The sequence below is a fragment of the Prosopis cineraria genome, unplaced genomic scaffold (genome assembly GCF_029017545.1).
Source record: "Prosopis cineraria cultivar Desert tree isolate PC_DT_omini unplaced genomic scaffold, ASM2901754v1 PC7, whole genome shotgun sequence".
Classification (NCBI taxonomy): Eukaryota; Viridiplantae; Streptophyta; class Magnoliopsida; order Fabales; family Fabaceae; genus Prosopis; species Prosopis cineraria.
This window is the reverse complement of record NW_026555338.1, coordinates 16,439,063-16,511,151: the sequence shown is the minus strand read 5'-3', so window position 1 is coordinate 16,511,151 and position 72,089 is coordinate 16,439,063. Positions and strand designations below refer to the sequence as shown.

The 72,089-nt window shown below is 32.7% G+C and overlaps 4 protein-coding genes and 1 long non-coding RNA gene across 5 annotated transcripts in view; 4 read left to right on the top strand and 1 right to left on the bottom strand.

Annotated features, from left to right (window-relative positions):
• The window catches only part of LOC129316513 (aspartic proteinase CDR1-like), a 2,565-nt gene extending 2,093 nt beyond the window's left edge, over positions 1-472 (top strand). Inside the window, exons 3-4 of the mRNA XM_054960936.1 lie at positions 183-275; positions 438-472. Of these exons, the coding sequence (XP_054816911.1) occupies positions 183-275; positions 438-472 (128 nt within the window). The remainder of the gene's footprint in view (positions 1-182; positions 276-437) is intronic.
• A 30,845-nt stretch (positions 473-31,317) lies between these two features.
• Positions 31,318-35,198, top strand: LOC129316512 (aspartic proteinase CDR1-like). The gene is made up of 3 exons (XM_054960935.1): positions 31,318-31,660; positions 32,856-33,452; positions 34,807-35,198. Exons 1-3 carry the CDS (start codon positions 31,318-31,320, stop codon positions 35,196-35,198), a joined length of 1,332 nt encoding a protein of 443 aa, XP_054816910.1.
• A 2,613-nt stretch (positions 35,199-37,811) lies between these two features.
• Positions 37,812-39,560, bottom strand: LOC129315206 (uncharacterized). Its single transcript, XR_008594414.1, has 3 exons — positions 39,221-39,560; positions 38,490-38,555; positions 37,812-37,942 (listed from the first exon to the last, which is right to left on the bottom strand). It is a non-coding gene; the product is annotated as an uncharacterized LOC129315206 (long non-coding RNA).
• A 2,831-nt stretch (positions 39,561-42,391) lies between these two features.
• Positions 42,392-48,849, top strand: LOC129316017 (late embryogenesis abundant protein At5g17165-like). Its single transcript, XM_054960246.1, has 2 exons — positions 42,392-42,605; positions 48,346-48,849. Exons 1-2 carry the CDS (start codon positions 42,520-42,522, stop codon positions 48,635-48,637), a joined length of 378 nt encoding a protein of 125 aa, XP_054816221.1. The 5' UTR covers positions 42,392-42,519; the 3' UTR covers positions 48,638-48,849.
• Positions 48,850-66,142: 17,293 nt separating this feature from the next.
• LOC129316101 (uncharacterized) lies at positions 66,143-68,978 on the top strand. The gene is made up of 3 exons (XM_054960364.1): positions 66,143-66,662; positions 67,689-68,061; positions 68,640-68,978. The coding sequence occupies exons 1-3, from the start codon at positions 66,276-66,278 to the stop codon at positions 68,840-68,842; spliced, it is 963 nt and encodes a 320-aa protein (XP_054816339.1). The 5' UTR covers positions 66,143-66,275; the 3' UTR covers positions 68,843-68,978.
• Positions 68,979-72,089: the final 3,111 nt, after the last annotated feature.

The following is a 72,089-nucleotide window of genomic DNA, read 5'->3' as shown; positions in this document are numbered from 1 at the left end:
ATACAGACGTAGCAGTGACCCAGGAGGATATTTCAACCTTTGCTATAAAAATATCAATGTGGAGAGAATTCAAAGTCCAAGTTTTAAAATTCATTTAACAGGAGGAGTTTTGGAGTTAAGGGCAGAAAATATTTTTACTATGATTGGTAATAAACTGTGCTTTTGTTTTAAACCTTATCCAGGCGATAAAGCTGTCCTTGGGACCATTCTTCAGGCAAATTTCATGGTTTCATTTGACCTTGAAAGGAAGAAAATTGGCTTCAAGAAAATGAACTGTGCCTTCCTAAACTAATATATATATATATATATATTATATTGTGTGATGCATGAATTAATTGCTTGTATTCCATGAACAAGCAGGCTTGTCTTAGCTTCTTCTTTTGAATAAAAAGTTTATGATCTATTCATTAGTAGTCATTGTTTATGTTCCCTTGTAGTTAGCTTCTTGGAGGCTCTTGATCCTCTCTACTAGCAAAATAAATGTTGAAAGAGCATTCATACACAAGAGAATGTGATTTTGCATGGAATCCAAGTACATATCTATTTGAGCTAAATATGAAATGTCATTTGCCAAGGCATTTGAGTAGGCCATAATGTCATATGAGCTAAATAACTGAAGAGTCAGGCCCAATCAACAATCTAAACAAAAGGGCCAGCCCAAGTCTTAAGAGAAAGCCTCAGCTATACAAGCATGTCGAAATACCGTCAATTGCGAACTCGCTTCATAGACCGTTAGTAAATAACACCACATTCTAAATGGGCCCCGAGTCTCCTAGAGATATGATCATTATTCTTGAATATCTTGGAGGCACAAGCTAGCTACTAACTAGTGAAACATGTTAATAATAGACCGTGCGCAAAGAATCCCTTATAACTCGGAAGCACGTTCCAAATTCTACGAGGGCAACTGCCATAGCTCTATCACTATGAGGATCAAACTAAGGAAAAGGGATGAACATGACTCCAAAGACTTACACTTTGTACCCATAACTCTTAAATTTATCAAATAGTTTTTATACCTTTTATTCTCATCTCAAATTTGTAATCATTTACACTTTGTAAGCCTTCAGCATTAATCACATACTTGTTCTATCAAGTCTTGTGTATCTTTTATATTCAAGTAAACTGTAGTAAGGGAGCCTGAGAACCCTTTGTCATCAATTGAGACTCAGCATCTTTGGCACCCCTAGTCATTTGTTGTTCCTAATGAACAATTTGTGGCACCCCTGGTGGGACCAATTGTAACATTCCGAAATTTTAAGACTCGGATTTATAAAAAAAATAAAATAAAATATCTATAATTAAATTAAAATTTAAAATAATTTGATAGAGGCCTAGAGTTTGAATTTTACTAAGTAAAAGTTTGGTTTTATTTGATTTTTAACTATGGGAAAAATTACCAAAGTTGACCCGGGCTTTTGTGCAATAATAAAAAATGTTGGGTCCTTTCTTGTAATTTGCCCCAAAATGTTTTAGCATCAGTTTTAAAGAGCAAAACAGACCAAAAACGCAGAGAAAATGAGCAAGGAAAGAAACGCACAAACGGGAGAGAGAGAGAGAGGAAGAAGAGAAGAGAAAGGGAGGGAGTTAGGCTTGGATCTAGGAGTCTTTGCGACCGTTGCGAGCTCGGCTACACGATAGGTAAACTCCCTACTTCAATCCTCTTCTCTTTCTCTTGATTTTCTTCAATTTTTGGAAGAGGAGATTTTTGGATTTTGATCCCAAAGGCTTTATTCTTGTAAGCTTTTGTTTCTTTGGATCCTAGGGAGTATGTTTTGAGTTTCTATATAGTGATCTAATGTTTTGAGTGGATAATTGGATGAAAAGAGGTGTTTTGGGCACAAATTAAACCCTGAGAAATTGGGTTTTTGCTCTTCAATGGTTTAAACTTATTGATTTAGTTATAATTTTGCTATTTGAGCCCAATAAGATTTAAATTAAGGTTTGGTTTTCATTATAAGGGCTAATGGTGAAAGTTGGTGACACTAAGTGAAGGTTTTTAATTGATTAAAAAATTATATAAATTAAAAATTAGCCTAGTGATGGCTAATAAATGGTTTTGGTGGTTAAGTGATACTATGTGAATGGTTGGTTTAATATATGGACCATTAGGGTGGATTATGACTCATTGACCTAAGTTGTGTGGTATAAGTTATAGTCTTCATTAATGCTATTTGTCATGATAAGTGATGTGGATCACTTATATGTTGTAGAAAATTGTTGGTGGAACTTATTGAGAAGTAAAGAACAAGCCGAGCCCTATTTTGTACAAAAGGAACCCTTTTGGTACCAAAGGGTTGAGGTAACAGGGGAATTTATATTTCTTATTACTTTGTTTTAGCTATTTTTGAATAAATATTACTAGTTATCATGCATTACATGTTTTAAAAGATTAAATGTGCTTTATAAGGGGTTATGGGGTACTACTTTGATTATAGTGCAAATATGTTTTCTAATTGTTTAATAACAATGTTTTTATGGAAATGAGATTTATAAATATTATACTACTTTAGAGTGTTGAATGGTCAATACTCAGGAAAGGTAGACAAGAGTAAAAGGCATGATCTCGGTGGGAGTTCACCAATGAGAAGGTGTGGATTTTTGATATTCTATGGCACACTGTCAGTACTCAGTGTTGTCTTACGTATTGTGGGCTCAGTGCACTAAAGTGGTTAGTGTATTGAGTGTTCGACACCTCTCAGTGGGGGAGGGAATCCGACATATGAAGTGTGAGGTTGAGTGCCTAGGCCAAGGTAGCCCTCACATGGAGAGTAAGTCGGGCTGGCTTTGGGAGGGAGTTAGCTTTGACTGCTCAGGATTCACGTCGAAGGGGCATAGGCGGTTTGGTGGATTAGATCATGCCTTAGATTATGTTTTGTGCCTGTGGAGGTACAAGTAGGTATAAGGTTTACCTGCGAGTTAAAGAGTGCCAGGGGGCATTCTGTTGGTCATGAAAGGCCATACCGGCCTAGGTCATGCATTCATACATTTTAAATGGCTAAATTATATACTATGTTAAATTTATTATTCATTTATTTGATTATGGCTTACTTTGTAATAATCAATGTAGATTTCTCTATTACTGAGACTGTGGTTGTCTCACCCCTTTCTTTTCAATATTTCTAGGTCCAGGTGAAGGATCCAGTGGTGGACGGGGAAAGGAGCAAAGCTAGGGGTTTGCTTGTGATTTGTAAAGAACTGCAACCCCTTTCTTTTGAGCAAATATATTGTAATGTATTTAAGATTAGGGTGCCAGTAGGATATGATTATGTGTGTGTGTGTGAATATGTGTGGATTGTGTGCTTGTGTATGAATTTTTGTCTGTTTGCAGACTTGTGGCTAGGAAACTTGGTTATGGTGTGTGGTTTTGATGGATTTACTTAGTAGACCAAGTTTCTATTACAAGTAGATCTTTATTTTGATATATATATGATTTTATAAGCAAATGCAAAGTAGTTGCATTGCAAATGGTGTGCTATGGGAAAACATACAGCTTGGATAGAGAGAGTGGGTGCGTGGGCCCCACAAGGAGCTCTGAGCCAAGTGAAAATGTTTAGCATATGTATTTATATAAATACATGGTATTTGGATTGATTTGTGACCACTCTTGTATGATTTGTGCATTTTGGGGGTTTAGGGTCCATTTTGGGAAATGGCACCCGGGTGGTCAAATTTTGATGTATGGGGGTTTTCCATCATTTGAATGTTCTATCAGGTGTTTTTAATCTTATTTGACGTGTCCAAAGTGTTTCCACAAGTTTGTGACCATTAGGATGGGATTTGGACAATTTTGAAAATGGTTTTTACCAAAAAGCTGCACTTTTGCATCCGGGTGTCCAAATCTTAATCCGACTGTTGGATTTCTCAAAAATTTGGGTCACAAGTAAAACCTTTTATAAGCTTCGTGTGGACTTTGGAATCACGTCGATCGGATATCGGACGGAGAAACGACGCACTCCGGAATTTGGTCTGGAGGTGCTGTCATGACAGCATTAAATTGCTGTCATGACAGCTACAGTATTGATTTTATAACCTACACAAAATTCAATCCGTCCGTTGGATCTTTTCAAAATTTAGTATGCTAATAGTATTCTTTAAAAGTGACATGTGGGCTTTGGAATCACTCGATCGGAGGTCAGATGATGAAATGGTGCACTCCGGAAGTTGGTCCGGAAGTGCTGTCAAGCTGTCATGATAGCAAAAATAATCAAATTTTTAACATGTCTAATTTTAAATCCGACCGTTGGATCTTTTTGAAATTTGGTATACTTATAGTACCCTTTGAATGTGACGTGTGAGCTTTAAAATCACTTTGATCAGAGGTCGGATGGCGGAACGACGCCTCCCAGAAGTTGACTCGGGAGGGTTGTCATGATAGCAATTTAAATGCTGTCATGACAGTATCTTTTTATTTCTCTTTCGTCTAACTTGCTTCCGTGCGCTATAGTTAGAACCTATAATTTTTTTAAGGTTTTAAATATTTACTTTGCAATCGTATATTTGCTTAGTGATTTAAATGGTTTGTTTCCTAAGTTGGTTTTAGGATTAACTCCTTAACCACACTTAGTTTATTTGAATTGTGTGATTTTTGGATAACACTCGGGGCAAGTGTTACACCTATGTAACAAGATGATGAGGGTAAGAAAAAACAAAAAGATTGATAAGACAAGTGCTAGTTCCCATGAGCCAGAATGAAACTCTACACTTGTAAGGTTAGAACTATTAATGCCTGAAACTGAGACGATTGGACATCATGAGGTTATAATGCTGATGACTATAAGTAGCAATAGCATAAGTCCTAGGGTAAAACCAAGAAGTAAACAAGTAAACTTGCTAATTATATCTAACGGTCTAGCAGCATAAGTGTTATGAGGAATCCAAGACTGCATAGATAAACAGCTAAAGGAGAGTCAGAGGTGCTTTGCTATCTCCCTAAAAATGTCAAAACGTAGGGAAAAGGAAAGATTACAACTCATGATGCAGGCCTTACGTGATAGAATGAGAAATATAGCCCCATCACAAAGAGGGATACCTCTAGAGGCAAGTTCAAACTTAGGGCTACATGGAGGACCTCAAACAAGGGCTAACATGACAAGCCCTTAGGACTGTATGAATGTAAGAGACTATTTTATTTCCTAAATTTGTACTAACACTAACTCTTTAAATCCCTTATATTATTTGTAGGAGCTTAGTACAAGTGGCTTGAGGGGCATAGGATTATCTCAGAATGTCAAAATGAGCCACAAAATCAGCTGGTGAATATGGAAGTTCTAAGGGATACAGTTCAAGACATATACAACCTGAGATTGAGGCTGATTGGCTATCTTACTTTTTCAAAGCCCTACCTTGAACATGTAGATAGAGATAACCTATACCCTTAAGGCTACAGAATTCTTGATTTCACCCTCTTCTAAGGAGATGGCACACAATCCATGTTGGAGAATATTGGAAAATTTACTATCCAATGTGAAGAGATCGATAACTATGACAACTTCACTAATCTGAAGCTAAGACTATTCCTAAACACCCTCACAGGCCTTACATTCACATGGTATACACTATCGCCTTGTAATTCAATACTTAATTGGATAGAAATGGAACAAAAATTTCATGTGCAATTTATAAGGTAGAACTAGAGGTCAATATAGTAAAATTCATAAACTTACCCGTGAGCTGGAGAGGCAGCGGACCAGTACTTAGTAAGGTTTAAAAGACTAAGAAGCAGGTGACATGTGCCACTTCCATAAGCCGAGTTCATCAAACTGGCTCAAGCAGGTTTGGATATGGAGCAAAGAAAGAAGTTTTAAGGAATGAAATTTGAGGACTTTTATGAGTTTGTAGCCAAGCTTTGTGGCTATGAGGAGCTATTGAGGGAAGAAGACTATTAGCATTGAACTACTGTAGGAACGTACTTTGGCAAACTTGACATAACAGTTGCAAAGTCAAAGAACTTGAGTAATTACATGTGCCTAGAAGCCCCTAAAAAACCCAACACAATGCAGCCATCTTGGGTAATAGCTGAACCCATTGCCTTAATTAAGGCCATAGAAGACTAAATCAAGCCTCTAAACCTAGATTTATGGATTATATTATGATTTGGAGTTTTTGGCTATGGGTTAGACAAACCCTAAGTAAGAATCAAAAGATTGAGAACAATATGGGTAATGTAATGATGTTATTTATGTGTTTGGATGTTAAATAGAATTAATAAAGTGTGTTGAAAGAATTATTGGAGCTAAATTAAGGTTTTAGGTATAATGGGTGCCCATATTTGTGTTATAAATAGGGTGATTAGTGTGTAGATTGATAATTAAGGGTTTAATCTTATAAATTAGCCATTGATCAAGCATTGTGGTGCTAGTGGACACATGTGGAGCCATTGTTTAACCACAGTAACCCTTTTAGTGACAAAAGGGCTGAGGTAATCGGATTGTCTAAACTCCTTATTCACAAGTTTAGATGATTGTGTGATTGTTTATTTAAAACTAATGTTCTTGTTTTGTATTAACATAGTATTAATATGCAATGTTGATGAATTAGAAACTATGTGAAGTGGAATGGCAACCTATGTTTTAATGTTATGGTTTTTGAAAAGCTAAATACTAATTTAAGTATAAGTATTTGTGAAACTTTATAGTTTAAATAGAAATAAGCATTTTTGTGAAAAACCTATGTTATGGCTATATGTTAAAATCCTTAAGCATGTTTGGTATGATCATTGTGAGAGCATAGGAGTTTACCTTAGTGTGTTATTGGGGACATTGTTTGAAAATCCATATGGTATACTGGCATCATAGAGGCCCTGATGCTCAGTATTATATTGTTTGGAAGTCTCAATACTACATAAGGTAGATTGGGCATCGACACCCCTAGTATTCATTGACGGGGGGAATCTGTGGTCCACAGTGAGTGAATGCACTTTTGGCCGGGGCTACCTCCTACTAATGGTGAGCTTGGCCCAATCAAGTCATATAGACTTGGTCCTATGAAGTTGTTAGCCCACAAATTTAGTCGAAAGACATAAAGAGGGTATAAGGTGGTGTGCTGATCATGCATATCATGCCATGACCATATGTTTAGATACATGATTAATTATATGTTTTTTATGTCACTTTACATACGCATAAACTGTTCTCACACACGAGCAATTTGATTAGACTATTCAGTTACTAAGTACTCAACTCACCCTATGGTTATATTTTATAGGTGAAGGCTCTAATAAGGGCAAGAGAAAAGAAGGTGCAATCGAGCATCAAGGGGACTAGCCAGTGATAATATAATCCTTCTAACTTATTTTAGTACTATAACAAATTTTATATGCATATGCCAACTTAAGAAGAATATGTCATTTTGTACGCACTTGCATGGTTTCTATTGTTAACTATAGGTATCTCAACCTGTGATATTGTATCTATGTTGTAATGGTTGTGAGAGGTCAAGATACTAATGCAGGTATTAGTTTTATGGTAATTCACATGTTTATTTGGCCATTGGAACAATTATGTATGATTATTACCCCTTGTAGAATTTATGTTAATTATGGGGTTTTGGTAGCCAAATCTTGTTTGGGTTATTGTTGTGGTTTGAATGCATGTACAAGTTGTTTGTGATCCATTTGAGTTGGTTCAAGTAGTTCCATGATTATTGACACTTGGTGTGTGAGTTTAGACACCTTAGTAGTGGTTTTAGAAAGAAAATGTGCCATTTTGAGTTTAGGTGTCCAAATTCCATTTGGCTTAGTATTTGGGTGTGGGACCGGTGTTAATAGCTAGGTGGTGATGAATGATTATTTTATAATTAAATAGGTATAGATTTTAGTTTAGATTTGATTATATTTATTAAGATTTCATATCTATTTAATTAATATTTATATATTTTTTCCTCATCACTTAATTATAAGATAAAAAATTTTTGATATAAAATTTACTCATATCTTTATTTTTTATATTGTGCAGGAAGATTATGAAAAAATAATAAAGAAGGAAAAAATAAGAAGATCGGAGCAAATAAAGAAAGGAAAAGAAATGTGTGTACGTAGGGAGCAACTGCTGCAAGCATATAAATATATGCACATAGACCAAATATTATGGGAGACGACGTACAGGAAGCGATTTTCATAAAAGAAAAAAGGGCAATTCAAAAAGTAATATATATATATACACACACACACACACATACATATATATATTAGAGTCTCACATCGACAAGGAATAAAAGAAGGAGCCTCTACTTCAACTATAAATACTCCCTCCATCAAGAGAGGAGTTATTCAATCACTTATCTAAGTACCTCAAGAATTTTCTCTGAGATATTTGGAGCTCGTGAAAGCATTCTGAAGGCTAAAAGCGAGATTGTTGAGGAGTACTACAAATCATAATTATTTCTTTTCTACTTCTTAATTTTCTCTGTGATTATTTTTATGATTAGGGATTTTAGAACAGTGTTATTTGATTTTATTATATGTTTCTAAATTACCCAGTTGGGTTAGGGATGTAGCCCAATTGGGGAGTTAGTTTTCTATTTTTTTGTTTTGACTCTTTACATTTATATTTCTAAATATTTTTGCTTTTTCCAATTATATTTATTTCTCTTATTCTTCATATTGATTTAATGATTGTCCATTATTTAATCAAAATCTATGGGTAATCTCGATGGACTAGGATGTGAAGAGAGAACCTAAATCTAGAGAAATAGACATAAATAACTAGGTTAGGGATAGTTCTAGAAATTTATACTGACTTAAATTATAGTTTTATGGTTTAATTAGTTGCTTGGGTATTGTGAGAACAAATTCAATGCTAATTAGAAAGAACTTAATAATTTAGGAGAATATTAGAATATTTTAGGAATAGTTATCACTATAATTGATTAGAGTCAACTCAAAAGGTAAAAACTAGCAATTTATAGGGTGAATCTTAAATCCTAACACTTCAAGTGATTGTATTTTTATCATCATTATTTTCTTGATTTATCTTTATTCTTTATATTTTCATCAAAATTATGCATTTTATTTATTTTTCTTAAACTATTAATTATTTAAATTAGTAAAAGTGTAACTTTCTTATGGACTTGACACCTGAAATAGTCAAGGTAATTTATTATTGTGATCTCATTTACTTATGAAAACGATCAAGTTTTTGGCACCGTTGCTGAGGAAGTCACAAATTTACTAACTATTTAATTTTTAGTTCATTTTAATTTTTTTCCTTTTATTTTTTAATTATTTTTTATGCAACTGAGAAGATTTGGTGACTTAAATTTGATTCCTATTAACCTAGAAATTGAACGGTTTTGCAGAAAAATTAGATCTCAAAGAAGAAGAAAGATGGGTGATGAAACTATTCCAAACCCATCCATTACATTTAGAGATATTCAGTGCCCATTCATCACATCTAATCTGTCGTGCATCTAACTGAGTACCAGAGCGCTTAATTATGAATTTAAAAATATTCACTTAAATACGCTAACTAATTTTGACGGGTACTGAATTGAAGATGCCTTGGATTTTATGCGAGAATTTTATACGATAATTGATACACTATAGCTAAATAATCTAACAGATGATGCTTAGAAGTTGTGTTGCTTTCCTTACTATTTAAAAGGAGAAGCTCATCAATAGCTTTTACGATTACCAGAAGCTTCCATAAGCTCTTAGACAAAGATGTATGAGCAATTTATATTAAAATATTATTCTCCTCAGAAGACTTCAAAATTACGGGACAAGATTCACTTCTTCACACAACAAAATAGTGAATTGTTCCATAAGGCTTGGGAACATTATAATCTCCTCATAAGCCAAAGTCCCTATCACCAATTTTCATACATACTTTTAATGGATTTTTTTTATAGTGGGTTGAATGCTCAATGCCAATCAAAAGTTGATAATGCAACTCAAGGTGATCCAAGTAATACGACGGCTGAAGAAAGGAAAGAGATTTATAAAATGCTAGCAATAAATTCAAGGCAGTAGGCAATTCGAGGAAGGAGGGTGATGGTTAATGAAGTTTCTTCATCAAACATGATAATTGGACGTGAGATTGTTAATATTGTTAGTGCTTATGCGCCGCAAGTCGGGACAAAAGCTAGTCTAAAGGAATTATTTTGGGAGGATCTGGAGGGGTTGATTCGATGCATACCACAGAGTGAAAATATTTTTATTAGAGGAGACTTTAATGGGCATGTCGGGAGGGAAGCTAGTCAGTATGCGAGGGTGTATGGTGGTTTTGGTTTTGGAGAGCTAAACAATAAAGGACAAACTCTTCTTGATTTCTCGTTGGCGTATGATTTTAAGATTGCCAACACTTGTTTCAAGAAGAGAGATGAGCATCTCATCACTTACAAAAGTGGAGCGTCAAGGTCACAGATTGATTTTCTTTTGGTTAGGAACACAGATAGAAGACTTTGTAAAAATTGCAAGGTGATCCCTGGAGATGCTGTAATGACACAACATAGGGTCCTAGTCCTTGATGTGTGTATTTTGAGTAAAATCCAAAAATGTCGACAAGTAGTAGCACCAAGGATTAGGTGGTGGCAATTAAAAGGTGAGAAGCAAGATATTTTCAAGCGAAATCTTTTGGATAAAGGAATTTGAGAATCTCAGAAAAGTGCTAACATCATATGGGAGGATATGGCTAAAAAGATACGGGAGGTTGCAAAAGTAGTTTTGGGAGAATCAAAAGGTTTTGGTTCGAGAGATAAGGAGTCTTGGTGGTGGAATAATAGTGTATAGGACAAAATCAAGTATAAGAAGAACTATTTTAAAGCCATACATTTGTGTAACAATGAGGAAAATTGGGAGAGGTACCGTATGGCTAAGAAGGAAACTAAGAGAGCTGTGGGTGAAGCTTGTTCTAAAGCTTTTGAAGAATTTTATAAGAGCCTTGAGACGAAGGAAGGAGAGCGAAATATTTATAAGATTGCCAAGAGTAGGGAAAGAAAATCAAGAGATCTAAAACAGGTAAGGTGTATTAAGGATGAAGAGGGAAGAACTTTAGTTACAGATAATGAAATTAAAAATAGATGGGAGACTTACTTTTCTAAACTTTTCAATGATGGAGAGGGTTCATCTAGTAACTTGGAGGATTTAGTAAATGGTGAAGGAGAACAAAATTTGTCATTCTATCAAATAATACGTTATAAGGAGGTAAAGGAAGCTCTTAAGAAAATGGCAAATGGTAAAGCCAACGGACCTAATTGTATATCTATCGAAGCGTGAAAATGTTTAGGTGAAGAAAGGGTGAGATGGTTAACTAAGTTATTTAATGTGATTTTACGGTCCAAGAAAATGCCTGATGAGTGGAGGAGAAGTAAATTAATTCCTATTTATAAAAATAAAGGAGATATTCAAAATTGTACTAACTATAGAGGGATTAAATTCATGAGCCATACAATGAAATTGTGGGAGAAAGTAATTGAGCACAGGTTGAGATTGGAGACAAGTATTTCTGAGAATCAGTTTGGTTTTATGCCAGGTAGATCAACTACAGAGGCGATTTATCTACTAAGTGAATTAATGGAAAAGTATCGTTGTAAAGATAAAGATCTACACATAGTTTTTATTGATTTAGAAAAAGCTTATAACCGTATACCAAGAGAAGTGCTTTGGAAAGTGTTAGAAAAAAAGGGAGTACGGATTGCTTATATTAAAGCCATACAAGATATGTATGAGGGGGTAAAAACTAGTATAAGAACGCCTAGTGGTCAAACAAAGGATTTTCCTATAAAGATTGGACTACATCAGGGATCATCTCTGAGTCCTTATTTGTTCAACTTGATCTTAAATATTTTGACGGAACATATTCAAGGGGAAATTCTGAAATGTATGCTCTTCGTGGATGATATAGTTCTTATAGCAGAGACAAGAGAAGAGGTTAATTGCAAACTTGAGTTATGGAGGAGGACATTGGAGTCGAAAGGTTTTCATCTGAGTAGAAGTAAGACAGAATATTTATATTGTAAATTTGGTAAAGGACTATTCGACAATAATTTGGAAGTGAAATTGGGAGACTAAATTATACCTCAAGTGAAAAAGTTTAGATATTTAGGAGCCATTATTCAAAATGATGGCGAAATCAGTGGAAATATTTCACATAGAATTCAAGCTGGGTGGTTTAATTGGAGAAAAGCTAAAGGAGTTATATGCGACAGTAAGGTGCCTAATAAACTTAAAGGAAAGTTTTATCACACTGCTATCAGACCGGCAATGTTATATAGTAGTGAATGCTGGGCTCTAACAGGACAGTAAGAGTATAAAGTTAGAGTAGCAGAGATGAGAATGTTACGATGGATGTGCGGACATACACGTAAAGATAAAATTCGAAATGAGCACGTACGCGAAAAAGTGAGGGTGGCACCTATTGAGAAAAAAATGGTAGAAAATCGATTGAGATGGTTTGGGCATGTACAAAGAAGACCAAGGGAGGCACCAGTGAGAAGAGTGGAACATATAACTTTGAGTCCGATTAAGAGAGGTAGAGGAAGGCCTAAGAGAACACTCTTGAAAGTTATTGAACGCGATCTCTTAATTAATAATATTCCTAAAAGCTTGATAAATGATAGAGTACAATGGCATCTTGCAATCCATGTAGCCGACCCCACCTAGTGGGATAAAGGTTTGTTGTTGTTGTTGTTGTTGTTGTATTTATTTTTCTTGAACCATTAATTATTTAAATTAGTAAAAGTGTAACTTTTCTGTGGGTTCGATACCTAGAATACCCCGGGTAATTTATTACTATGATCTCATACACTTACAAGAGCGATCTGGTGGCTCGAGTAGCTACATATGGGTACTTGAATTGCTTGAATCAGACATTGAATAGCAAATCAATGCGCTTTGAAAGTTTATAGTGCTATCATAACAACAATTTGCTATCATGAAAACAGGCGCGTGTCGTGATGCATAGCAATCATGCCATAGTGTAATGAGCACTAAAAGACTCAGCTCTTTGTGCCATCCACCACAGCGGGTGTGGCTAGTGCCATGGCGGACGGGCCAATTTTTAAAATTTTTTAGATCTATCCTTTTGTGTTTTTAGATGCTAAATTGTTTTCATGCTTCCATTTTTCACATATGATTTATTTTAATATTTAGTTTGAGCTCAAATGAATTTTAAAAGGGTTTTCTTAGCATCCCATTTTCTTAAATATTCTCTTAATCTGCGTGGTATGACAACCATTAATAGGGAATTTGATTAATTTTGATTATCATAATGGTATTCCATATTTGATGTCCTGTGTGTTTAGTAATGTTGGAGATGATGTTACACTTAAAATTCTCAACAGAAGAGGCCATGGTCATGGATGAAGATCTATTTCCTCCATTTGCCATGATTAATATGGTGGACATAGGCTCCAATAGGCAGCAAACCAAAAAAATGATGGTAGTAAGGCAAACAAAGAAATAAGCAACCCTATAACATTTAAACCAGGAGAGAGGCAAAGCAAGAAAACATGAGAATAGTTTAGGACCACCTGGGAGAACTTATGAATAGGTTTGAGTTCACTAATCAAAACAGAACAAAAAAAATACAACAACTGACCCTCAAGATAGGACATTGGTATAAGGGGAGAACACATGAAGAGCCTAGGAGGTTCTAAGGCAGTTTGGGGACTATCTGGGAGAACTATCTGGCAAGTTTGATTATTTTGTGAAATACTTAGCACTACTAAAAGCAGGGGAACTATTCATAAGGATACCCTCAAGATGGGATATGGGCCTTGATAGACTACCTTTAACTTTACCAAAGGACACTATAAAGCTCCCTCCAATACTAAAGGTCATAAAAGTTCAAGAAGGTTGGTTACACCACCTAGTAACATACCAACCCTACAATGGAGGGTTCTTGGATATCAAAAATTTCCAAGTGTCTTAACAAGAACCTAAAAATGACATCTTCAGTGTAAAAGGGCTACACATAGGTACATTGAGCAACAAAAGGCTGAGGCCTAAGAAAGTATTGATAGATAGGTTCTAAATAAGTTCAGAAGAAAATCAACAGTAGACCAAGACAAAGAAAGCAAGAATGAAGACCAACATAACAAGAGAATTCACATTGAAGAAATACCTTTGAATCTCTACTGTGTGATTTCATTAATGCTCCCCTCTCAATTCAGGTCCACAAATAAAAGGACCCTAGACCAGTTTGATCAAAACAAACCAAGGGCAACACATACAAGCTCATATAAATATTGTCCGATGGAACCTAGGAAGGATGAAAAGCCTAAACTAGCAACGATGCATATGCTAGCAGAGAAAACTAAAGTAGAGCCCTTATGTCAGGTCACTCTACAGGTTAAGGAAGGAAAGTCAAACGGGCTATTTTGGAAAAGCCTAGCCTTAAAATGACTTAGCAATTTAAAGTCCCTATATTTTAAGGCACATGTCAATAGAAGGCACATGACCAGGGTATTAATAGACAATGTCTGGGCAGTAAATATACTACCAGCCTGTGTAATGCTCAAAATGGGACAGGAGGAATAAGACCTAATGCTAATAGTGGGATTTATTAGGATTGCCTTAAATGTTCTTGGGGTATTGCCATTATAAGTTGATGTTGGGACCAAATCCTCTCTCACGGCCTTCTTTGTGATCAACATAACGGCACAATACCAAGCCTTATTGGGTCAGGACTAGATACATGCAAATGAATTTGTCCCTACCTCCCTCCACCAAATGCTTTTTATATGGAAAAGAGAAGAGATATAAGTAGTTTGGGCAAAAGACTAACCCTTCATGACAGTCACGAACTATGTTAATGCTAGGTATTATGATGCCGATATAGGTCCTTTTACATTTCAAAAGGTAAATTAGCAAGGGTCCTTAAGCAAAGCTCCTCCATATAACTTAGCAGTACACACTATCATACCTCTAACATGACAGAGGCAAGACCCATCATAGAATTGATGGATGACTAAATCGGAACAAAAAAAGGTCACAGTAGCCATGACCATTCAAAAACTATGGTTGCAAACCATACAAAAGTAATTGGAAGACTATGGCTTAGGGCTGAAGTCATTTACGAAGATGAAACCTAAAAGATAACACAACTGTATAAGCTAGGCCCTGTACCTTTGAAATTGAAAGATTTAGCCTCAGAGGTATAGGATCTACTAGAAGAAGTAAAACTCAGATCCCCAGAGGAATCGAGAATCACTTTTATTAGCTCATTAGTAGAACAAGACTAGAAAAATGCCTTTAAACAAGTACCATAGGAATTCAAGGATTGCTTTGCCTGTGACTATGATTAAATGCTAAGGTTAGCAAGACAGCCAGTTGAACATTAGCTCCCTATAAAGCCAAATTACAAACCACATCAACAACCTGCCTAAAGGATGACAATTGAGGTAGAATTATGAGTAAAGGAGGAGAACAAATGCCTCCTACGGGCTAGCTTCATACAGCCTTGCAGGCATGCTCAATGACTCTTAAATATAGTCTCAGTGATAAAGAAAAATAAAAAACTATAGGTTTGTGTAGATTGTTAAAAAAATAAACATGACCATGCCCAAAGATGTCTATGTAATGCCTATTGCAGACAGGTTAATAGAAAGTGGGGCTAGAAATGTATTATTATCATTTATGAACTATTTTTCAAGATATAATCAAATATTTATCACAAAAGGAGACATTCATAAAATTTCTTTTAGGTGCCTGGGCTCTATTGGAACATTCGAATAGGTAGTCATGCCATTCAAACTAAAAAATGATAGGGCTACCTATCAATTGGCTATAAATGCAATCTTTCACGATATGATAGGAAAACATTTAGATGTGTACATAAATGACATAATGATCAAATTAAAAAAAGTACAAGATCATATCAAACATTTGAAGTCGAGCTTCTTTTAAATGAGGGAAGTAGGCCTTAACTTAAATCCACTTAAATGTGCATTTGGTGTGACTACAGGTAACTTCTTTAGATTCTTGGTCCATAAAAGAGGATTGAAGTAGACTAGAACAAAGCACGAGCTATCTTAAAAGTAAAGGCACCAAGTAATAAAGAAGAGCTACAAAGATTCCTAGGACAAGTTAATTATCTCAAGCATTTCATTCCAAATCTAGCAAGAAAAATAAAGGAGTTCTCTAAGCTTCTGAAACTTAGGGACACTGAGGAATTTTCCTAGACCAAACATCATCAGGCAGCCTTTGAAAGAATTAAAGATCACTTAACAAGGCCCTAGTCTTAACAGCCACGAGGGAGAATACACCATTCATATTATATTTAACTTTCACCGCCACGTCCATAGGATGTATGTTAGCCCAAACTATTGATAAGGGATGTGAGCAGGTAGTTTATTATTTAAGTAAGTGTTTAATCCCCATACAAACTAGATACTCACCTGTGGAAATAACATGTACTAAATTAAGGCATTATATAATAAATGCAGTTGTGTATGTGGTTTCACATTCTGATTTAATTGAGTACATGCTTAATCGACTAGTCATAATGGGTCATAGAGGGAAATGAAGCTTAGTCTTGGAAGAATTTTCATTATTATTTTTACCTCAAAAGTCAATAAAGGGCCATGCATTACCAGATTTCTTGACTGATCATCCCTCAATTGGGCTTCCCGAAGATGAAAAAGAACTATTGTGTTCTCAGTAAATCTAGAGCCCTACGTGCTTAAGTTCAACAGATCTAGCATGGAACAAGCATCTGGGGCCAGAATAGTAATAACATCCCCTCTAGGTATAAAAACTACGCTCTATCTTCAACTAGACTTTGAATGTACTAATAACCAGGCTGAGTACGAAGCATTACTCATAGGGCTCAAAATCCTTCAGAAGTTGAAAGCCCGTGAGATAGTCATAGAAGGAAACTCCCAATTGATCATCAAGCAATTAAATGGTGAATACAAGTGCATGAGCCCGATTCTAGTAACATATTATGTAGGGGCCTCTCAAATCTTAGAAGATTTTTAGGAAGTAACATTAACACATATTCCCCAAGCTCAAAATTAGAAGGCTAATAAACTGGCACAAATAGCATCAGGGCTAAGATTGTCACCTGAACTCACTAGAAAAATAATTGTAATAGAAAGAAAAGAGCATCCTTCAATATCTCAACGAGGTTTGACAGTACAATATGATGCGGTTTCACAAGGATTAGCTCAAGATTAGTGATATGATTTTAGAAGTTATTTTCAAAATCCTGGCCAACACTACCATTACAAAATGAGAATACACACTCAACACTTCATTCTAATTAGAGAAGAGTTGTATAAAACAAAGGCCCAAATGGGTTATTACTTAGATGTTTAGTATTTAATGAGTACATGAAGGTTTTAAGACAGGTACATAAAGGAGTGTGAGGGGCCAATCAATCAGGACTAAAAACGCAATGGATGGTGTGTAGACACAAATATTACTGGCCATCAATGACAAAAGATTACATTGAATACACTAAAAGGTGTAGGAAATGCCAAACTCACCGGCCAATACAACAAGTACCAGTATCAGACATGCATCCTATCATTAAGCCATGGCCTTTTAGAGGATGAGCCATAGATGTGATAGGGAAAATTTATCCCGCCTTATCCAAGGGCAACTTATTTATCTTAATGGCTATGGACTATTTTACAAAATGGGTAGAGGCTATCCTAATAAAGAAATTCGAGCAAGATGATGTTATTAATTTCATATGCAAACAAATTGTATTCCATTTTGGGATTCCTCAAATGATCAAAATGGATTAAGAGACCATGTTCACTGGAAGCGACTTCAAATCCTTTGTTGAGGAAAGTGGGATCAAATTATTATCTTCTTCACCATATTACCCTCAGGCAAATGAAAAGCTGAAGCTTCTAATAAAGTAATCCTGGGAATCTTAAAGAAAACAATTGAGAAAAATCTAAGGGAGTGGCATGTCTAACTTCATGAAGCATTATAAGCTTACAGAACATCAAAAAAAGAAGCTATGGGCACGAGCCTATATGTGTTAACATATAGACATAAGGCCATATTGCCAATAGAAATAGTGGTCCCTTCATTATGAATTGCTAATAGCTCAGGAATATCTTCAAAGGAATACAATAAAGACATGATGAATGAGTTAATTCAATTGGATGAGGTGCATTTACAAGCATTAGATATTGGCAATGGAAATAGTGGTCCCTTCATTATGAATTGCTAACAGCTCAGGAAGATCTTTAGAGGAATACAATGAAGACAAGATGAATGAGTTAATTCAATTAGATAAGCTGTGTTTACAAGAATTAGATCACTTAATCGCCCAGAAGAAAGAGATTTTAAAGATACACAATAAAAAGATAAATAAGAAGAAATTTCAGATGGGCGAACTCATATGGAAACTCCTTTTACTACCTATGATAAAGACTAAACACTTGGTAAATTCTTACCTAATGAGGAAGGACCATTTAAAATTGGTGAAATACTTAAAGGAAACACATATTGGTTATCTAGTCTTGATAGGATTCAACACAAATGGACCATAAATGGAAAATATTTAAAGAAATATTAACCATCATAATAGTAATATACAAAGGGAAATAAATCTACACAATAACTCAAGGCCTAAAGTGGCCTCAAGATCACATAGAGCAAGTAAAGATCTTGAGAAAAAATTAAAGTATACTTTTACTTATAAGAATATGATACAAGGGAAAGCAAAAATTATTCTACACTATAAGCCCCGAATGATGACCCACGAATCCAACATTGCATCCAATTCAGTAATTAGTGACTAGTGCCAACTAAGGGTCGTGTCTAATTTGATTACTGAATGAAACTTCTCTCTAGATATGGCTTGTGCATTATCCAATACCTTAGCAGTGACCTCTAGCTCGGGCTCCACATTACCCTTCTTAACCCATGTTAGCTCCTCCTTAATGGCTACCAATTGATGCCTTAAATCAGCCATCTTAGTCATGAATTGAGATGGTCTACACGAGGGGTAATCTCCTCAACCTGATTGTTGGCAATAGTCACCTGAGCCATGGCATCACTATACTCATCTCTAATAAACCAACTTTCAAGAGATGATCTGAAAGAGACAAGAGCTCTATATGACAACGGCTTATAATGCCATAACATTCTGAGAGTTATAGATAGAGGAATTCTAGCTTGGGTAAGAGAGTATCTCTCTCCACAATACTACGGCCCAAATCAACTCCTCATAGCCTTACTCAGGAAGTAGTAGGGGATGTCAGCTAAGTTGGAACTAAATAATTTTCCAGGCATCCAAGATCACTTCCTTATTAAGAATGCAGAGGCAGGCTAGAAGAGTGTCAATGGGGGCAGCAGTCGTCACAATAGGCTAAAGAAGAAGTAATTATTTAATTAAAAAATATAGAGAGAGAGAGAGAGAAGGTATAATAAAAACATACCTGACTTGGGTCTATCAAAGCTTTGTCTTTGTTTGCAGAATGAGAGATAGCAAACTATAAGGCTTTCTTCATTCAACTAGTAGAAGTAGTGTGCTTAGCCTCATTCGGCATAATGGCACCCAGACCAGTGACTGAAGGGACCATTGTAGATTCTAGGAGGGAAGGCCTAGTAGTTATTGTACTAGCATCAGTAGATCTAGCTAACTCCTTAATAGGCCTCTTAGAATTTAAGGCTCTAGCATCTCCTAATGGAGTAGCAATAGGAATTGCCTCTAAGGCTATAGTAGAGGCAACCTCTTAGACTTCAGCAAGAACCCTAAGACTCTCCAAACCACCAGCACAATCTGAGGCAGTAGTAGAAGTAACCTCTTAAACCTTAACAAAGGCCCCAGAACCCTTTGAGCTTTCAATTACCTCCTGAGCCACAGCATGATGGTTATAGGTTCCTCAATAACCCATTAGCTATAGGAAGCTACCTCAAGAGTAGCAATGGAGGTGACTGCTTGAGGATCTGAAGCTAGAGCTATCAACTTGCTAAGTAGAAGAGGACTTATTTTACTATCATCCAAGTCATTTGGCAAGATTATAAAGTGAGGGCATTTTTATGAAAGTCCACCCCCTTGGGGATTAGGTTCAATTAGATAAGGCCCAAATAGAGGTTACCCAGGAGACACCAAGGAAGGTAATATCTTTTTCTTCTCTTAGAGTCTAGCAAAGGAGATAAAGCTTGTTTTCTTTTATCAAATTCATCCCCCTTGCTTATATGGCCTAGGGAATGACTCTTCTTGAGCTTAGGCTTTTTAGAAATTGGGACGCAAGAGGAGGCATTGTCTTGCTCAATTTCCCTACTCATGGCCCTTAGAAAAGGGATAGTCTTGGTTACAAAAGCGACAGGATCATCAATTTTGCCCCTTAAGAAATTCACCAACACAGGTGATCACGCCTGATCACAGTTTACAGAAATCAAAAATAGGTCAGAATATATAAGTAACAAAAAAGACACACAAAGTAGTTAACACTTATTAGTATGACTCCTTATGATGCGTCTAAAGTGCTAAGACCATCATTTATTGAAATGAAGGTAGGCATCTAAAGTGCTAACACTTATTAGTATGGCAGGTCTATGCTTATGGTCCACCAGGAATCGATACTAAGTTAGGAGGAAGCAATCTGGAATGAAAAAGGCTTTAAAGTCCTCTATAAGGACTAGCTTTACTGGCAGAAAAAACTCAAAGAAATTCTTTGACTCGTCAAGGGAAAGATCGCCTAATAGACTAGTGAAAGGGTGAGTGACATGGGACTTCTTAAGGAAAGGCTCTCAATGGATCAAAGGGAAGTAAGCTTCTTTTGTAAGGACTCCCTCATGCTATCATATAGACGACATAGAAATATGGTCTCCAGGGCCAGTTAGTTACCACAAAGCAGAGATTGAACAATCCACATATAAAATTGAATGGGCTTCCCTCCCAAAAGGGCTAGGATCCACTAACTCAATAGGATCCAGATGATGACCAAGTGCTCTGTAAGGGTTATGGGCTTATTAGCTGGCTTTTTTTAAAAACAACTCCATGACCCATGTATAGGAGCCAACGCCCTTAATCTTAGATTCCAAGTCGGCAAGTAAACTGACATAAGAATCATGCCTTTCAAGGATAGTGAAAAAGTTCTCCTTCCAAATAATCAGTAGCCCTTAAAACATGAACACATTCTAGAGTGTGATTGACATAGGGCTCAGCTCGAAGAGGTGAAAAAGTTCTCCTTCCCAATAATCAGTAGCCCTTAAAACATGAACACATTCTAGAGTGTGATTGACATAGGGCTCAACTCGAAAAGGAAGGCAATGTAACTAGAAGCCTTAAAACTTAGGAGGGCCATTAGTAAATTGACAGGAATATTGACATCAGCCAATAAAAGCTGGATTAGGTTATAAAGACCTATCTTTTTCCACTGCAATTCATAAGTCTGCTTTAGTCATTTAACCTAGTTGGACCAAGCACGTGGAGATCAGGGCCAATTATGAAGCTTCCAACAAGAAGATTTAAGGAAATCTGAGGTCGTCCAGGCCAATATCAGGTTGCATACTGAGGTTAGAGACCATGAATTTGCTAAGTAGGAGCAATCACATTAAAAAAATTAGGTGAGATGGTCACAACAAATTGTATTTTAGCCATAATGGATTAGATTTTATGGAGTTAGCAACAACAAATGTTCACAGTTTTGTAGAAAAATGGTTGTTTTATCCTAATTCTTTTAGTTCTCTACATTTACACTCCATAGAAGAAAGTTTTGTAGAAAAATGATTGGATTTTGTGTATCATTTACACTCTAATTCTCAGAAGAAAGTTTTGTTAGGATTTTTAATGAGATTTTTTTTAGAATCCTAACTTTAATTTAGTTGTTATTAGAATTAATTATATTATTGCCACAATTGATCCTTAATAATTAGGAAAGATTTAACTAATTGGGGTTAATTGGAGTTAATGATGGAGGTCTTTATAAAATTTGGTATCTTGTTCTTATGTTTTGAGAGTTGGCACTTGCAAGTGCATTATTATCTGTCTTTTGAGCATTAAACATATAGATATTGGAAAAATATATTCAATACACATGTTTTACTTTATTTCCTTTTAACTAATTTAACAGTGTGCTAATCTTCTTATGGTATATTTTATCCTTAATTAGGAATAGGAGAGATGCCAAGAGAAGGTTTGAGATCTTCTATTATTGTTGGTAACGAGGGAAGCCAACCGACCCTCAGCTAGAGGTGCAACCTAAGCCCACCCCTATACCACATGTTGAGCCCCCTTAAGGGAATATGCTTTTTTAAAAGAGTTGATGACCATTCTATTGGACATGAGGGTGACTATGTTAAGACACGAAGAGGAATTAAGGAGTAAGAGAATGAGGGAGAACAATGTGAACCCTAGAATGCCCAACCATGTCCATATTTAAAAAGTAGATAATGCACGAAATAGTAATAGGGATAAGGGCCTTGAGGGAGATTGAGGCAAAGGAAGTGGCAATGGTAGAGATAGCCAAGAAGTGGACTATGAGGAAGGGAGTTAGAATGATATAGAGTAGGGCATCACTCCCCTTTAAGTGCTCCTATTTTAGAGAAGGTTGACTAGAGGTTCGCCATGATTAAGGTAACCTTGGACAAAGCCTAGAAGACTTTCTCAAGATTTCACCCTCCTCCATTCAAAGATGATAAATGGCTGTAGATACTGTTAAGAAATGGATTGACAAACTCAAGACAATATTTGAGGTTGTGATATGTTCATCTAAGCAAAAGGTAGTGCTCATAACTATGTTACTAGAGGATGATGTCAAACATTGGTACAAGACTATTAGGCCTATGACTGAGTGGCATTTAAGCTAGAATGAGTTCAAGATCATGTCTTTTGGCTTCTACTTCCTTATGGCTTTAAGGTATGCAAAAGAGGCCAAGTTTCATTAGTTTATGCAAGGTAATTTAGATGAGGAGGAGTTCATCTATAAGTTGAATGAGTTAGACAAGTGTTCTTCCTACCTACAAGAGCATGGTAACAATAACAGTTAGAAGGCTTAGAGGCTTTTTGAAAAAGCCATACTGAAATATTGCTGCCACTTATCACAACTGATGCTTGAGTCTTATGATGAAATGTGCAATAAGTTACACATAATGGCAAGGCATATAAGGGAGGCCAATTTGGCTACAAGGAGAGACAAACAAGGAAGTTTTTTTAGATTGATAGGCCCCGTTAGGGATGAGTAAAAAAAAGAGCGGGTATGATGCTAGAAGCTTAGGGAGCTTTAGGAAGAAGGTAACTATTTAAAAGGGTTCATAGGCTAAGGGACTTGTTCAAAAAAGTAGCACTCTTAGGCTAGCTAAGAGCCAATTGACTACATAGTAGGGATCTTCTACCCTTGCATTTATGGTTAGTTTTGCTAAAGCCCCAACTTATGGAAAGTGTGAGAGGAATCATGCTAGGAGATGCTGGATGTGTTATCACTATGGCAAAATGGGCCATATAGTAAGAGTTGCCCAAAGAAAATAGGAACTGAGGAGTAGTGGCCATTTATTTCAAGGGGTCTTTATGGTAAACCAAGAGGAGGTGATCCATTCCTTTATATCGATAAATGTGCAAAACAATTATCTTTACCTGTGAACATGTTCCTTATAATCTAAATGTTCTATGCTTGTGGGAGCAAATATTAAGACCTCTTATGCTTGTATGGATATTGAGTAAAGGTTTAGGAATTAAATCATTTTCATTGATTTGATTCAATTGCCTATAAAGGGCATTGATATAATTATTAGTATGGATTGATTGTTAATACACAACACAATTCTAGATTACACAAGGAAGATGGTTTCCTTACCAAAGCTTATAGCTAGTGCTTTGATTGCTACAGTTGAATCAAAGTTCCTTTTAGTTATGTAAGTTAAGAAATGATTAAGGTAAGGTTGTGAAGTATTTATGGTGTTGTATACTATAAAGCTAACCCTATTGGATAAACTTGAAGAGACTAAAATTGTTAAGGAATATCTAGGTATGTTTTCTGAGGAGGTGACTGCACTACCACTAGAGAGAGAGAGGTGAAATTCTCCATTGATCTAGTACTTGGAACTAAGCCTATCTCTAAGGCTTCTTATATAATGCCACCATTAGAGCTTGCCAAGCTTTAGAAGCAGATAGAAGATCTTCTTGAGAAGGGCTTAATACAGTCAAGCGTAATACTGTAGGGTTTATCGATCCTTTTTATTAAGAAGAAGGATGGGTATATGCTTTTGTGCATAGATTACTGATAGTTTAATAAAGTCACCACTAAGAACAAGTATTTGTTTCCTTAGATCAATGATTTGCTTGATTAGTTTATGGGTGCAACAATTTTCTCCAAGATTGACTTGAGGTTAGTTATTACTAACTAAGTGCGAAGGCTAATGATGTTGATAAAATAGCTTCCAAGATGTAATATGAACACTATATATTCCTTATGATGCCGTTTGGGTTGGCAAATGCCCCAATAGTATTCATGGATTATATGAATCAAATCTTCCAACCATTTCTAGACAAGTTTATGGAGGTCTTCATTGATGATATATTGATTCATTTAAAGAGTGAGAAAGAGCATAAGGAATACTTGAGGATTGTTTTGCAAAATCTTATGGAGCATAAGTATATGCCAAGTTCTCTAAATGTGACTTTTAGCTTGTAAAGGTGCAATTTCTTAGACACATGGTGTCAAAAGTAGGGATATTAATAGATCCTAACAAGATTGATGCAGTTTTGAGGTGGAAACAACCTAAGTTAGGTACAGAATTGAGGAGCTGTCTTAGATTATTACATAGTTATTATAAGAAGTTTGTGCATCACTTTTCCTAAGTTTACTCTACTTTGACTAAGCTGACCAAGAAAGATCAAGCTTTTATATAGGAAGACAAATGTGAAGAGGCATTCTAGGAGTCAAAGAGGAGGTTGGCTACTGCCCTAATACTTGTAGTTCTTGATCATAAAGAACCCTACACTATCTACACTAATGCAACCTTGAAGTGTTTAGAATGTGTACTAATGAAGAATAATAAAGTAGTAGAGTACACATGGAGATATTTATGACCACATGAGGAGAGCTACCGAATCCATGATCTTGAGTTGGCGGTAGTAGTATTTGCACTTAAGATATGATATCACTATCTCTACAAAGTGACCTTTAATGTTTACAACAATTACAAAAGCCTATAGTATATAGTAGACCAGAAGGAGTTGAATAAGAGATAGAGGTGTTAGATGGAGTTTTTAAAAAATTACCATTTCAAATTAAAGTATTACCCAAGGAATGCAAATGTAGTCACCGATGCTTTGAGCCAAAAGACAATGCATATGGCTAATTTAATGATAATGCATGAGTACTCATTATTTAAGGATATGATTAGTGAGACTCTACGTGATCCTCATATATTCACAACACTTATTCAAATTATGGAAGTTACTAATAAATTCTAGAAGAACTTGAGGGAAGCCTAGATGAAAGATGACTTCTTCCTTAAGTTGAGACAAGAGATTGAAGCGAGTAAGACTTTGAATTTTAGATTTATGACTTTTTGGGATTAAATTTGATATTATATGACCTTAAGATTATGGATTCAAAGGTTAAGCAACTAAGGAATAAGTTGATTTGGTTAGTAAAAGTGGTTTGGAAGGGCATGACACTTGGGGATGCCACTTGGAAAATTGAGGAGAAGATGCAATAGCAATATCTATACTTGTTTTGAGTAGGTATGATTGAATGCTTGATTTTTCTTTTTGATTGGTTTGCATTAGGCGACCTAATGCAACAGCATGATACTTGAGGATGCCATTTAGGAAATTGAGGAGAAGATGTAACAGCAATATTCGTACTTGTTTGAGTAGATATGATTGGATGCTCGATTTTTCTTTGTGATTGGTTTGCATTGGATGACCTAATACGTGATTGATTAATCATTGTCTACGATGCACATTGATCTAATTTCTTAAGATTGTGTTGTTTACAGAGTTTGTCCAATTTTTGGGACAAAATTCATAAAGGAAGAGAGATTTGTAACATCTCAAAATTTAATTTCAAGGTTAAATTAATTAATTGAGTGGTTCAATTCATTAATTGATGTGACTAAGAGTCAATAATAGGATTTGGATGGCCATCTAAGCCTATTAGACCCTCTAATGGGTTTAGAATAGAGCTTAGAGAGTTATTGAGCCATATTGGGCCTAGATTTTTTGGCTTTAGTAGGGTTTTGTATTTTCGCAAATCTGTCGCAGTGGACGACTTTATGCACTATGAAGAACGCATCAGTTTATTTGCAAACGCATGTTGGATAGAATCATTTAGAAATTTAATTTGGAGTTTCAGTCAAGAGAAGAAGTAGAAGGGTCTACTAAGGCTTGTCTTGTGGTCATTTGGAGCTTGTCTAAGACTGGACACACCTTAGGTAAGCTTCCTACTCTCTCTTTCTTACTTCTTCTTGTTCATTCTTTAAGTTTTATGGCTTTAGAGGAGGCTATCTGAAATAATAGCCAAGTTGGGACATTTAAATGGCATCAATGAAGTCTATAGGTGATCTTAAATAACTTTAACCACAATGGGTTTAAGTAGTTGGCATCTTTTAATGCCATTGATGAGTGATTTAGAGTTAATCCTAATATTAAATAATTAAGTTTAATTTAATATGAGTAGGTAACAATGATTATTATGCTTAATAGGGGTTAAATAAACTAATGGAAGTTAGTTTTGGGATTGATCATGCTTAATGAGAGGTTTAGGCCTTAATCATGATTAAGGGTTAATCAATGATGATTAGTCATTAATCTTATTTTTGGGTCATTGTTGTAGACTAATTGTGTTGGAGCTTATGTTTAAAGAAGGTCCCTCAAAAAATCCAAATTAAACTCTTGGGGTGGTAGCTAAAGAGTAAAGGTAAATAGGAATTTAATTATCAAATATCATAGTGTCTACAACTATAATTTATGCTATGTTATTAACGGCTTGAAATGAGTAACATGGACTTACTAGTGAATTTGTAGATTATGAATTATATAAATGTTAAGCATGTCTAATTGTAATGAAATGCTTGATCATTATGTTTATATAGATACCATGTAATATTGAACATAAATTGTAGGCCTGGATTAGTTGAGTTGATTGTATTAATATGAGGAGTTGTTGCAATTATGTTATCATATGAATTGTGATGAGCATGCAAGTTCTATATATCATGATGAGGATGATTTGTTATGATATGCATGAATTTAGATTTGTATATGAGGTTTGAACTTGCATAATCATGAAGGGTGGAAGTTCATCTTAGAGTAATAGAAGGTTAAAATAGTAAATCCATGTAGTGTGGCTTTCATTGAATTTATGTATAGTGATTGGTAAAACTTCATTACTAAGTGCTTAGTATTGCTAACACCCTATGGGTGTGGCAAAGGTTAGGCACAATGCTTTATTTCACCAAACCTGAATTGGATGGTATAGGTCAACTACTTATGACACTCTGAAATTTGAGTAAGGGGAACCTATAGTTTGAGAGTTAATGTAGGATCCCTTGGGTAGGTGACCCCTCACAATTAGAAAACAAGGATAATTCAATCACATAAACTAGACCCATACAAGTTATTAGTCCATGGGTTTAGTTAGAACATATAAGAAGGTTATAAGGCAGTTGCATCAATCATGTGGCATACTTTCTTGTGACATGTTATAGTTAATGTATGGTTTGACTTATGTAAAATGCATTACCCACTTGATTGTAACTGCCACACTAATATGATTTAATTAGATTCTTTGGTTATCAAAATTGTTAAATTTCACTTATGTTACTTAATACTTTTCTAAGTGACAAAAAGGTTAAGGGAAAAGGAGAAGCCTCAAAGGTCGCAAGCACTAGAGACTTTATTGCATAATCTCTAGTACTTGATTTTGTGCAATGATGGATTATATTTTATCAACATTGGATAATTATATGTCAAAACTATGATTTTATTTGCATGAAAGCCATGTCTGTGAGACTTGGGCACTTTTGTTAATGGCCTTGCATTTTTGGAAAGAGGCCTAACATGCAAATGTTTGGTGTAATTAATGTTTATACTTTGCCATCTATATTATTATCATAGCATGTTTATGCATAAGAAGTTATGTTTGTTGAGTGGTAAAATTAATGGCTTGAGGAGAGGCACTTGGTAGGTGCCATTGGATTAAGGTTTAATGGCACTAAGTGTTTCAGGATCCTCATTTGGCATTAGCATAAGTTGTAGTTGATACCAGTACATAGATTTCTTAATCATCCACATATAAGCGCTTGGATATCCTTAATCAGATGTCTAGATATTTAATTAGGCACATTTAAAGTTAATCTTTCATGTTATGTAACTGCTATGTTGTTAAAGGGCTTTCATAGTGGTGGACAAGTCAATTTAAGGTTAGCCTCAGTAAACATGGCTTGGGCCATGGCAAAGTGGCCTCTGTGCCATGAGGCACAACAATTGGTATTTTATGTGGAGTTGGCTGCGGCGGATATACAATTGACCGTGGCAAATGTTCATAATTTTGCAAAAAATCACTGTTTTGTCCCTAATTCTTTTAGTTCTCAATGTTGTCACTATTTTCCTTGTGTTCATGCATCTTTTACACCCTGATTCTCAAAAGAAAGATTTGTTATGATTTTCAATGAGATTTTTTTTGGATCTCAACTTTAATTTGGTTGTTATTAAAAAAAATCTTCTATGTTGCCATGATTGATCCTTTGTAATTAGGGAAAGTTTGATTAATTGGGGTTAATTGGAGTTAATGACAGAGTTCTTTACAATCAATTTATATAGAGGATTAATTTGATATCTTGATCCATTTAGAGGGCAATCGGATGATCAAAAACATATTATGATCATGTTCAACAAGTGAGTTAACTAATTAATTTTTCTTTATGTGTGAAAATTATTATTTCAATTTGGTCTTTGATATAAGGTTTCATATTGGATTGATAGGTTGTCCACATGTTCTATAACTAAAAAGAGTTGCCTCCCATCCATAATAATACTAAAAATTATGAAGATGCATTTGAATGGATGATAATTAAAGTATACATTTACCCTGAATTCAATTATTTCATCAAATTTAACTTATTATATTTTAACTAATTTTTTTTGTTTGATCGAAAGAGTCCACAACAATGTAACAAGACTATGAATTGTGGCTACAACATCATAATGAAAGACATAGTTGATCATGCACCAAATGACAGAATTCTGCTTGACCATGCATATCTTCTATCTCTATTATAGTAATTTTAATAATTTGCATTATAATATACACATCACATACTTAAGCTTGATCTTTGTTATGTTTGGTTGAACAATACTTTAAGGATGCATTTGTAAAGCAATATACTGCAATTGACATTGAAGAAGTTCTCAAAGAGTTGTCACATCATTCGTTCAAGTAATGGGCAAAATATTCTTGATTGGGAACTTGAATGCTCACAACCATTAGCTTGCTCAATTTTGATTCATTATATAGGTTCCTTAGGTTCTTTATACTTTGGCCAATCTTAGTTTTTGGTTAACTTTGCCCAATTTTACTTTTACTTGGCAAATTCTTCATTGTAATACTTTAGTGTATAGGCATTTTTTGAAAAATTTGAAGTACTTTTGAATAGATTGTAAAAATTATTATTGGTTTGAATAATTTTGGTTTTAATTGCATTCAAATTTTGGTTGAAATTAGAACTTTGTTGCTAGATTACAATTCTAGGAATACCTATATTTTGTTTTACAGGGGGCTATTCGAAATGCAACCTATCTATTTAAAAAAAAAACAATAAACTATATAATGGGTATTTTAAAATAATTGCTATATAGTTCAATATATATGACAAATAACTGCTACATAGATAAAACAATAAGTTCATTTGAGCACTTGTGCAAAATAATTAAAATTGGGCTATATATAACAGTTTATATGATAATCACTGAATATAATACAACTATTTGATAGTTATTTTAAGAGAATCATTAAATAGTTGATTGAAATGTTTGTTGGGCTCAAAACTGGAACAAATTATTATAATGGTTATTTGTAAATAACCGTTATATAAAGCCAAACTATATAGTGCATTAATATATAGTAGTTTTTAACTGTTATATATTGGTGAAAACAAGTGTTACATGGATCTTTTTTTTTAGTAGTGTTAGACATATTAGACATATTTATATGCAATGAAAGAACATGCCACTTTAAAAGAAATGTTTACAAAATTTATAATGTTGGGTAATCCAACCTTGGTGGATCATGCCCAAATATAAGCCCAATGGGATCTTGTTAGTTTAGTGAAAAACTCTAGGTCTTTATATGTAATAAAACCTGAGCTCTTAAGTGTGATTTTCCACTGTGACTTGAATAAAAGTGGGAACTGTTTTGTTAACCAAATACCACATGTTGCCCGCTCCTCATTGTGTGTAAAGGGTTGATGAGGCTTATGAGAACCGGTTTCTCATTTCCTTCGACATGTGTGTGTTCAACTGAGAATTTTTTCTTCCTCTTCTCTCTTCTTTCTTTGTGTACATTGCTGTGAATCGAAACCAAGTTCCTCTCGTGACTCCATTTCTGCGTTGAAATAAAAACCGGTGCAACTCACAAGGTACGTTTTTCCTTCCTCCAATGCTCACATATAATGTCTCCCCTATTTTCACTTTTTACATTGATTGTACAAACAACCGATGTAGAAAGAAGAAAAAGAAATTAATTTTACTTAAGGTTGAAGGTTATTCTTATCCCTAAAAGAAAATAATATTTTAGAATAATTATTTTAAACTTTCTATATATAGCAGTGGTGCTATCAATAGGTGTAGAAAGAATATTCAATTAATTTCCTTTACTTTTTTATCTTGTAACATTGGCTTCTATTATAACCATTATAGAAAGTATTTTCTACCCAAATTATTTATTTAATTGGTGTAGAAAGTTATTAGTGACGCAACTTAATTACAAAAATGTCACTTGTCCCACTTTCTACAATGGGTGCCTTTGAAACGGTATAAAAAAAACTCGTTGTGGAAAACAATTCTTGTACTAGTGATCTTATCATGAATAATCAAGAATTTGTTTAATTCTGTCATTATTACTTGCAACTAAGCTTGCAGGTTATTTTCAAAAGATTCTAACATGAATCGGAGTTCAAAACATTTGGAGACAAGCATGAATGTGTATTAATATAATTCATCAAAACAAGCATATTAATTTTGTGGGTTTGATTCAAGAACAATTTAATACATTGTACAACCATTGGACATGCATGAACGAAGCTAATTGAATTTTGATGTGCACATAATTTATAAACGTTGGTTTGCAGATTAGCCATATCTTTTGTTTCTATCTTATACTGAAATATTTTACTATATAATCAAACATCCATATGGATACCAAACTAATCCTCACTACTATCTCAAACACACTCTGAAAATGATGACATCTTCATCAAAACCTTATCTTTTTTACTTCACAATCTTGTTCCTCATTTCAACTTGTGTGAAAGCTATAAAAGAGTCATTCGTCATAGATATCATACATCGTGATTCTCCAAAATCCCCACTATTCGATAACACCACAACTCACTTTCAAAGAATTCACAATGCCTTACTTCGATCCGACCAACGAATGAATTACTTGTTCCCCAATAAAGATAACGCCATAAACAACTATGATCCACGTCCTACTCTGTTTGGCCAGCCTGGAGCAGGAGAATATGTTATGCAGTACGCCTTGGGCCATCCAATGTTTCGAACATACGGTATCATTGACACAGGTAATTAATCTGAACAACTGTATTTTGTCGTCTAGCAATTATTTTTAAAAAGAGGGATGATAAAAATTTTATTCCCTTAAATTTGTTATAGTTATTAACTTGGTTTTTCAAGTTTAATTTATCAAACCAATCCCTTACATTTTCTTAAGTTATCATGATCGTCCTCTAGAATTTGAAATACAAATTGGCTTTCAAATTAATCTGATGTATAAAATTTGTTGATAACTTGACATATATATGTCACTAAATGAAAACAAGTTAGCATTCCAAAGTCATCTGATTTACTTATTTTCTTGAAAACTTGTTAAAATAAGGGTAAAATAATGGAATCAGATTACTTGTGATAGCTGACTTGTTTTCACTTAACCATATATACACATAAAGTCATCAACATATTTTACACATCAGATTAATTTAAAGGCCAATCTGTGTTAAAAACTTAGAAATCAAGGAATAATGTGATCACATAAGGAATTACACGAGACTAATTAAATCTTGTTTGATTACTAAAAAGGAATAAAATAGAGTGGACCAAAAAAAAATAAAGAGACAAAATGGGATGATCAAAAGAGATGAGTAAGTAAATTGATAAGAGAGAGGGATACTTTAATTTATTGGGTTGAGAATCATGATTCATCACATTTTTTAATGGTGTGATGATGTCCACATTTATAGTATATATTGATAAGTTTTATCATACTTATTATGCAAAGGAGAGTGATTTAGTTCTTTTTTTTTTGAATTTTTTCAATTAATTCCATTTTATTATATTCTAATAACTAAATGGTACCAAAATTAATAAAAGAGAGAATGACAGAAAGGTCCAAATTCAACTTAGGCCCCAATTAGTGTCAATTTTTAGAAATTTGCAAATTCGATTCTTAATTTTGCAACTTTGTTATGATGAATTTGTAACTTATTTTTTAAATTTTAATATGATTAGAAAATGAACAAATTTATTTTTTCTCTTAAAATTTAAAAAATAAATTACAAATTTATTACAATAAAGTTGCAAAATTAACAGTCAAACTTATAAATTATTGAAAGTTAAAATTTAAAATTTAAGTTAAATTAATTTATCCTTTTGAACCCTTTCTTTAATAAAAAATTAAATCTAAAGGACTAAATCAAAGTTTTATTATCCAAAAAAAAATATTGGAATTTTTAAAATTTTTGGGTCTGACATTAATGACAGGTAGTGACCTCACTTGGTTACAGTGCACACCGTGCACAAGATGTTATAGTCAAGGGAATCTCCCGTTCTTGGATACTAATTTTAACTGGGGTCTCCATGCTGTGGAATGCTTGAGCTTTACGTGTGTGCACATTGTGAATCCATCAGTGACACAAGTCTTTTGTGATTACGGTTATTGTCAGTGTAAATATTTGATAGCGTATGCTGATCGTTCATCTACAATTGGAGATGTGTTCGCTACTTTACTCAGACTTCAAACAAGAAATGGTGACTACATAGGATTTCCTACGTTTATATTTGGATGTAGTACAGAAACAACAGGTTCATTTAGTACAGGAGCTTCTGGTATTGTTGGGCTTGGAAGAGGACCAGCATCATTGGTCTCACAAATCCGTGACAGCATTGAAGGAAAATTTGGATACTGTTTAGTTCCGGTGGGGCAAGATGCATATAGTCAAATGAGGTTTGGTCAAAGTGCTGTCATTTCTGGACCAGATGTGGTTATTACTCCAATGATAGCAACAACTCCAATAAATTACTATCATATTTCGTTTGAAGGAATTACTGTGGAGGGCGTGTATATACCATATATAACAGGTGATGATTCAACATTCTTATTATTATTATTATTATTTATAGTTAATTAGTAGAATGACATTTAGAATCCTCTCAAGAAACTATTAGAAGAAGGGCTCATAAATTTTTCATCGGATATTATCTTATAAAAATAAATAAATATTGTTAAAAATTGGACCCTAACTTATTAAATTTTGAAGGAAATTCTAATATAAATATATATAACTAACAATAATATATACATATTTGTATAAGATAATATCCAATAAAAAATTTATGGTGGCCTTATTTGGATATAGTCCATTGAGACTTTAAATGTCACTATCCCTGGTTAATTTCAGCTATAGTTGAAATAACATTTAGATATAATAATAGTACTTCACTGAAAACAAATAATAACAGTAATATATATGTTAATATCTTTATATTAGTTTTCATCATCATGGTTCACTTACATCCATCCTTGCTATATTTGTAATTAAAATTTAATTTTATTACTTTTATTATTCCATTTGACTTATTTGGTCTCTTTTCTTTAGATGTTTCAATTATGTGTTTGGGCAAAAAGAAAAAGACTCGTTTTAAATTAGGATAAAGGTTTATTTTTTTCTCTAAAGTATTCTCCCGAGGAACACCCAGTGTTCTAAAGTATTTGCTATAGTATTTTTGCCTTTAAAGTAATTAAATTAAAGCATTATCTACTTTGATGTTAAATTCCCACAAATGTTCATTAAGTAAGAACATTTTGTGTCATGAGGCCCATAAGAAATTGTTTAATGGACGTTTGTGGGGATTTAACGGGTGTTAAGGTAGAGAGTGGTCCAATTTTATTATTTAGAATATTGGATGCTCTTCAAAAAATACTTCAGGAGTAAAAAATGCAACTTTACCCTTTAAATTATTTTTTATTCAATTAATAATGAAAATTCATAATTTATTGTTAAATTCTTAGAATGATTACCATATTATTCTCATTTTTCAACAAATGGGAATATGACCAAAGTGTACCTTCATACGTACTCTAATTTTATTTAAAGTTTTAGTTTGATCCATTAATTTTATAACGTATTTTTTTAGTTCTATAATCATAACATAAGGTGAAGTTTTATACAATTAAGATTAGAATATTAAAAGGACACTGTAAAATTAAGAGACCAAAGAGTATCCTTTTATGAAGTTATAGTACCAAATGTGCTCTTTTGCGGTTATTAATTACATGTTTATTACACCAAAACAATTGTCAAAACACTGCTTGTATATCATCATTCATTTCTTACATCCACATATTTAGTTATTTTGCTGACCATCATTCATAAACACTTCATGATTAAAAGTTTATTATTTCAATTGATAACTTCTTTAGAAAAAAATACAGGTAATTTAGGCAATGCAATCATCGACTCTGGGACAATAGTGACTAGGTTACCAGCAAGATTGTACTCATTTGTTGAAAGCCAAGTTGCATTACATTTGGACCGATTGTACACACGTGTTCAAAGAAGATTTTACAGCCTGTGCTATTCACATAACAACATTGAGACAATGGGAGGTCCAAAAATTACAATTCATTTAAGAGGAGGAAATCTGGTGTTAAGTCCAGAGAATATATATATTCAGGTTGATTATGGGGCAGTGTGCTTCAATTTCAAATCTCATCCAACCGACCTTGTAATTGGGACCAATGTTCAGGCAAATTTCATCGTTTCATTTGACCTTCAAAGGAGGGAAATTGGCTTCTTGAAAATAAATTGCGCCTCCCTGAGCTGATCGATCATATATGTGATGCACGGATTATACTATATTGGTTGTCTTCTTTTGAATAATTAAGTTTATCATCTATATATTTATTAGTTTTATTATTCATGTTCCCCCTTTTGTTATAGCTTCTTGTAGGTCCTTGATCCTCTCTGCTCACAAAATAAATGATGAAAGAGCATTCATGATCATGGTATAAAAAACCAGACCGGATCCACTGATTGAAGTGGTAATCCTAACTCAAATCTAAATCCATTATTATTTAATATTTTTAATGTTATTGCATTTTATTATTGTTAAAAAAATTATAATTAATATTTGCATTAGACATGTATAAGATTTTATGGATTGATTTTTCATTTACTTGAGGATTAAGGACTTCTTTGTTTGAATATTACTATGTTTTATTTGTTTATATGTATGTGTGTGAATATCTTTGTATATTTAAATTAAAATATATTATTCCAATTGCAACTAATCTGCCTCCAGATTGACCCTTGATCGTACCATTAACCTTTAAATCATTACCTAAACCAATTAAATAACCAGTCCTGTTTTTAGCACTCTGATCATAGTACAAGAGAATGCGATAGTATACAGGATCCACATATCATTATATGTGTGTTGGAACCTTGTTTTGGTTATAACAAAAGGCTAGAGAGGATTGTTTTGTAGATAACTAGATATTGATTCAAGGAAGACTAGAATTCAAATTATCAAAGTCTTCTTAAGAATCAATGTAAGTAGTTTAAGAGTAAATGGAAATATAATTTCATGAGCTTTTCCAATTAAAGATAAATTAAACTCTTGGTGAAACTCTTGTTCTAATATGTTTTGTTACAAAGCATATCTTTGACTTTGAATCAGCATTTTTATTATATCTCTTAATATGTCCAACCGCATGTGCTTGTCATTGGGACCAATGTCCAGGTAAACTTCATCGTTGCATAGGCCTTCAAAGAAGGGAAATTGGCTTCAAGAAAATGAATTGCGCCCGACCAAAAACTTGACTTTGTCGCGTTTAAAAATTCAAAAGTCATAGCTAAAAATTTTTAGCGATGACTTTTTGAATAAGTTTATTAATGTTTTGTCCTCAAAAAAAAAAACGGAACTAAGCCAATTTGAGTAAATAAAGAACTAGCCAACAACTGAAATTTTAAATACATTACAATTTTAGTTCTTATTATAATAAATTTTCAATCAAGAATTGTAACAAGTTTTAACAAGTAAGTGACACATTTTAGAAAGTCCAACAAGCCCTAAGGGCTTGTATCTAAATTTTGGGAAGCGAAAGCTATGCTACTAGGACAAGAGCTTATCTCAGCAAGTGGTATTTTCAACGAGATTCCATTAGAAAAGTCTTCTTTGGAGTGTGCCTTGAAACTCTTCACAAAGTACCAACTCCTGGCTTGGCGCTTCGTGTGTGTGTGAGTGAAGAAATATTTAGGTAGATTTGATACATTACATTATTTATAAAAACATAATATTTAAATGATATTAAATATAAATTAATTTTAATATTAATAATAATAGAGAATGAAAATGCAAGAAATTAAATATACATTCTGTTATAAAAATAAAATTAATTAAAAAAATATTACACAAGATTTTATTTAAATTACTTAGAGCATTGTAATTGTATAGACTACAACTGATGTTGTACACCTGGTTTATTTAAGTATTTCTCATATATATGAGATATGATTATGATAAATAAAATAAACAAATTGAGATACAGTAGTTACAATTCTTGATTATAAAATAATAATTAATTATTTGTAGAATAAATAAATAAATAATTGAATATAGATATTTATGATATATTTGGTACTACTTTAGGATCTATCTTATATAATATAGATCTTCAAGAGTTACTTTATACTCTATGTGGATAGCTTTAGGATCTACCTTATATAATGTGGATCTTCAAGATCTACTTTATACTTTATGTGAATAACTTTAAGATCCGCCTTTTATAATGTAGATATTCAGGATTTATTTTGTATTATATATATATATATATATATGGGTATTTTCATGTTTCACTTTATAAATTTTAATGTAGATACCTTCTAAATCTATAATATGCAGATATCACCAGTATCCACATTAGATTTTTGCGTGGATAACTTTAAGATCCACTTATTAGGTGGTACCCCATACTTCTAGATGTAACACACCTTTTCAATAATTAATTCAAAAGAAATGATAAAGTAATTAAAAGATGAGGATAAGAAAATAACCATATAAATGACAAGTAAAAGCAACTTGGCAAATAAATAACTAAAAAAATAATGAAGATTTACTCAGTTGTTTAATTTAGAGTGCCTCTCTTGTAACACCCTCAAATTTACAAACCGATTTTTCGCAAATTATTAATTCAACAAATCATTTTTTTTTTCATTGAACCCTTATCATACCCTTATCATGGTAGAAAAATTTCTACCATGATACATCCAAGACAATATACCACAGGTCTTAAAATATCTCAAAAATCAATTAGAACCATGAGGGACAGACATGATCCTCATAGCATGTTATTTAAATTAGGTCATGAATCAAAAGGGACAGACATAATCCTCTTGGACATATAAATGCATTTAATAAAAAGGATTAGAGTTTACACGCTCCATAGACAAGATATGTCCTAAGTTGGCACAAGATACATTGTATAATCCAAAATAAGAGGCAACGTAAAAGATGGTGTCTCATACACCATAATTACACCTCTGGTGCTTTCTCGGCCGGATTCGCTCCTGTAAAAATATTAACCACGGGGAATGAGACTTAAAAGTCCCAGTAACCAAAAATTAATATGTAATGATGCATGCGGATGTAACTAATCATGCGATTGCTAAGTGGGCACACAAAACATTTAACCAACCATATTTTCAAACAAACCGAACAAGTATTTAATTGCATGACTGCACCTTATCTCCTCCTTTCACCATGCTCGGACGCCAAATCACCCGGCCAAAGGTGAGTTGGACCAAGCGACACGCCACTCATTGGGTCCAATGAGGGCTTACCACGTGGTAATAATTAACCGAACAGAAATTCCCATTAACACCATACATTAAAATACCCTGACAAGTCATGCATCATTCAAATATCCAAACAGGAATATATCCGAACAATAATATCTCATCATGATAAACAAAAATAAATTTTTAACCCACTTGGCAATAATTTCAAATAAGTATATACAGTATTTATTTTCAATAATTCATAATTTTTCCAAACAACAAAACAACACATAACCATTCACAAACACACTCATCACAACACATTAATAATGGTTACCTTGTGTCTTGAATAACAAGTTCCCCTTCACAACTCCTTTTTCACCACTATCTTTGTCAATATAATCTACATAATTATTTCACAATACTATATATTAATTTTACATTAAAATAAATAACTCTAATTTAAAGAGTTAGAAAGTCTTAAATCTATAGTCCATATTAACACTAATTTAAGATTTATGCCTCATTTAACTTCCCAAATTCTTTTCTAAAATTCTCGTACCCTAATGAACTATTTTTTTTTATCCTCAATTCACTTCTAGTATCACAATTTCATCCTTCTACATTCTAAAAATTCATCCAAAAAATAAATTAAAAATTTTAGAATTATCCTGAAGCCTCAAATCACCTTTCTATAACCTCAAAAATACCTATTCATACTTAAATAAATATTTAATAATCATAGGTTTATCCCTACGTCTTAGATTCCACATAAATTCAACCATATAGATCTAATTTTAACTCAAAAATTCTTAAACATGAGTTTCAACCTCAAGAAAATATTCTATAATATTTACTATATCCCTAAGAATTTTAACCTATATTTTTAATCCATCATATCATCAGATTAACTATCCTATAGAAAAATCCTAATCAAAATATTTACTCTATCCTACAAAATAATCATATCACTAGAAAGCTAATATTATTTAAAAAATAACTATAAAATTAATTTTGTAATTAAATAAATTTTTAAATGCTAATCTAAACAGGAAAGTTAGAACATACCTGAAGAAAAAAGAAAATAATCCCCCCTTGCGAGAAAACGCCGAGCAACGTGAGAGGAAGAGAGAAAAATAATATAAAAATGGGATTGTGAGTCCCAAAATTATATTAAAAAAAAACTATAGGTTTGAATTTAATTATTCAAACCTTTGGGCCCAAAGTTGCAATTTTCTCTAAATTGCATCTTAGCCTCTCATGCTTCCTAATGCACACACCCCCTCCTTTTTATACATGAAGGCACCTCTTCTCTTCCCTCATCTAACCAATGTGGGACTTAGAAACAACAACCTTCCACCCCCCTTTTTTTTTTGTTCCTTCTACCTTCTCTTTTTTTTTAACACACACATAAAAAAAATTATTTATGTATTATATCTTAACTAAATATTGCTTATGTGGTTTTAAATTTAAATTTTTAAATTCATAATTAAATACCTAATCATAATATTATTTCTAAATAACCTCAAATAATATAAATTCCTATTATTATCATTTTTTTCCTCAAAACCTAAATTTCACAATTTCTTTATTATATAAAAAAATCAGGATGTTACATCTCTCTCTCTCTCTCTATTAAAGATATTCCTTGGCATTAGCAATAATCTTCAATTTCATGAGAATAAGTGTATGAACAATCAAGAATAAAGTCACACACTTGTTAATTAGAATTATGTGCTGATAATGTGCTGTAAAAATAGATATTGAGAGGAGAGAAGAGAGAAAACAACATTGAGAGAATGAGAGAATTGAAAGCTTTTTTATTTCGATGTGTAAAATATAACAGAGAAGTCTTTTATTTATGGATACAAATATATCAATTAAAGTAAATAAAATATACAATAATTGAAAGATGTTATGATAATCAAAAGATATTGAAGAATTTAAGATTTAAGATAATGAAATTCACATAATATTCTAATATTTATAACAATATTAATTTAATATAAATAGTTTAATAAGTTAATTTGCGATATAAGTTAAGAGTTAGACTTTGTTTGAAAAAGAGGTAGGGATTAAATATCTTGCCTAAATCAGGCAAAAAGTTATGTTATAAGAGTAAAATGTGAACAAATTGACTTTTATTAATTGTATAGTAGAGGGAATGTATAAGAAATATATTAAAGGTAATTAAGATATATTAATTTTAATTGGTGGATAATCTTAAAAATAATAATATTTTTACCATTTTAATGATACAAATCACTTTTATAACTATATTTTAATTCTTGTAAATTATTTAAAAATATCTTATATTTTAAATTGGATTTATTATGTGAGTTTTTTAACAATCAAAATAAAATTTTTTAATAAAAATATTAAAGTCATCCTCAAAATAATTGTGAGACTACCATTAATAATAACTATCTCATACAATTTGGATTAATTTAAGCGAAAAAAGTAGTATATGATAATATCTTTAGATTTCTAAGGATATAGGTGAACATAGAATAAAAAACAAGACGTAACATCCTAAAATTTTCAAACTAATTTTTTAAAAATTATTAATTCAATAAATAATTTTTACATTATTGAATCCTTATCATGATAGAAAATTTTTTACCATAATAATAAATAATTTTTTTTAAAACTCTACTACGATAGAAAAGAGTTTATCATATAAATAAAATATTTTACAAATAGTCTACCACAGTAGAAAAAATTTAATATAAATTCAACTATATAAATTTAGAGTCTAACTCAAAAATTCTTAAATCTGAGTTTCAACCTCAAAAAAATATTCTATGATATTTATTAAATCCTTGACAACTTCAACATGTATTTTTAATTAATCATAATGTCATATTAACTATCTTATAGAAAAAATTTAATTAAAATATTTGTACTACTCCACAAAATAATCATATCATTAGAAAGTTAATATTATTTAAAAAATAATTATAAAATTAATTTTATAATTAAATAAATTTTTTAATACTAACATAAACTAAAAATTTAGAGCATATCTAAAGAAAAGAAAATAAACACTAGAAAGGATAAAGCAACGTGTGAGAGAGAGATGGAAAAAATAATATAAAAATAAAAATATATGTCTCACAATTATATTAAAAAATGACTATAAATTTAAATTTAATTATTAAAATTTTTAGGCTGCTAGTTGCAATTTTTCTCAAATTGCACCACACCCACTTTTGCCATCTACCCGCGTTCCAGCGTATTTATAATTGATAAATTCATTTCTTTTCCAATTTCTAACCAATATGAGAACTAAAAGTAATTCCATCTGTCTTTAATGATTCTAATTATTTTTTAAAACATTAATAATATAATAAAATTTACTTGAAAGCATTGAATATTGAGTCAAAAGATACTTATAATATAAACAAGTGTACATCCTGTAATTATATTTTGTTAAAGATAAGTGTTGAATTATAATAAATGTTGTGCGGGATCAATTTGGGTATTGTTGAACCATTATTATTTAGAAAGTATTAGTACTTAATACTTAAACAAAACTTGTGATATATTGTTTTGGATGTACACTTGGATCACATAAGAAATTGTGTTGGGATTTTGTCACCTTAGGATAGGCTTCTGCATCAAACATTGATTTAAAAATTATTTTTTTATATGAATTGTTTTACATTGTTTTTTGTTAGGTAAAATTTTATTATAAATGTATTTTCAATTATCATGATAGAACTTATTTATTATGTTAAATTCTTTCTACTATCGTAAGCTATTTGTAAAATGTTTTATTTATATGATAAACTCTTTTATAACATAGTAAAATTTTTAAAAAAAATTATTTATTATTATGATAGAAATTTTTCTATCATAATAAGAGTTTAATAATGTAAAAATAATTTATTAAATTAATAATTTATAAAAAATTGGTCTAAAAATTTCAGGGTGTTATGCAAGATTTTTAAAATAACCTTGAAATTTTTTTCCTTTAAATATAGATTTTTTATATAATTTGAAATTGAAATAACAGTTAAGAGTTAAAATTTAAAAGTAAAACTTTGTTTAAAAAATAGGTAGGGATTAAACAAATCTACCTAGATTAGGCAAAAGGTTACGTTAAAAAAAGTAAAGCGCACTAAATTAACGGTGGACGTTAAGGGACATAACGGCCGTTAGCTGAGACCATTCACTATTGTCTTTCGTACGGGTTAGGTACAAACAAGATAAAAGGGCCATTCCTTCCACCAACCTCGTTCCCACGCTTTTTCTACCCGTCTCTCTCTGCAGGACACTCCATATTCTCTCTCTCTCTCGTCTCTTCAGTTTCTCTTTCTTAATCTTCTTCATCTTCTTCCTCTCTGGTTCAGCTTTCTCTTTGTATGGCCGCCAACTCCAATAGCCGAGGAATCGCCAGCGTCGGGAAGCGACTCGTCAATCAGATCTGGCTGGCCAATAACACTTCCAGGTTCTACTCGTCAAATTTCCCTCAAACTTCCGTTTTAATTTTTTTCTGAATTTCTAATTGGAATTTCTAGTGCATGTGTTCTAAGTTCCTTCTTGAATCTTGTTTTCTCACAGTTTAATTGCTCTGTGATTGATTGTCTTCGATTTTCGCTTCGTCAGTGCTTGAAACACATAAAGTTATCTGTTTATTTTACTAGAGACGAACAGAGAGATGATCTTTCTGATTGCTGATCATTTAGAGGATTATGGCCGAATAATGCATAATTTTGAGTTCATACTTGCCTTCCTGAATCTTGTTTTTCTTACAATTTACTCTCGGATTAAGTTTCTTTGATTGGTTACTTGATTTTGCTGGAAACACGTGCATTGATTGGTTTATTTTGTTCGAGACTAACAAATAGCAGAGTGATAATTATTTCCATTTGTGAAATTCAGGATCAAATGGGAATAGAGTTGTAAAGTTTTCGATTCCCTTAGGGTTTTCAATCGTTTGCTCTATGTTATGCCGTCGTTTTCTGGGTAATTTCTTTCTTGTTGCCAGAGGCGGATAAGGGGCCCCACACTTATACTCTCTTTGAGTAAAAATTATAACTCTTGCTTGCACAAAATTTTATTTTAAATTGGATTTTGACCCCCACTCAATGTTTTATTTTCATTCTGACCCTTCTATTAGCTTCTAGATCCGACCTGCTTGTTGCTTTGATTTAGTTTTTGGGAATCTTCACCCGATGTTTGTGGTTTAATTTAATCTTAATCATTGAGCTAATTTGTCGTGATCCATCAAATTTTAACCGATATGATGTACCTGTAGGGAATGGTATCTGGTCTGAGTTACCAATGATAGTTGAATAGTAATTGTTTATGCTGGATTTTGTCCTTTCCTGATAATATACAAACTTAGTGCATGCACGTTTGTTACACGAAAAGCGTATTTTTCTAAAAATAAATAAAATATATTGAGATGAGAAAGAAAATGAAATAAGTACATTTATTATTGTTTTCAGAAAATATTTTTTTTTTACTTATCATACATTACATTATTTTATTCCCTGTGCATGATTGGTGGGAAATAAAAATAGAAACCTCTAGAGTTTGGCAGTTTGCCAGGAAAATAGCCTCTTCCATGTCAAGGCCCACCTATTAGGAAGTCGTGCTATTTTTTTTTTTTTGAAAAAAAAGTTTATATGTTTAACCTTAAATATTTAATTTATTTTATTTTCAATTAAATTGAAATATATAAATCATTTATATATTATTTATTTTCTAATAACATTTTATTATTAATATTATTAACATATTAAAATCTATTTATTTTCATTTGATTATAAAAGTATATTAAATATGAAGGTTAGTACTTTAGTCTTACACTATTTTTTTCCATCGTTTTATTTTTGCCGCTCTCCTGAATTCTTCTCTGTTTTTTTTTTTTTTTAAATGATCTTTCCCAAATGTCATCTGTTCTCCTGTCCTCGCTGGATATACCTGTACATCACCATGGAAATTTGGCCTTGAATATCTTTTCCCCTTTTATCTTTTTCTGTCAACGATTTTATGTAGAGCTACTAGAGCTTTGCAGTGTTTGAAGAAACAAGTCACATGGTTGATGATTGATATTCATGAACAGTAACAAATAACAATATGATATATTACAGACTTTGTAGAGATTGATGATGATGGGCTCATGTGCAAATTGATCATGGGCTCCTCATTTTTGTGTTTTTTTGGCCAACCATTTTTGTGTGTATTTAAAATCAAAGACCACTTGCACGCCAACAAAGGCGAAGCACAGTTGGTCAAAGACTCAGTTTTTCCCCCACAAGGACAAAGGTTTGAATCCCAGATATGAGGCATTTGTTGGTAGGCAATATGTAGCCTCTTCCAAAAATCCTCAAAGAGGTTGGGAGGTAATCCTACTAATTAATATGAGGCACTTGTTGGTGGGCAATATGTAGCCCCTTTCAAAAATCCTCAAAGAGGTTGGGAGGTCTATCTCCACTTTAGTGAGTTACCGATGTCTATCTCATCTAAACTTTCTTTATAGTCAAAAAGAAAAAAAAATCACTTGTAACAACTAATGTGTGACTTAAAAAATTAAATTAATAATAATTAAATTTTAGAAAAAAAATAAAAAAATGAGTTGTAAATATTGATTTAAATCATTATAAATAGGAATATCAACTACAACCTAAGAGTTACATTTAAAATTTAAATATCTTATCTAGAATTGAAATTTCTAAGTCATTAATTCAATTATTTAGTACCTAATTGTCATTGCCCTTTATTTTTTTGGGTAATATTTGGCTTAAAAAAAAAACAAATTGAACATGAGGTGCACATGACCGTCATGCACATGAGAGAATCCTTGTTGGGTTGGGTACGTGCTGATAGTTGAGGTTTAGTCTATAATAAGTTGCACATGTACGTATCCGGATCTAATGCGCGCGCGTCCCCTAAACTATTTTTGCTCCTCTGCATCAGTTTCCTGATTTAATTGGTAACTTTCAATTATGCAATAGCCTTTTGTTGAATGTGGGATAGTCATATTTTTGCCTATCATGCAGTTGAGATTGATTGTTAAACGTATTGTTTTGTGTTCAAAAGTTATGCTATCTCGTTTCATATCGTTACCATGTGTTATTTTGAAATTATTTGTAGGAACGTGGATATGTTTGTGTGCGTATGTTTGATTAAATTTGAATGTATAAAATAACTTTTTAAAATTTGGTTCTCGTTTGTAGATTAATATACTTTTTATAGTTTAGGAATGAGGAGGATTTAGCATTTTCCATGAGTTTCAACTTCAACCCCATTATGTGGTGAGATAAATAATAATAAAAAGTAGCTATGACAGTGGCAAGGAATAGACAAAGGAGAGAATATATTTTTTGTCTCTATGGTTTTATATAATTTTTAATTTATTTTGTAAAACAGTTGTATTCTCTGATATTATATTTTCGTCAATATTTTGTCATATTTGGTAGTTAATTTTAAAAAAATTTATATTTCGAACGGATGAAGTAATTAATATTCTATGATGGTCAAATTAGAAGTTGAATGAGCAAGCAAATAAAAGTTCCCACAGCGAGGACAATTATTACCTGATATGTTGTGCCCCAAATTGGGGTGTCCACGATGAATGGACCTCAACGACAGAAAATGACTCGACGTGATAGATGGATAAGCAAGTGGCTCCTTTCCATAGCGAGAGGGAAGCCTCCTCTGCCTGTGAGCCAATCTGAATCATTTAAATTTAATCAATTTAAATTTAATTTTTTTATTTTTTATTTATATTTTTAAAATGAAATTATATAAAAATTATAAAAAAAATTTACTAAATATACTTATTAATCTGATAATTCAGATTTAATATAAATAATTTAAATTTAATATTATAATTTTTTAAATAAATTTATTATTCTATTTACAATATATTTGCATTATTCATAATATATATGAAATGTTAATTAAATTTTTTATATTAAATTTAAACTTTCAGATTAATAAGTATATTAATTAAAAAATTAATAATTTTTGTACATTTTTTATTTTAAAAATATAAATTAAAAATAAAAAATAAAAATATTAAATTTGGATTTAAATTTAACTCTAGTTCAATGGAAAGATAGGAGAGGCTTCTGGCAATGGAGAGAAGTGGACTCCTTTCCATGGACCATAGTCGTGCTTATCTTCTCTTGGCAATACCCGAACACGCATCACTTTACACCACGTGTTGTATTCCTATTCATCATTACTAGATATCGGGGCCAATTTCTTAAAAAAAACCAAGACTCCAAAGAGATAAATCTATGGAGGATGACAAATACAAAAACATCATAAGAATATAATTAAGGTCTAAGATTCCTAAATTTAGTATTTTATCTTTTATGTTGCAGTACTGAAATAATCTTTATTGTGACATTAGTTTTCTTATGATATCTTTACTTGTCATTCCCTTACATTTATTTGAGAAAAAGTTTGAGACCTTTCAAGTGAATTAAGATTATAACTTCACTTCAGGGACCTTAGTTCTTTTTCTCAAATATTTCAACCTCATGGTCCTTATCAATTTTGCCAAGATATTTCGGATCTTATCTGGTTAACGCCTGTCATTTTACCGCACGTGATTATATTCTCTTGTCTTATGTCTTAGATCGTGTCTGGTTCCATGCCCCCTCTACTTTTGTCTTCCATTTTTTCCTAAAAATAATCTTTTCTTTTGTTATTATTTTTTTAATTAATTTTTGTTCTGCCTTTTCTATCCGGTGAGTTTTGGCTGTGTCCACAATTGGTCCTGTGCCTGTATTCTTTTTCCATACATTTGTTTGGTTTTTTTTTTGTTATATGTTTTTTCGTTTTTCTTTGGATGTTCTCGTGCTTTCCTTGTAGGTTTTGTTTTTATTTTAGTAGTAGTAAGTGATATCCATGGTAAAATTCCTATTCCTTTCCTATAATACTTAATTTTATGTATAAATCTAAGGTTGTAACCCGTGCAATTTGTACGGGGTTATATAGGATTATATAAAAATGCACGTAATTCAATACTAACATATAATATATATAAATATACAGACTGATTGATGTAACTTGCTTAATAATCAATTTATTATTAGTAATTATTTTTTCTTTAAAGTGGATAAGATCGCTCTGCTAAACGTACGGTCTTGATAAGATAAAATATCTTTGAATGCTAAAAGTGGTGGTCCTTTTCTCCTATACTTTTTTATGACGTCACGTGACAACTATTCTTGATAAGGTAAATATCTTTAGATACATCAATTGTTATGCAAATTATTGATGAGATGTTTATTATTTTATTAATTCAATATGTTTTTTTTAAATCAGGAACCCTATGTGGACTATTTTTGGACGATAAAAGGATAATGTATTTTAGTGGTGGTCTACTTTTGTGATGCCTATCATATCAAATGAACAAACAAGCATAGAAGATAAGTATCTTTTAATAAGTATATTTATTAGTTGTAATAACAATCTAAATTAATAAATTTACAAGAATATAAGGTAATAAATATAAAGGATCAAATGAAAAAGAAAATTTTACAAATACTAAATTTAATATATTTTGAATCAAGTTAAAAAAATATTTATATTTTGAATGAAAGGGAGTACATTTTAAAGTTCTAAGTTATGTTTTTGTTAGAGGACTGATTGTAACTGGAGTTGTGTAGAAGTCGATGATTTATATTATCAAATACAAAGCTATATTCTTTTACCGTAAGCATATTTTTATCAACTGATGAATACTGCAATGAGTGTCTTATGAAGTTTTGAACTAATTTGAGCTTATAAAGTCGTTCATTGCTTTTTAGGTGTGGTCTTTGAAGGAGAATTTTTTGTTTATTGTTCACATGGAAGAAAAAGGCTAGGACTATCATTAAAGACTTGTACCCTGATTTGGATGGAGAAGGGGAAAGAAAATTAAGGAAAATTTTTTCAGAAATAATAAATTTATTATTTCTGGATTTTTTTTTTTCGTCTCAGTTTTCTTTTTATTTTTTCTCCATCCAAATGAAGTGGATAATTGGCAAATATTAAGGTAAAGATTCTTGGTCGAGCTGTGTGCAAAACTATCACATAAAATTAATGCATTTTTTATGTGACTATAAATTATAGTTTGAAATCTGACAATTTAATATTCGCAGATAAGAAAAAGGAGGAACTACTTTTTAGATCGTATAATTTGTTTCTTTTTTCTTTGTTCATATTTTTATGGATTGGTTCAGGAGAGCTGCATACAGCTCGTTGTATGAGAAGAATCTGGACGATCCGGTTCGACCAAGTGCGGTCCCTGACGATGTGATCCAGGCGGCCCAATCTGACAAGTACTGGGCCCCACACCCACAGACTGGGGTTTTTGGGCCCGCCGCTGAGCAAGGCGGTTCTCCCTCAGCTACTGACGGCGCGGACCGGAGCTTCCACTCGGCCACCGCCGATGCCGGAGCTGACTCAGTGCTGGAGGAAAAAGCCTGGTTCCGCCCTGTGAGTCTTGAGGACACGGAGAAGCCCAACAACTAGCTTTCCCTTGTTATCTTAAGTAAGTAATTTACTAATGGAGTTCTGAAACATATCGGTGCGTACGTGAATAATATCTTAGCGTTGTATGTTTTCTAGTGTGAAGGTTTTGTGTGAACACAAAGCCATTTATTTATGGTTGTATGGTTATTCCTTTACATATTATTATGGATTGGAACTTTTATGACTAAATCTACGGTAATGTTTATTATATACATCATAATATTGTGCTCCCTCTCTCCCTCACCCCCCTCTCCCTCTCTTCACCCCCTCTCTCTCTCTCTCTCTCTCTCTCTCTCTCACATGCATGAGGTTTAAGAAAAACAGCAATACAGGTAAAATATATATATATATATATACAATAACCAAAATAAATAAATAAATAAATAAATATGCCATGACTTGTTAAATAAAATTTGACACAACCTATCAATGAAGTTAGGTCTAATGAAATTGACTAGTCTTTCATAACATCTTGAATTAAAGTTTAAATTTACATTTAGAGAAATGCTTATATTTTGTTTTTGATTATATTTTAAAAATAATTGTTTTTAATAAGAGAATATTTGTAAACAATAAAAGTAAAAATTGATGCAACCTGCCACTCGTGCAATCAAAATTCAAAGGGTATTTCTAATCAAAACCCACGAGGAGCAAGAGCAAGTGGTGACTCGGATAGATTGTTGGTGTGGGGGCATCTATGGTATTTTATAGAATTTTCCGGTTCCTATTCAGCTCTGAAGGAACCTCTCTTCAGCCTGCCAAATGTATCAAGCCAAGGGGAAATGGCTATTTTCCTTTTCCATTATCAATTTTTACGTGTGCCAAACAAGGCTTAGAATGAAGTTTAAATAATGTGAGAAAATATAAAAATGTGAGGGAATGAAATTTGACTATTTAAATTTAGGGTTAAATTTTCCCCTCCCTATTTTTTTTTTTAAAAAAAGAGCACTAGACACACTAATAAAAAATTTGGCTTTTATAGGGGATTTTTGAAATAACCTCTATGATTACCCTTAACTCACCTAATTGAAAGCCTTAACTCACCTAATTAATAATAAATGTCAACTTTGAAACTGGGATCCCAAAAAATATTTAAAAGGATAATTAGTTCACTTTTCAAAAATAAAAAAAAATAAAATTATGTAGAAACATGAAAATGAAACTTTGTATTGAGAAAGAAATGAAAGGGCAAATAGTCATTCAAGAAAACTACATTAACTCATAACTGCTAAGAATACCTTTATTATGGCCAACTACACAAAGACTCACTCACTACGGCCAACACCTTGTTTGCCACGATAGACCCTGCATTGATACTATAATAGACAACAATCATTAATCCATTTTAAACTCTTAAAATTTAATTGCACAAACCTCCAATTATGGTGAACTAAGCATCTACACACAGATAATTGAATAATCTAATAACGGGTACTACTAATAAGCCATTCCAGTTCTGACTTGAAACACTAGATGCCAAGATGAGCAATTAAACCGCCTTATACATATACAAGTATTTTCTCTCTAAACTCAACTCAGTAAATTACTTGATTTACATTACCACAATATATATATATAGATGTCAATTAGCCAATTTTATTTCATGCAATTATACCAACACTCCAAAAACTTGCCCATTATCACAAAAACTTAATGTAGTACCTCATACATGCAACATCTCGTTATTGGACTAAGTGAATTTCTTATTGTTGGCAAATATGCAAACTACCTTAAACGAGACAAACTAAAGGCTGATAACATGAGCGCCTTATTCCATAGCCTATACAACGCCTTCTCTTTTTTTTTTTTTTTTGCCTACGGACACCTGAAAGGTATAAACACTATGATCGGTGTAGTCGCTTAACCTTCAAAATTAACTAGAACTAACCTTAATATGGTATAAAGTCAACCTTAGGTCCTTTCACAAGGAGGAAATTCACGCTACCTAGGCAAATTAACTTAGTGAACGTATTATCTAAATACGTGAAATTGTTACCTAATTAACTAGTGAATTTAAATTGCAAACTAAACCTAAATGAAATTGGTGGACTTCTCTATTAAAGTAGGAACCTTATGGCATTGTTGATGGAGGAATCCTAGCTTCTAAATGATAATTGCAGCTCACTTAACTTCTCCCCCTTGGTTGAAAAAGTGATCATTCAAGACAACTATCCTAAGTAATCTAGTATCACTAATTCAAATCCTTAAGTGCCAATTACAAGCCCCTTAAGTAACCTCACTAATTTAGTTTCAAAATTAACCAAGTGTTTGATTAAATCTTCTCTTCTTATGCCATAGTCAAAGCTATACCCAAACACAAAACCATGCAACTTGAGCATTTAATCAAACATTTACCAAACAATTACATGTTAAGTCAATGTAAGATATTCACCATTGGAAAATCACATATTACAATGCAATATCCATAGTGGCCAAAATGTCCAACAATAAAAGAAGAAGAAATTCAAGCCAACAAACTTGTTTCAACACAAACATTTACAATCCAATCATGAAACTAGAGTTAAATTGAACTACAATCAACTATAGTCATAGTCTATTGTTGAAATTGAAACAAGATGAGGAATAAATTCAGCTTAGCCTAATGTAGTCTTCAATGCTCCTCTTCCATCAACTCCTCCCTAAGATTCCATGGATAATTTAGCTACAAAACATCAAAACCATCTTGCTCCTCCAAGAACTAGACACAACCAAGTAGAGCTCCATGAAAATGGTGAAATCAAGCTTTAAATCTCCTTGCAAGTGAGTGGGATAGGTTCAACCAAGTGAGAAGAATGGAATGGTGATGGTTTTTTAGAGATTTGATGGTCAAAGGTGAAGGTGGAGAGGCTGGAAGTGTAGGGTTTTTTGACAAAAGGAGAAGAAAATGAAAAATAAGATGAACTAAAGAGAGAGAATGTAAGAAATGAATGAGTGTGTGTTTGAATTTGAATTTTAGAGCATGTGGGACATGCATTAGGGTTTGTCCTCAGATTTGGCTCTTAAAAGTAATTAAAAATAAAATTAAAATGGCTAGAGTGTTTCACACTTTGTGCACATGCCCTTAGGTGGTACTTTCTTATTGGTTGGGTGATAATTCATATGCTCATATGAATATTCACATGCTTTGCACTTAGAAAATCTGATCTACCCCATCCTTTAGCCATTTAGCATGCCACTCTTGCCCAAAATGCCTTTCTTGTACTTTCTTGATTAATTGATACAAGTTTAGAAGTAAATGTGTCACCTATATCACATAATGAACAAAATTAATCAAATAAATGCATGTAACATAATAATACATATTTAGGAACATGAAATTAATTATTTAGATAGAAGACAAATATTAAAATTGATTCCAAAGGCTTCCTTAGTTGAAAACCATGCACACATATGCACAAAACCGTAATTAAGTCAACAAAGTTGACAACCCTAATTTTATAATTTTTAATTAATACTTCCTAAACCAAATTTAATTTTCAAAATATAATTTCATATTTTTTTTTCTGGGTATCAAATACATTTGGACTAATTTTCTTGTACATTTTTTCAAAAGTCAAATTTTTAGACCAAAATACCCTTAGTGCATAATTTTGCTCCTTAGACGATTTTCTTGCTTTTAAGACCATGAATGCACCAAAGTAGAGAATATGACATGTAAAATGAGTCCTAAATGAGTGGATAAAGTGTATAAATAATATGTCTTATTACACTACTAATGTGAGATACAAGAATTTTAGTAACCAAAAGTGCATAACAAGCAATATGGCATAATAATATGCTTACCAATACATATAATAGGCATTGAATCACATTAATAGTGTTAAATTTATATAGTGATGCCTCATACTAAAGTACATTCCTCATCATGAAAGCATTTTAAAGTGCAACAATATTGAGAAAACAACCAAAGATCGCTTGCCCAAATTCATCTTATAGTCATTGATAAATATGATACCGTGCTTTTAAGATCAATGCAACCACCTTATATCCCTCCTTATATTATTTGACTGAACCTATAAGCTTCTAATTCTTATAGGTCTAGTTTATGTGATTAAATCTAGCCCACTCTCCAATTGCGAGAAGTCACTTGGCCAAAAACTTCCACACTCACTCTCAAAACATGGGTTTCCCTTACTCAAATTTTAGGTTATTATATATTGCCCCACCCATACTGTCCAATCCAAGATTAATGATACTAAGCATCATGCTCGACCCAAGCCACACCCGCAAGTTGTTAGCAACATTAAGCACATAAGTAATGAAAGATGCTAATCACTATGCGTAAACTCAATAGACGTTACACTATGTGGATTTACTAAACTAGCCTTCAGCTAAACTAGGGTGAACTCCCACCTATTATGCTCATACCAATTTAACAATCCATACACAAGCTACTCATCCATATCTCACAAGCCAGCATAAACATAACATTAATACTATATAGCATCTAGATCACACAACCACAATTATTACATTACATCATGTTCTCATCATTAATATCAAACCAATACAAGCATGCATTCCAACACTTAAACCACATCAATGATTCATAATCAATCCAAACTCACAATTCATATTTCATCATCATATACCATCTTCACTAACTTAACTATCAAACAACATCACTAGTAGGCAATATTATTTAACGATGACGTTAAGCTTTGCTAACCCGTAACAATTTCTTGGTACTTATTATAGGATTTAATGCATAATAGTTTATTTACATTTGAGGGTACAATTATATGTAATAACAAGATTTTTAGATGTAGACAATCTATAATTAGTCCTTATTCAATTACTAGTAATCATCAATGCAAGCAATGATTATGATCCACAAAATTTTTAACCAAATAAACACCGAAACTATCAGCCTCATGTAACTTGGATAATGTCTTATTTTCCAAATTAACCATAAGAAATTCTACATTCTATGATCTACCTCATGCTTAAGTTAGTGGTCAAATGCATAAGATCTAGTTCCAATTGTCAACTTGAGTTTGTGCCTAATATAAAACCTACATCCCTCAAGTTTGATATACACTTGTTTGAGGTTATACACTTAAAGTTTTCAAGCTTGACTCTAGACATCCTTGAACTTGAGCAAGGTAGAGCTTGCTTGTCTCAAAAGTCATACATGCATGTCTTATCTTACAAAGAGAATTCATCTAATACACTTGCCTAAGAGAGACCACATATTTGATCTTGTTAGAAGCAAACCAAGTCATTTTGCCCAAATCCAATACACGTATGTCTCAATCTCGCATGCACTTGTCTGAGGCTCTGACAATGCATTTAATGTAGTTTACAAAAAAAGTGTTTTCCTACTTTCCTTTACTTCTACACGTCTCTAACAGCTTTTAACCACTTTTTGAGTGTTCATAATGGTTACAATCATCCTAAACTATAAATAGGACTCTATTTAAGTGAGTAGGTAATTAATTATTATGCCTTAAGTGTGTTGCATTGAATTCTTACCAACTACATTCATATTTACATGAAAAAATTGTCACTTAATTTATAAGCTTTCAATTATATTCATAGCTACTGTTTTAAACATTCTTTTATTTGAAAAGCTTTTACTACATTCTAATATCTTAGAAAGATATTTTCTAAGTGTGATTTAGCTTACATGTTTTGTAAGTGTCTATTAAACTTGTGTTTTAAAAATCTCAAGTGTGATCTTAGGAACTAAAAGTAGGCTAAGTGGGTAGGCTGAATCAAGATAAATTATCTTATGCAAAGCTTATTCTTCTCTTAAAATCTATTGTTTTAGAAAGCTTTATCCATTAAACTTTTTTTTCCTCATCTTTAGTTTTGAGTTGGAGGAAAGATTTTGAGAAAATTTTTAGAATACCCATTTCACCTACTTCTTAGGTACCAGTCTTATCTAACATTTGATATCAAAGCAAGGTTTCTTGATCAAGGATTTAATGATCTAAAAGGATCTTATAGCTAATTTTAATGATAGTGCTCTTCTTAAGTGTGTCAAGATTAATAGGCCTCTAGGATTTAATGGTAAAAACTATACATTCTGAAAGAGCAAGATAAGAGTGTTATTTAAGGCATCTAATTTAGATTTATGGGAAATTGTAAAGAGAGGTCCTTATATTCCCTTAAAATAAGAAGATGGCATGATGATATGCACAAGTATAGAGAGCTAACTGAAAAAGAAGAAAAGTTGTTGTTGCTCAACTCCTAGGCCAAGTTAATCATAGCAAGTGTACTAAGCCAATAATAGTATCTCCAGGTCTACAATTTGGAGACAACCAAGAAGATGCATCAAGCTTAAGAGATTACTCATGAAGGATCGGAGGGTGTCAAAGACAACAAAGAAAGCACTCTAACTGAATAGTATCAACTCTTTAAAATAAAAGCTAGAGAAAGCATCAAGAAGATGAAAGTAAGATACACTCAATTGATTTATAGCATTGCGTGAGTATTGCATGAGAAAGCTTTTGATTGAATAAAAGCAATAAAATGGGTATTTTTAAATGGTATGTAAATATGTATATGTTATATATGAGAAAATGAGTAAAGTGATACTTGAAAACCTTAAATGGTTTAGAAAGCATGATCATAGGAGTGGGAGTTTATCTGAGTGGAGGAGATGATAAAGACTATATGGTAAGGTTTCCTTAGTATTTGATAGGGTGCAGTGTTGGAAACAATTCTCCTTAATGCCTTGTAAGGTGCAGTATTGGAGAAAATCTGCTTAGTGCCTATTGAGTATGGTGTTGGATATGTAAGACTCCTTAGTGTCTTTGTGATATTTAGAGACAATGGCACCCCATTATTTATATTAGGAGAAATCATAGTCTATATGTGCATTAAAACATCTTTAGCTGGGTGATTCTACCACTACAGGTAAGCTCAAGGCCAGTGAGAGTGTACATTAGTCTAAAGTAAGTCTATGATTTTGTGTCAGGGTGATTTGAAGGTTCAGATGGTAGTGATCATGCTATAATGCTATATGATATTGTGATATGCTATGAGATATTATGAATGTTATGTGAAAGTGGTGAAAAGCTGAGAATGGATATATGTTATGTGAAAAGAAATAGGAATAAGATGTATGATATAAATGCTATTTTAAAGCAATTTTAAATGATATACTATGCTTTACTTCTATATTGTTACATGTGATAGTCAATAGGAGTGAGTTATTTCATTACTGAGATTTTATCTCACCCCCATGGTTACATGTTTACAGGACTGGGAAGTGATCAGGGCAAGGGAAGAGAGTCTGGATCAGCTTGAGTTACAAAGCCATGTATACTCAGAGTTGTGCAATGAACTGAATTAAGAATTTGTGTATATATGTGTATATGAGTTGCTATAGGGTTGCATGCATGAATTGAATAGAAATTTTATAAAATCTAGCCTGATTGTGTGTATATGTACTGAATTGAGACAAAAGGCTATGATTTGAGTGTTTGTGTTGAAATCGTGATTGTTAGTGAATCTTAAGCTCAAGTGAGAAAGTATGATAAAATGAGTAATTTAGGGCTAAGATTGAGTAATACATGCATTGTAATGTATACGTATATAAATGTGATTAGAACAAGGCCAGGTGGCCTATGTTGTGCCAAGAAATGAAAAGTGGTGCAAGATTGTGAAAATGTAAACATTGGCCGTAGAAGAGTCAAATTGTAATATATGTGTATGATTGTGATATAATATGATCAATTAGGTATAATAGGTCCTTTTGCACTTAATTCAAGGCCTTGTATGGTCTAATAAGAGAAAAAGATTGATTTGAGCACTTGAGTGTGCAAATTTTTCAAAAAAAGTGACTTTTTGCACCTGAGTGTCTAAATTTTGATCGGACCATTAAATTGTATCCAAACCTATCTCATTAGTTAGCTTATAGGCTAAGCTTCGTGTGGGCACTTGAATCACTCCAATTGAATGTTGTATTTGAAAATGGTGCACGTTAGAAGTTCATCATTTTTACTGTCAAAATGACAGCAAAAAATCGTGCTGCGATGCATGGTGTCACATGCCGTGGTGTATGACAAAAAAGGTTGAGCATGTGGCTTTATGCCATACACCGCGACTCATGTACTGCACGCCGTGATGCACGAACCAAATTCCAACTTAATTTTTATAGTTTTAAGGCATGCAACGATGGAGGTGAATGTATTTAGGTTATTTTTGCTGCATATTCTCTGATGTATTGTGGTGTTTGATGTTTTGAGAAATAATTTTTCGGCCAAAGCTTTTTAAACTAAATTTCTCTTATGACTGATTGTGTTTGAATGTAGTGGTCCTGGTAATCTTCTTCTATATTGAAGAGATATAGGAGGAAGTTACACCCTCCAAAACCCAAACAAATTTGGTACCTAAGAAAACTTGATGTTGTTGCAGCTTTCTACGAGGAGCACTAGAGGAAAATGATGCCTAGATAGTGGTTGATCCAAAAATATGACTAATGACAACTCAATGTTCATCTACCTTGTGTAGCGATGAAACTGTCACATTTGGCAATAATGATAAAGGCACAATTATTGGTATAGGTAAGGTTGGCAAGAAATCTTCAACCACACCATGTGTTAATAATGTCTATTTCATTTATGGTTTAGGTTATAACCTTTTAAGCATAAGTAAATTATGTGATAAAAGTTATAAAGTTGTATTTAACTCAACTAAGAATGTTGTAAGATATGAAAAGAGAGGTAAAATCATCTTAGTCAGAAAAAGAGTTCAAAATGTGTACACCATCGATCTAGATGATAATGACTCTATGAACACAAAATGCTTAATTGATATTATTTTTTCATAGGGTACTTATGAGTAATATTATGGGTCCTTTTCTATAATTCTTGAGGTCCTTTCCTATAATTTTAAAGTCAACTAATAGTTAAAGATAATTTTTTTAACGGCAATGTGCTCAATGCACTATTTTTAAAAGTTGAAAAGAGAAATTATGCTACATGTAAGTTAAGGATACGAGATACTCTTAAACAAATAGTTAAGGGGTAAAAATGCCCTTTAACCTTTCTTTTCAATGTTGAACCTCTAATATTAGTTGTTGCTAGGAGTGCTATTAGTAGCTTTATAGGGTTTAAGGTTGTTACATGTGATTAAATTGTTGTTGTCGTCATCATTCATTTGATGCAAAATTGTTTATTTTCACTAGTAGAATTTTTGGGAGGTACAATTTTTAGGGAAAGTTTTGCCTAATTTTTTTCAATTTTGATATTTAGGTATTGAATCATGAATATTAGTTAGACGAGTGTTAGACAAAGGAGTAATAAGTATGTTAATAGAGTAAATTAGTTTTTGAAATTTGCTAAAAAAGCATTTTTAACAATAATGAGAGGCTTTATTGTCTTTGTGTAAATTGCTTGAATGAGAGGAGATTAGGTGTAACATCCCAAAAAATTTTAAGACTTGGATTTATTTAAAAAAAATAAAATATCTATAATTAAATTAAAATTTAAAATAATTTAATAGAGGTCCAGAGTTTGAATTTTTCTCAGCAAAAGTTTGGTTTTATTTGATTTTTATCAATGGAAAAAATTACCAAAGTTGACCTGGCCTTTTGTGCTATAATAAAAAATATTGGGCCCTTTCTTGTAATTTTCCCCAAACTTTTAGATCAGTATTTCAAAGAGCAAAAGAACGCAGAAACTGAAAAGAAAAAGAAAGGAAACGCGTGAGAGAGAGAGAGGAAGAAGAAAGGAGAAAGAAAGGGAGTTAGACTCGGATTTAGGAGACTTTGCGGCCGTTACAAGCTCGACTACGCAATAGGTAAACTCCCTACTTTAATTTTATTTCCTCCCTCTTTGTTTTTCTCAATTTTGGAAAAGGAAATTTCTGAAATTTGATCCAAAATGCTTTATTTTTGTAAGCTTTAGTTTTCTTGGGTTCTAGGAAGGATGTTTTGAGTTTCTATATGGTGTTCTAATGTTTTGAGTGGATAATTAGATGAAAAGAGGTGTTTTGGGCAAAAATTAAACCCTGAGAGATTGGGTTTTTCTCCTCAATGGTTTAAGCCTATTGATTTAGTTATAATTTTGCTATTTGAGCCCAATAAAATTTAAATTAAGGTTTGGTTTTCATTATAAGGGCTAATGGTGAAAGTCGGTGACAGTGAAGGTTTTAATTGATTAAAAATTATATAAATTAAAAATTAGCCTAGTGATGGCTAATAAATGGTTTTGGTGGTTAAGTGATACTATGTGAATGTTGGTTTAATATATGAGTTATAGTCTTCATTAATGCTATTTGACATGATAAGTGATGTGGATCACTAATATGTTGTAGGAATTGTTGGTGGAATTTGTTTGGAAGTTAAGAAACAAGTCGAGCCCTATTTTGTACAAAAGGAACCCTTTTGGTACCAAAGGGTTGAGGTAACAAGTGAATTTATATTTTTTATTACTTTGTTTTAGCTATTTTTGAATAAATATTACTAGCTATCATACATTACATGTTTTAAAAGATTAAATGTGCTTTATAAGGGGTTTTGGGGTACTACTTTGATTATAGTGCAAATATGTTTTCTAATTGTTTAACAACAATGTTTTTATGGAAATGAGATTTGTTTACATGTATTTTAATCATAAGGAATAGAAGTTGCACTTAAGGAAGTGTAACTAAGTAAGGTACCTTAGATAGGCTAAGGAAACGTTTAAGGGAGATTTATAAATATTATACTACATTAGAGTGTTGAAGTGGTTAATACTCGGGAAAGGTAGACACGAATTAAAGGCATGATCTCGGTGGGAGTTCACCAATGAGAAGGTGTGGACTTTTGATATTCTATGGCACACTGCCAGTATTCAGTGTTACCTTATGTATTATGGGCTTAGTGCACTAAAGTGGTTAGTATATTGAGTGTTCGACACCTCTCAGTGGGGGAGGGATCTGACATATGAAGTGTGAGGTTGAGTGCCTAGGCCAAGGTAGCCCTCACATGGAGAGTAAGTCGGGCTGGCTCTGGAAGGGAGTTAACTTTGACTGCTCAAGATTCACGTTAAAGGGGCATAGGCGGTTCAGTGGATTAAATCATGCCTTAGATTATGTTTTGTGCCTGTGGAGGTACAAGTAAGTATAAGGTTTACTTGCGAGTTAAAAAGTGCTAAGGGGCATTCTGTTGGTTATGAAAGGCCATACTGGCCTACGTCATGCATACATGCATTTTAAATGGCTAAATTTTATACTATGTTGAATTTATTATTCGTTTATTTAATTATAGCTTACTTTGTAATAATCAATGTAGATTTCTCTGTTACTGAGGCTATGATTGTCTCACCCCTTTCTTTTCAATATTATAGGTCCAGGCGGAGGAACTAGTGGAGGACGGGGAAAGGGGCATAGCTAGAGGTTGTTTGTGAATTGTAAAGAACCGCAACCCCTTTCTTTTGAGCAAATCTATTGTAATGTATTTAGGATTAGGGTGCCAGTAGGATATGATTATGTATATGTGCGTGAGTATGTGTGGATTGTATGGCTTGTGTATGAATTTTTGATTGCTTGTAGACTTGTGGCTAGGAAACTTGGCTATGGTATGTGGTTTTGATGGATTTATTTAGTAGACCAAATTTCCACTACAAGCAAATATTTATTTTGATATATATGTGATTCCACAAGCAAATGCAAAGTGGTTGCATTGCAAATGGTGTGTTATGGGCAAATATATACCTTGGATAGAGAGAGTGGGTGCATGGGCCCCACAGAGATTTTTGAGCCAAGTGAAAATGTTTAGCGTGTGTATTCATATGTGTATATGATATTTGGAATAGTTTTTGACCACTCTTGTGTGATTTGTGCATTTTGGGGGTTTAGGGTCCATTTTGAGAAATGGCACCCGAGTGGTCAAATTTTGGTATAAAGGATTTTTCTGCCATTTAAATATTCTATCAGGTGTTTGTAGTCCTATTTGACGTGTCCAAAGTGTTCCCACAAGTTTGTGACCATTAGGATGAGATTTGGACACTTTTGAAAATGGTTTTTTACCAAAAACTTGCACTTTTGCATCCGGATATCCAAATCTTAATCCGACCGTTGAATTTCTCTAAAATTTGGGTCACAAGTAAAACCTTTAATAAGCTTCGTGTGGGCTTTGGAATTACTTCAATCAGATATTGGATGGAGAAATAGCACACTCCGGAATTTGGTCCGGAGGAGCTATCATGACAGCTAAGGTGCTGTCATGACAGCAATTTATATTGATGTTGCAACATGCATGAAATTTAATTCATCTATTGGATCTTTCCAAAATTTGGTATGCTAATAGTACTATTTAAAAGTGACATGTGGGATTTGGGATCGCTCCGATCGGGGGTCGGATGATGAAATGGTGCATCCCGGAAGTTAGTCCGGAGGTGCTGGCTGTCATGACAGCAAAAATAGCCAATCTTTTAACATGTCTGATTTTTAATCCGATCATTGGATCTTTTTGAAATTTGGTATACTTATAGTACCCTTTGAATGTGACATGTGAGTTTTAAAATAGCTTCGATCGGAGGTCAAATGACGGAACGGTGCCTCCTGAAAGTTGGCCCAGGAGGGCTGTTTTATTGCTGTCATGATAACATCTTTTTATTCTACTTTTATCTAGCTTGCTTCTATACGCTATAGGTAGAACCTATAATTTTTTTTAAGGTTTTAAATGATTTATTTCTTAAGTTGGTTAGAGGATCAACTCCTTAACCACATTTAGTTTATTTGAACTATGTGATTTTTGGATAACACTTAGGGCAAGTGTTACACTAGGTGTTGCTGAAATAAGAGAGCACTTGATTTGTAATAGAATTTGTAAGAATTGTACCATATGGATTTGGCATGATGAACAATTGAAAAAACCCAGTGCATCTCAATATGTGAGAGTTGATAATATTGATGATGTAAGATGTAGATGAAGATTGATTAGAGAATATGATTCGTGATTGTGGGGAAGAGGCCTTTGAGCAAGAACATGTGTATGATAACTTGTGTATTGACATAAAGAGACCTATATAATAAGGGTGCTACAATAACAAACTATTGTCTACAGTGTTAAAATTGGTTACCTTGAAGGAACGAAGTGGGCAGAATGATGAGTTTTACATAATTGCCTAAAGAAATGTTCTTGGAAGACAATGAACCACCAAATCATTACCATGATGTCAAGAGGATCTTGTGTCCAATAGGTATAAAGAATAAAAAGATACACGCATGTCCTAATGATTATATTTTGTACAAAAAAGAGCTTGAAGGAGAGGGGAAGTATCCAAAATAATAGCTCCTATGGTGAATTTTCGACGCATCCCATTTCTTTGTTCAACATTCGATTGAGGTAATCTAGGTGTCTGTAAAAAGCTTTCTCTGATATCTCGCTAATGGCATTAGTTTTACATTCAAATCACTTTTTGATCAAAAGTTAGACACCCATTTCTAATTTCACTACTTTATAACATTATCACACAATTTGGGTGTCTAATGTTCAACTCAAGTGCCAAAAGCTGTTACAAACTCATAGATCACATTTAATGGACTATACAGGACTTGTGCGATATACCATGACAATCAAACAACACATATCTCATATTTCAATGCTCAACCCCTTGATCACAAAAACATAAAGGGGAGCTAAATTCTCATAAGTCATCATATAATTCATAATACCCAAACATTTACACATCTTCTTCCTACTTGTACTAGTATTTTAGCTCTATATAAACTTTACAACCACATTGTATATAATTCAAGGTACAAAATACACATTCAAATCAATTTCACAATTAGGCAAGTAGTCAAAAAATCATATGATCACATATAGTGCAAAAAGCAATTTTTACTATAGTTAAACACTTGTTTTCGCAACACAAGATGGTATGTAGTAGAAATAAGTGTAGCAGTAATAGAAGAATTTTCGCCGCAAGTCATGGCAGAACTGTAGTGGAAATGAAGCAATAATGGCCATAAGTCAGAGCTTGGCCTATTGTTGTAATTAGTAATTATGGCCACAAGTCCAAGCTTGACCTGTGATGAAAATTGGTGCATATAACCATTTATGGGACTATTTTGGCCACAGTTATGCTATACTACTGTAGTCATAATTGCTATTAAAAAAAAAAACAACCACCTTTTATAACTATACATTTCTTACTTACAAAACCAGTATAAATACATAAATATTCTTCAACTAGACTTTTGACTAAAATTGCATCAACATAACAGATATATACTTCAATTATCATCAAACACCCCTCTAAAAGAATTATCATCAATACATAAACAAATTTCAAGTATCTTTACGAGGAACTTACCACTTGCGATTTAATAAGATACTTGTTTTCAGACACAAGAGTTTTAATTTTTAAAAACATACTCTTCACCACTAAGCATCCCATTTCTAATTCCAAATGATCCTATAAGCAATTTCATTGCCCTTTAACAACATTAAGATACAAATCAACAAATTGCAGTTCAAACTAAATGGCATAGCAGAAAGGTATTTAAAAAAAAAAAAAAGAAGTGAAGAGATTACAAGAACATGCAATTTGAGGACGTCGGATCCATGTATGCTTGCCTCCTCACTTATGTCATGCACCTTCCATGCGTGTTTTCTTACTTGTGATCTCCTATGCACATGTTGGCTTACTAGTCATGGATCCCCCTCCTATATCATAGCCCATATCTACCACTCTATTTCTTAGACTTAGCAACTTATGCATAATTTATAATGACAAATATAATCTGAACGAAATAAAGATAGAGGCTTCTCGCCTTTCTTTCTTCTCGAATTTATTCTGCAGCAAAGTCAACCACTGAGCTAGGGTATTTCTATCCCTGTCTTAAAACAAAAAATAATTCACCAACATTGGCAAAATTGTGCAAAAAGAACAAAAGATTGAAACATGTAGAAGAACGGATTAAGTTCTAAAAATTATTAAATATTTTAATAATTGCAAGTAAATATTTCTCCTACTTTGAATTTTTTGTCAAGTGAAAAAGACTGGAAGTGCTTGAAGCCTATGAATTAAATTGCATAATTGAACTGCAATTTAATTGCATAATCGAATTAAATATTTCTTAGAACTTTCATGGATCAACCAAATGAATATGGGTGCATTCTAATAGTTTAACAATGAAGTTTAAAGGACTTATAAGCCTAAGGTATGTTCTAATAGATGCATTCTTATCATATTAATCATGTGAATAGTTCTCCTTAGAATTCACATTGAATTTAAAACAAGAAATAAAAAGATTAAATCTATGAAACTAAGTCTTCTCTTAATCTTCATATTTTTGAAGGTTTTGTTACTTCATGATTTAGCATTTGATCTACACAAGTAACAAATTCATTTTCTTTTAATTTTATGATCATCAAAACAAATGGCTTAATGAGTTCAAGCTTAAATGGAGTTTTTCAAGTTTATTTGAGCAACCTAAATAAACTTGGGATAAAAAAAATATTACAACTCCTAAGTTTGATCCTAAAATTTTTTGAGCTTATTTGAGCTGACTCGTTAGGCTTGGTTAGAATAAGCACCTCTAATCGGGTGTTTAGCACTCCTCAAAAAAATTTTGAGAGAAAATGGTCTTTAACCCTTCAATTTAAATATTTGAATTAATGACAGTTAAATTTTTAAAAAAGTTAAAAAATAAATTATAAATATTAATTTAAACAGTTGTAAGTTGCAATTATCTTATTTGCATCTAATATTATTACATTTGTAGTTATTTGAAATATTTGCAACTAATTTTCATAAAAAGAAATTTGAGAATCTAACTATAAATCTTTTTAAAACTATTTAAGCCATTTTTGGTTTTTCATTTTATTTTTATTTAATTAAATGTAAAAGAATATATTTTTTTGGTTGCTGTTAACATATTTTTTTATAATTCTTATTAATATTAAACAGATTCATAACATAATAAACATTCTATTATGATCTAATCCATTCAATTTCATTATATTTTCACTCTCATTTTTTATCCGTAATATTTTTAAAATAATATTCAACATCTTAGCAATTTTCTTTTTAAAAAAAAAAACGGTTCTCTAACCTTCCTCTTTTTTTAAAAAAAAATTGAAACTGAAATGCATTCATAAATTGAAAAAACCTAATACAACAACTTAAAGCAAAAAGTCCAACCATCATCATTCAAGGTGGGGAATGATAAAAAATAACCCACGGTCTTTCAAATTTAACCTTTCATTTGGAACAAGTAGGAAATAAGAGGAGTTAAGTATATTTTTGCCCTCAAACATTTCACATAAGGTCTATAGTTACCTTGAATTCAATTTTAAGTTATTTTTATCTTGAAACATGTAAATTCGACACCAAAACACTGCTTGTTAACCATTATATGCTTAGTTGGATGTATTTTACTGACTCTTTTTTTAATAAGTCACATGACATCTAAGTGGATGTATTTTAAGACATGTGTAGTTAGATTTTTTAACATTTAAAAGAAAAATGGTTCAAAAAATCTAATTCAAGACACGATGTCCTCCTAAGAAAATATTTCAAAGATAAAAGTAATCCTATTTAATTCTAACTGGGTATCCATTAGGATGTCATGTTGCCCAAAAAAGTCAACAAACATGTTCAGCTATACAGATAACTATCAACAAGTGGCATGTGAATGGTATGACAATACAATATCAAATTTTTAAAGTTCAAGAGCAAAATGATTTAAAATTGAGTTCAAGACCCCTGCAGACATGAAAAGTTTAAAAATAAAAATGATCCTTAAATCCAAATAAAAAGGAGAGAAAATTAGAATAGAAAAATAAAAGGAAAAAAAAGACTATTTTCTCTTAGAAAATTTTTCATTCAATTTTTCCTTATTTTAAAAAAATTAACTGGGCTGGTTTGGTATTCTATTTTAAAAATACTTTTTTTAAAAAAAACTTTTTTGAAAATATTTTTTTTGCTATCTTATCACAAAGCCAAAAAATAAAAATTATTTTTAAAAACAAAAAAAACTATAATATTTTTTTATGTGTTGATTAGAGGCTTTTGTAAATATAACTTATATTATAAGATTAAATTAAGCATATAGTCAAATATGTATTATATTTTACATTATGATCTATTTATTATATTTATCAATGATATACTAGTGTATATCAATAATAAATTTCTTATAAATTTTTAAATTTTTAATGATAAATTTTTTGTATATTAATATAAATTGATTATACTCCCAAATTTTTAAAAATTTAATCCATATTTTTTGCATGTACAATTTTTTTTCCAACTAATGGGCCAATTTATTATTTTTTTATACAAAATTAGAAAAAAAGCATAAATAATTCTTTTACGCTTCAATTCTTTTTTCTTTTTGGTACAAACCTTTCATTTCATCATTTTAAATATGTTTTGTACAATAATATTTTAATTATTTAAACATATTTTTTCAAAATTTATTTTAGAAAAATTACTCTACAAGATTATTTTAACAAACAAAAATTATATCTAGTTTCTTTTAATAATTTTCTCCCCTTATATCTTTACCCCATAACAGAGCCTAAACAAGTAAAAATAACTTTTCAAAATCATTTGCAGAAAACACCCAAAAATAGTGAACTCAAGTAATCTAGAGCATTTTTCAGAACCGCACAACACGAGAGCCTGAGGGGATAGCAGATAGAAGAGGAATCTTCAGTGGTTGTGCCTAAAACGCACAATCAGCAATGAAGATGATCCATATGGGCAGTACCGTTATGAATCCAAGTGGAATTCGACTTCCGTTTTCGGTGAAGTCCATTACACCACAATTGTGGGCACAGAGAAATTTGGGATCCAGATTCCGAAGTTTGAAGTGCAGAAGCGGCACAGAAGAGGAAATTAATAACAATGGCAGTGATATCAATTTCAAGGATGCAGTATCAGGCATGGTGGATGAGCAAGTGCAGGAGCTGTTGAGCAAGAAGGAGAATAGGGCTTTGCTTGATGGGTTAGAGAAGGCGTCGCTGAGGGTTGAGATGGCCAAGAAAGAACTCGCGTTGATTGAAGAACAAGAACGTGCCGCCAAGCAGTTCAGGGACTACATCAACCAGCTTGAGGGCAAAGCTATGGAGGTAATATAGTCTTACTTTGTTAGTTTTGTTTTGGTGTAAAATACTAAAATGCAGTATTCATGGTTACTGTCTTAGAGTTCTCAATTTGATCTCTGGTTATTCTTTTTGAACAACCTATGAAAGTAAGTAGTATCCTTCCTTTTCTAAATCATGATCATTTGGCAAGCCACTTTGCCATTGATTAGTTATCACCTTTACTTTGTTGTTGTCACTGTTCAATTCCTACTCAAAAGCTGTAGAGTCTGAACGACATTAGGTGGCAAGGATGACAAATGGAGCATCCATTATTGTTGAATTTGACTACCACCAAAGAATTAGCCTCCATCAAAGATACTTATATGGCCATTGGCCACTCAATCAAGCAATTTCCGAACTAGTGAAAATCCCCATAAGTCAGCAAGAAGAACACGTCCTGCTCCTATATGCCTGAATTGCTTGAGGAAAATTCATTAGGATGCAAAATTGAGAGCCTTACACTTTCTGGAGTAGAAATTTGAGGAGGATACGTTCTAGGGAAAAGAGAAAGAAGCATGGCCAAATGTGCAGTTTACAGTAATGCATAACCATAATGAAAGAGGAGGAAAGGGTTTGGGTGGCAAAGTGAAGACGCAACTTATAAATTCAATCACTATTAAATTTTTATGCTATTAATGAATTATTACGTAGGACTAATATATAGAATCAAAGGACTTGCGAACATTATTTTATTGACTGCCTTCTTTGGTTTCCATATTTCCTTAGAGAGGAGGAAGAAGACAGCTGTAAGTTAAAGGGCCAGAAGTCCCTCTGAAACCAAGAAATTGCTTCTTGCTTTCTTGTTAACCATCATATAAAAAGACATGTTGCACAACTTTACCCTATATCTGTGATATACAAGAGATAGTATTCATAATCAGTAGATTATTATCCTTCTGAACCCCAAGGATTTTCAAATATTGTATAGGCTACCCTATGTCACAGCAAAGCTTTCTTTCAATTCCTTTTGTATTCTTGAATCATTACTAATGAAAACCGCTTGTATGCAAGATTGCAGAGTGTCAACGAGAAATATCAGAGGCAAAAGCGTTGGTTGAGGAAGCAGAACGCTCTCTATCACTAAATGGGGAAGAACTTGAAGATGGGAATGTAGCCATGGGGAGCAAAACTGAGGAAATTGACAGGGATAAAGAGAGGTTGGAATCAGTGAAGGCAGCATCTATTTCTGCCTTTATAGGTACCGTTGCAGGGCTCCCCATATGCTTGACTCAGGCCTCCAACTTTACTCAACTGATTCTCCCTGTGGCAATTAATTTCATTAGCTGTGCATTGTTTGGAGTGACCTTCCGATACACTGTAAGGAGAAATTTGGATGATGTTCAGCTTAAGACTGGAACAGCAGCAGCTTTTGGTGTCGTTAAAGGTAGTCACCACATTTACATGTTAAATATGATTAAATTTGAAAATACAGATACCTCTGGTGCAATTTGAAAAGACCACCCTCAACTGTTACTTTCTAGAATTTGAACCTTCAGGCTATTGTGCATATGGAATTTGGCTTTATTTCATAAAAATGTGGGAAAAATACAACTTCCTCTTGAGCTATCTGCAAAACACCTCAACTACCATTCTTTACAAAATAAACCTTTGGTCCATTTTTTCTGTTCATCCAGTTTCCTCAAACTCTGTCATTTGTGGTTTCTAGACGAATAAGAGTGTGCCACATGCCAAGTGACAGAGCTTGGCTTGAATCTCCATTAACAGAAAAATGGAAGGAAGGTTTTAAATCTGATAGTTGAGGGGATATCTTTTGGTCTAAGTTCTTGTTTTTGGAGGGAGTTGATAGAAGGGCTTTTTATTTCCCCTTTCGTTGAAATCAATTTAAATCCAGACATGTTATTTTCGTCTCTCTTCTTCAATGGCTATAAGATGGATGTTTTGTCAAAGCAATGCAATATGTGTTTAGAATTAATGTTGAAACAAATTTGTGATGTGATGCAGGTCTTGCAACTTTGAGCGGTGGACCACTTCTTGAACTGAACTATGAGAGCTTCTTATCACATGCCCTGAATGGCACAACCTATGTGTCTGAGAATCTTCTTATTTTTGTTTTTGCTGCAGTTGGTCTAGACTACTGTTTCAAGACAGGGCTTTTGAGCCCATTTCCGATAAATAGATCGGTTTCAATTAGGAATTCAAAGTAAATGCAGCATTAATTTCAATTGCATGCCCAGACTTTACATTTATTGATCAATATGTTGCTATTATTAACCTCACCACTTGTAAATGCCGAAAATCTTCGAAAATTATGATGAGTATTAAATTATTTGAAGCTTACAAGCTGTGATATGGGTCTATATGAATCAAAATTTTGACCTTTTATCACCATTTTATAACTGAATTTTAGTTCATACGATGAAAAAACCTGGCTATATCTCTTTAGCCTTTTGTGTATATATATATTTTTTATTTGTATAAATGCAGCAGATAATCAACTTTTGATAGGCTTTGGACAACTGCATATTAGCTAAGAATAGTTTGGAAGCTTCAAATATGGTAAGTTAGATCATCTGAACTAAATTCAGCTAAAGTGAAAAGACTTTATTTCAGCTGAAGTGAAGAGGGAGAGAGATAGAATGAGTTTAGTCTCGTCCCTACAAGACCCTCAAGCATAAGTTAGACTCTTTTTTCTACCCTTTCCTTTTCGTTTTAGTTGAAGGGATACTTGTTAGTTTTAGTTGAAGGAACACTAATTAGAGTCAGTTTGTTTAAGATTAAAAAGGTGAATTTAGTTAAGCTAAATATGAGAAAGTTGTTGGGAGAATTTTATGTTGTTATACATCTCCAATTCAGATGCGCCATTCTAATTTCTCTGAATTTTGATTGTTTGAACTAATGATTTGGTGTGAATTGTGCAATGAGAATTGAAAGCTCATTGTTTGGTTCAAGGAATCATATATAATGTAATGAGAAGTATTGATGAGGAATGAAATATAATAAGATGATTATAGAAGTGAACATACTAAAATGCCCTCCTAAAAACCTTTTTCTCTTCCCTTTTATTCGATGTCCGTCGCCCTCACCATAACCAAATCCAAAATCAAGAATCAAATTCACCTATTCTTATGATTGGGATATCAACTCTAAAATTTGGTCTTGGATTTAAAAATGACCCACTTATTAAAAGATTAAATCTTTCATCTAGAAAACAGCGTGGTATTGTCTCCAACCAAATTTACCAATTCTGATTATATGGATACTGATGATATTGTCTCCTGCGTGGTATGCAAGGGGTTGATGTACAAGAAAAACCCTTTGGCAAAGAGTTGTTGCACTTGTTTGGTAGAATATATGAAAAGATAAATGCAAAAGGATCCATTTTGTAGGAGACATCTTTGATAAATATATCATATTTTCAAGCACCTAAAATATTATCAATGAGCTCAATTTTCAATTAAGACTAAATTGTCTCTCTTTGTGATGTGTAAAATTAAGAGTTAAATGGTGTCTCCCGAAGTAGGTTAAGTTAGATTTGATATTGATGGATCACTCAACAACAATAGGGTTGCTACTTATAGCGGCCTCATTAAAAATAACAAGGAAAATTGAATAAAGAAAGTCAGAAAATACCTTAGCTATCACCCTAATATTGTTGCTAAACTTATAAGTATTCTTGAAGGCTTAAACATATGTTGGAATAACAAATTTACTAAAGTCAAAGTTTATTCTGAGCCTCTAAAAACTCTCATACTCATTTCACATGAGTTCACCCCAGAATCATCTTCTCACTGAAATTATAAAAAGAATTGGGAAATTTAATCATGAGGGACTAAAGGACCACTTTTGATCACTTGCATAAAGAAGTTTATAATAAATGAGCTAATTGGTTAGTTCATCAAGGTTCTAATAATAATTTAGATGGCACATTGAACTTCTAATCATAATTTAGATTTTAAAATTTTTTATACTCCTCCTCTAAGCTGCATAAATATTTTGTATTTTGACAAAACATGTTTTTTCTTGCACGGTTCTTTTAGTGGACTTATAACCAAAAATAATAATTCAAAAATACAAAAAAAGGATCTCAATCAAATACAAAATCAACGGAACCCAAATGGAGGACGTTGACAAGGCTGTAAATGAACAAAACAGTGACACAAGCTTGAGAAATGTGGTGAAAGGATCGTTGCCATCTAGTTCTATTACCACTCACTGGCTTCACCAAGCATGATTGTGGACGATGAGGGCAACGCTTCACTGTTGAGAGTGGTGGACGATGGGGTTTAGAATTGGACTTTGATTTCAGTGGTGAGTAAAGAGAGAGGAGAAAGATGAACAAGGGTACGAGCGTCTTTTGGCATCAATGTATGTAATGCCCATTACACAGGCTTATTGATGTAATCCTAATTATAAGATATGATATAATCCTTCAGCCATTATGTAAGGGTTTTGGGAGAATGATAGAAAAACTATCTTGAAATATACAAATCACAATGAGGTGTGCGAAATGCCATGAACTTTTCTGAAATTATTGGAACCCATATTGTCATTGATCAACGAAGAATCTCCGTTGTCCTTCATCTTCGCTTGAAGATGAATCTGAAACTCCTTTCGATTCCCTTAAATCGGACAGTGGATTTGCAAAACCCCTTAAATCCTTTTGCCATAGATTATGCATAATTGATTCCAAGTCTCAAGCATAGTGGAGAAACCCATAGCGATAAATTTGGAACTCAAATAGTGGATTCGCAAAATCCCTCCACTCCTTTCATCACACAGTATGCGAAATCGATTCTCAGGCATGGTGGAGAAGCCCAGAGCAATCAATCTAAAACTGGGCTTGGAGAAAAGGCTTTAACCTTCCTCAAACCTTACACCTCTCATCGATATGAGTTCTTCACAGTGAGTTTTCTAAGTCATTCGCCGAATCTCTTCTCTTCCCAACCTTTGATGGACGCTTAATTCTCGATCAGCCTTTGTAGGGTCCTCACCTCCCATTTTCTCGCCGCCCCACGAAGATCGTCTCCTAATTTAAGCACGTCGAAGAGACGAGTATATCCATTCTCAACGGAGAGACTGAGGCATCGAATACAGATGTTTGGAAGAGATTCCTATGGGTTTGGAACTGTGGTGCTCAGTGAGATTTTCTGTGGAAGAGGGAGAGGTAGGGGATGACGATTTGGACGGAAGTGAAAGGGGCCGAGGGTACAAGGAGTTTATTTACACGTGGAGGCCAACATGGCTGCCAGATTAAATTTGACAGTAAAAAAAACTTATGTTAACGATCAATTAGCTCTTTGCCAAAGACAAAACAAATTTGTACTGTTTTAAAAAAAACATAAAGGTAGAATTATATTTTTAAATATTTTAAAATATCAATTATGTTTCTGAAAAAACTTTAAAGATTGATTTATATTTTAATTCACTTTTTTAAATATAACAAAGTTAGCA

What these genes read in the sequence shown, in the direction of transcription:
- LOC129316017 (XM_054960246.1), top strand. Translation starts at nt 42,520, where the DNA reads ATGGCCGCCAACTCCAATAGCCGAGGAATCGCCAGCGTCGGGAAGCGA. An exon ending in CTGGCCAATAACACTTCCAG is followed by an intron (nt 42,606 to 48,345) that starts GTTCTACTCGTC and finishes GGATTGGTTCAG; the next exon opens with GAGAGCTGCATACAGCTCGT.
- LOC129316101 (XM_054960364.1), top strand. Translation starts at nt 66,276, where the DNA reads ATGAAGATGATCCATATGGGCAGTACCGTTATGAATCCAAGTGGAATT. An exon ending in TTGAGGGCAAAGCTATGGAG is followed by an intron (nt 66,663 to 67,688) that starts GTAATATAGTCT and finishes CTTGTATGCAAG; the next exon opens with ATTGCAGAGTGTCAACGAGA. An exon ending in AGCTTTTGGTGTCGTTAAAG is followed by an intron (nt 68,062 to 68,639) that starts GTAGTCACCACA and finishes GATGTGATGCAG; the next exon opens with GTCTTGCAACTTTGAGCGGT.
- LOC129316512 (XM_054960935.1), top strand. Translation starts at nt 31,318, where the DNA reads ATGATGACATCTTCATCAAAACCTTATCTTTTTTACTTCACAATCTTG. An exon ending in ATACGGTATCATTGACACAG is followed by an intron (nt 31,661 to 32,855) that starts GTAATTAATCTG and finishes CATTAATGACAG; the next exon opens with GTAGTGACCTCACTTGGTTA. An exon ending in GTATATACCATATATAACAG is followed by an intron (nt 33,453 to 34,806) that starts GTGATGATTCAA and finishes AAAAAAATACAG; the next exon opens with GTAATTTAGGCAATGCAATC.